The following is a 72,089-nucleotide window of genomic DNA, read 5'->3' on the forward strand; positions in this document are numbered from 1 at the left end:
CCGCATGGCTTGTCCAGCACAATGGAGGAGGGGAATACTACATCCTGTATTCTTGCACATGCTCCGTACACTACTGATCGTATCTTGCCACGTGCAACTAACTGATCGATACGTCAGCATATGCACGTACACATGCCACGTGGTAATCTCGGCCTACTAAATTTATTTTTACCGAGATTCCACCACACTAGTTTAGTATGATCCATAATTTCAAAATAACATAACCCAGGCATTGAACTGTCTTCTGGTCAAAGAAGCACTTTTCTAATTTACTTTTTTATTTTTTTATTCATATTAAATTATGTTTCATAGCTAAATATTTGATTTGAAATGAAAGCCCTGTTTCTCCTGAACAAATGTATATATAATACCTGTGGGTGCACTTAATATGAAAGAGGTAAATTATGGTTGAACAGACATATAGTTCAAATTCCAGGTTTTGTTTTGGTCAAAACTTGTATTGCCTCCATCCTTAAGGATTTAAAAGAAATGCAAAACTTTTTTTCCAATCTGGACCTGTATGCAGGGGAGTGTGACTAAGGCTGAATAAACAAAAGTGATTTAATTCCTAAATGGCAGAAAATTGCGCAGTGAGACTGCAGGAGCATGAGCTGTACACCAAAACTGCTTCATTAACCCCTTAAGGACGGCAGGCGTGCATAGCACGTCCCCGCCGTCCTATTCACTAACCCGATCGCCGGCGATCGCGGTGCGGGGGACTCACCTGGCGTCCCAGAGAGTCCCCCTGCTGCCGTTCCGGCCCTCCTGGTCCATGTGATCACTAGGCATAGCCGTCCATAGCATTGCCAGCGGGGGGAGTGCCTGGAATGACAGGTACTCCCCTTGCTGCCTGTAAAAAAATAAATAAAAGTTTAAAACAGTTTAAAATACAATTATATATACACACACACTGTCTAGGTGTATTTTAATATTAATATATATATATATATTTGATATATATAGATATCAAAATACATGTAGAATGATATTGATTAAATATATATGTAATTATAATTATATATATATATAATATAAAATAAATAAATATGTTAAAAAATAAAAATAAATAATTAAAAATATATATGTGTAATTTCGTTCTAACTGTATTTTGATATTAATATATATATATATATATATTGATATCAAAATACACGTAGAACAAAATAATATATATATCTATATACATAAGCATATACGTATATATCACTATATATATATACCTATATATAAATAAAAATAATTGAAAAAAATTATATATATATATATATATATATATAATAATTCTACGTATATATTTATGTAATCATTTTACCTAATAAGGTCATTTTATTAATTACAATTTGTGGGACCTGCCTGACAACCCAGGCCGAAAGTCCAGGGAATTTAATTTGCTAGCACTATATTTAACCCTGTAACTTTCCAAGACATCATAAAACCTGTGCATGGGGGATACTGTTTTACTCAGAAGACTTCGCTGAACTCAAATATTAGTGTTTCAAAACAGTAAAATGTATTACAACGATGATATAGTCAGTGAAAGTGACATTTGCATTTTTCATACACAAATGGCACTTACACTGACTATATAATTGTTGTGATACTTTTTACTGTTTTGAAACACTAATAATTGTGTTAAGTGAAGTCTCCCGAGTATAACAGTACCCCTCATGTACAGGTTTTATGTTTTTTTTTTTATAGTTACAGAGTCAAATATAAGGCTTGCGTTTCAGTTTTTTCACATTGAATTTCGCCAGATTGGTTACGTTGCCTTTGAGACCGTATGGTAGCCCAGGAATGAAAATTATTATGCCCCCATGATGGCATACCATTTGCAATAGAAGATAACCCAAGGTATTGCAAATGGGGTATGTCTAGTCTTTTTAGAAGCCACTTAGTCACAAACACTGGCCAAAATTTTATTTTTCACACACAAAGAAATATTAACACTAGCTTTGGCCAGTGTTTGTTACCAAGTGGCTACTAAAAAAGACTGGACATACCACATTTGCAATACCTTGGGTTGTCTACTATTGCAAATGGTATGCCATCATGGGGGTTATTCTCATTCCTGGGCTACCATACGCTCTCAAAGGCAACATAACCAATCTGGCGAATTTCAATGTGAAAAAACTTACAAATGTAACATGCTAGATTTGACCCTGTAACTTCCCAAAACACCATAAAACCTGTACATTGCAGGTACTGTTTTACACGAGACATCAATTGTTACAAATCGCTATTTGTAACTGGCCCTTTAAATGGAAAATTGCCCTGCTTCCCTGGATTGTGGAGAAGCCTATTTGCCAGCCTCCTTCCTCATGACTATGGCCCCTGGAAGATTGTGCCCCTGAAAACGTATTAACTTTCATTGGGTGTGTATGGCCCTTTAAGAACCGTCTAGGGACATATTGTGACTTTGCTGAACAATACCCCTTTAAGACTATGTCCCCAGACCTGTAAAATAACTTGCCCCTGGCTCTCTCCCACTTGGTTCAGTAAATAGGGCTTACTGAACCAAGTACCACACAGGCGGACCACCCAGAAATTAAAGTATGCAGGCAATTTACCTCCCAGGCTGTGAGGTTACTGCAGGTTAATTGCCGACCGCTGGGTGGCCGCAGTTCGTGCAAAGGAACACGTGGCGGCGGCCATGTTTGTTCATTCGAATGCGGTCAGCGGTGTATGCTAAAGATTCTGTGGAACTGAAATCGGCTACACATTTTACCGAACACCGCTGACCCTTACCTTCTCCTACACTTCGTTTTTCAGCTCCAGAGACTAAGTCCCGTTCGAAATGTCGTTTTTCAGCATGAAATTGACCGACCGCACAGCCCAAATCTATGGAACTGTTTTGGGCAGGAAATGTTGCTTGTGGTCGGTCATAAAGGGACCTCCAGCTAACTTTTGATCCACTGGAGGGATTTGGCTGATTTTTGGACGTGTTTATGTTTGATGTATGCTGAGTTCAAATATGTAACTTTTACTGGAGATTGAAAGTATAGTTTTAAAGTTACAGTGTATGTGTGAAAACTGTATTTTTACTGTCTGTAATAATTATGTTAATTGCTTATCTGAGGTGAGGGGATGTGTGGGTTGTACTGATACTGGAGAAACTGACGGAAGCCAAGCACAGAGAGATGGACACAGGTTTCTTCAGGAAGGAAGAGATTCTTTATTGGATCACCGATCGGGACTCAGAGGGACTAGCGTCACCAAAATACAGCAAGTTCTGAGCCCCGGACAATAGTGCAGGCTCCTTATATAGGCACATAACTCCTCCCATATTAAGCTCCACCCGCACATTCTCTTAACCAATCAACACAAATGAGAATTAACTTCCTGTTTGACCGCATGGCTTGTCCAGCACAATGGAGGAGGGGAATACTACATCCTGTATTCTTGCACATGCTCCGTACACTACTGATCGTATCTTGCCTCGTGCAACCAACTGATCGATACGTCAGCATATGCACGTACACATGCCACGTGGTAATCTCGGCCTACTAAATTTATTTTTACCGAGATTCCACCACATTCCCCCCTTTGATGCCTCTTGATATTTCACAATTACTTGAGGCATCACTTAACCTTGGTTTGCATACACCGCAAGTTACCTTGAACCAGACCAGACTTATCTTATGATGTGAATCTTCAACACTCATCTTCCTGCATTGGTTCTCCCTGATCTAGAGCTTTATACTTATAAACCGCCATTATCTGTGCAGCAGCCTTCCTCTCTGCTATATTTTCTATCAGGCTTTGCACAGACCTAACTACTAAGGGTATAAGACACGGCAGGAGTAGACACAACATTAAAATCAGTAGGACTCCACCTACCACTGCCTTAAGCCCTCCAAACCACTCATACCAGCTACCAAACCAACTACTTGGATTGTACCCTTTCCATACCTGAGTAGGCACATGCGCTAGTTTAACCATATGGCTAGTAAGCTCAGCTATTGCTTGCCCTTCGTCATCTATTTGAAGACAGCAATTGCTCAGGTTAAACTTCCCACATACACCTCCCTCTACTGCCAAAAGGTAATCCAAGGCTAATCTATTTTGGTAGACTGCTGTCCTCATCCTGGTGTTATGCTTCGCTAGAAGATTGAGCGCTTGTGATGTTTCGTTAGTGATAATCTCAACCACCGCCTGTAATCTTATAATTCGGTTGAGCATATAAATAGGGGTTCTATAACCAAAGGTACCATCTTCTGCCCACGTGGCTGGCCCATAATAATCTATGATACGCTGGGGAGGCCATTCATCATCTTCCCAGGCGCCTATCTCTATGGGTCCCCTTTTCTTCCTATGATTCACATCATACACTTTAACACCTAAAGTCTCACCTGTTTCAATCGGTAACAAGAAGAAGGATGGTTTGAGCATACCCAACACACATGCCCCTTCCCAGTCCTGTGGCAACTCCGAATAGGCTTTCTTACCACAGATCCAGTACAAATTTGCTGGGGCTCTCCAGGTAGATGTGATGGATAAATCAAACCACACATCCTTTAAATTGGCGTATCTAGCAAACGGGTTAGATGGTTCTGAGACATTTGAAGCCGACCACTAAGTTGTATTCTTTGTATCATCATCATAAGCTTTTTGCCCTAGACAAGTTAATTCTCCTACAGAAGTATTATACATTATTCCTTTCCTTGCTATGCAAACATAACCTATGATGGAGGTCTTTAATCTCCACTCAGATTTACCTCTAACACTCATATGATAATCGGCTTGTGTAGATATTAGTTGGTCAATTGCCTCAGAACCGGACATTACCTCCTTTGCTTCCCAAGGCCATTGGTCTCCCATGTTAGTACCTCCACACACATAGCAGTTGGTAACATTAAGACTACCGGCAATACTTTCGGCTAAATCAATGAACAGGTTTTTAGCATTATGGGGGATCTTATTATCTATACTCATCTCTTCATAAAAGGAATGGTATACTTGATGAGTTTGGGAGGATACCGTATCAGTCTCTATCCCTATAAACAATACTGTCCCAGGATCTAAACCCGTCCCGTATATTTGAAACCCAAATAAATTGCCATATTTGTCTAAGAACTTATCGGGGTTATTTATAAGTATATGGATGGGATTACATTCCATAGACTTACAATATGGGCTAGTCGGCAACTTAGTCACTATCATGTCTTTGTCTACTGTCTGTCCCCAAGTCGCCCACCCCACACAAGACCAATATGGGCAAAAGTTATAGTCTTTATTTGGGCATCTAGGACTCACATATTTATTTTTACTACTGGGACAAATATATTTATCATTAGACCCATACGTCCTCTCCCATCTAAGATCCCCACATACATTCCACGGCTTTCTACCACTTGATATCGCCTTACACGCATCAAATAGCAGAACACCCGAAGAATGTACGGATTCTAACACCGTCTTATTAATTAGGGTCCCCTGAGGATCTCCATTCCTGAGAGTCAACCAAATTGTACGGGGTTGATACTCCGGACTGAAGCACTTAGGTTCTCCTACTCCTAAATGGCACACACTATAATCTATATTTAAGTATCTACATCTCGATACATCTCCTTTACACTCGTATTGTGAATGCCAAATTAGGGTTTGGGAAATATGGTTACCTGTTCTCGTAGTCTTAATGCATACCTCACAGCTAGGAGTGTCGGTACCTCTACCTTCCTGAATATAAAAACACACATAAATAAACACTATCATTAACACATCTTTCGCCGTCATCCTCAGTCTTCGTCCGTGCGAAGGCACCTCAGCTTCCAGGATGTAAGGGCTGCAGGGAATGGAGTTCTGCTCGTCTTCACAGGAGTCCCTTCGAGACTTTCCCTGGCTTATAAACTATACGTCGGTGGGCGGACAGGCTTTATTATGGCCTTCTCACTCACGCACCAAATCCCAAAAATAATAAAATTTGTAATCCACAATAGTTCCTCGTTACTCCGACTGAGTAGTGCGTTTTAACCGGATCTTGCAGGGATTCTCTGGATCTGCTGTAACTTGCCAAGAATCGACTGCTGCTGGTTTAACCCTGGAGTGATGTATCCACGGAGTCACTTCGGCTACTTTTATCGCTGTAGGGGTAGACAAAAGAACAACATAAGGACCTCTCCACTTGGGCCCTAACGGTACATTATTCCACTCTTTAATCCACACTTGATCTCCTGGATGATAACTATGAACAGGGGGATAAATATTCACAGGTAATCTATCTTGTACCCATTTCTGTACCTCCTCCATAGTCTTACCCAACTCTACAACCTGCTGCCGGGTAATTCCTTCTCCCAACTGACTCAAATCCCCCCTTAAGTTACCAAGTACGGGAGGTGGTCGCCCATACATGATTTCAAAAGGAGAGAGGCCCATCCTTCTGGTAGGGGTACTGCGGATTCGCAATAGAGCTATGGGTAAGAGAACGTTCCACTTAAGTTGGGTTTCCTGACACATTTTAGCCAACTGGTTCTTAATAGTTCTATTCATTCTCTCTACCTTACCAGAACTCTGGGGTCTATATGCTGTATGAAGCCTCCACTTTATACCAAGCATATGAGTCAGTTGTTGTAGGCACTGATGAACAAAAGCTGGACCATTGTCCGATCCTATAGAACAGGGTAGTCCATATCGGGGTATTATTTCTCGTAGCAGGAATCTCACAACTTCTCCTGCTTTCTCTGTACGAGTAGGACATGCTTCTACCCAGCCTGAATAGGTGCACACAATTACCAGCAGGTAACGATGTCCACCCGATTTAGGCATCACTGTAAAGTCAATTTGTAAATCGGACATGGGGAGTCCCCCCATAAACTGGACTCCTGGTGGCTTTACTGGTCCTTGTCTTGCATTATTTTTAGCACACGTTACACATCTTCGTACAATGGCCTGAGTCAAGTTGGACAATCTTGGTATGTAGAAATGTTTTCTGAGAGATTCTTCTGTGCTGTCTCTCCCAGAATGTGTCCCGTTATGATAATTTTGGACAATTTCTACCGCTAGTGATGCTGGTATGACTATTCTTCCATCTTCTAGCTCAGAGGTAGGCAACCTACGGCACTAGTGCCATGCACGGCACTCGAGGTGTCTTTGCACGGCACTCAAGGCTGCTAGAGACAAATAGGCTCTGGCCTATGCGGAGTCTCAGTAAAACTTCAGATATCTGCTAATCCGAAAAGGTGGTGAAGGACAATCCTCAATTTATGCATTGCAGCACGTAGGAGGTAGTGATCTCAGATCACTTCCTCCCAGCACTTGTGAATAGGAATCCACACTGTAGTAGAGCAGCTCGCAGTTGCTGTTGCAGCTCCTGTCCTTGATATGTACCTGGCCGGTCTGGTCCCCACTGGAACCCAGGGAAGCCACCCAGACTGCTAGATATACACAGGAATGCAGAATCCTGCATTCCTGTGTAATCCCTCATACACATAGTACGGACAGCCCACACACAAACATACACATAATCTGCACAAACGCAACACCACTAACAATCCACATACATGCACACAACCCCACATGCAGTCTCTCACATGCAATACCTCAAACAGCCACCACACATACTACCAAACACACAATGTGACATATCCATCCACACAATTCCACAAGCGGCCCCCATACACAACTCACATTCATATGTATCATACACAATACCATAAACTACTCATGAACATATACAATATAATAGCTAATATACGCAGGGCCGTCTTTAACGTGGGGCAAACTGGGCAGCTGCATTGTGAGCCCCGCTGGCCTCAACTATTTCTAACCCCCGGCCGGTAATCCGCACACTAAGGAGGCCCACCGGGTGGCCCGTGCACAAAGGGCCACCCGGTGGGCTTCTGTCAGCAGGGTCCCGGTGGCGCACTGAGGCGCTTTAACAGCGCGAGCAGGCCCCTTGCTTTTTGGCAACAGGCTGGGAGGAAGTGACGGCCGTGCATCACTTCCTCCCACAAAGAGAGGAGCGCGCGGGAAAGAAGAGTAGGCAGAGTGGAGGGGGGCTGGCCGAGAGAGCCAGACCCCAACTCCCAACACCTTTAGCCACCAGCAGGAAAGGTAGGAAACTGGAGGGTGCGTTTAAAAGTGTAATTTTTGTGTGTGTCAGTATATCTGTGTGTGTGTGTATATGTCTGTGTCAGTATGTCTGTCAGTGTGTGTGTTAGTATGTCTGTGTGTGTCAGTATGTCAGTGTGTCTGTGTCAGCATGTCTGTGTCAGCATGTCTGTGTCAGTATGTCTGTCTGTGTGTGTGTCAGTATATCTGTGTGTCAGTATGTGTGTGTGTTAGTATGTCTGTGTGTGTGTGTCAGTAAATCTGTGTGTGTGTCAGTATGTCAGTATGTCTGTGTGTGTGTTTCAGTGTGTATATATCTCTGTGTGCGTGTATATGTGCATACATCTCAGCATTCACACACTAACACTACACACAAATACACCCCTACATTCAAATTTCAACACTATGTACAAACACATGTCTGTGTTACACACCAAAATTATATGTAAATACACCCCTGAATTCAAAAACCAACACTACACAAATACATGCTTGCAGTCACGCCAACACCACATACAAACATATTCCATACAAAAACCTGTTTACATTCGAACACACAAAAACCGCTTAGTGCTAAGACCTGGAAACATGGGTAAATGCTAGAACCCCAGCTGTCAATGCATTACTGGAGTTGCACGACAGATGGGGATCTACCTTTTAATCACTCGTGCAACAGGGAGGCCCAAAAAAATTCTTGCACCTCTCTACTTTAGGTCCGCCACTGCGTTGAGGTGGAGGACGTGATTGCACACCTGGGGAGGGGGGACAGGGTCCAGTCAATATTAAAGACGGCCCTGCATATACGCACAAATACAACAATACAAAGCAATTACAGTAAAATAACACAAGCAGGATACGGCAGCATACACACCTCATTTAAAAAAAAAAATAGGACCGGCACGCTACGGGACATCACAATCCTATATCGGCACAGTGCTGCTAAAAGGTTGCCTACCCCTGTTCTAGCTGATACCACTTGTTCTCCAAATACTTTCCTGGTTCAGTCTTTAACCACTCCTCTTCTTGAGCTGTATAAACTGGAGTCCATTGGGACAGTGGAGTTGGTATAAGAGCAGCTATATGCCCCACATACTCCTGTCTTCCTGATTCAGCAGCACGCTTGGCTGCACTATCTGCCATCCGATTTCCCTTGGTTACATCACCATCTCCTCTCAGATGCGCTCGACAATGTATGATACCGACTTCTTTCGGCTCCCACACTGCTTCCAATAGTTGTAGGATTTCAGCTGCGTATTTGATTTCTTTGCCTTCTGAATTCAGTAGTCCTCTTTCTTTATACAAAGCTCCGTGGGCATGAGTGGTTAAAAACGCATATTTGGAGTCCGTGTAGATGTTCACTCTTAAACCTTCAGCCAATTGTAACGCTCGTGTCAGTGCTATCAATTCTGCCTTTTGTGCTGATGTTCCTTTCGCCAGTGGCCGAGCTTCTATCACCTTGTCTATTGTTGTTACTGCATATCCTGCATAGCGGATTCCTTCTTCCACATAACTATTGCCGTCGGTATAATATTGAACATCGGGGTTCTGGATGGGAAAATCACGAAGATCTGGTCTACTTGAGAATACTTCATCCATTACTTCCAAACAATCATGTTGACTTTCAGTAGGTTGTGGCAAAAGGGTAGCTGGATTTAAGGTGTTTACAGTCTCTAAATGCACTCTTGGGTTTTCACACAACATTGCTTGATACTTGGTCATACGGCTGTTACTAAACCAATGATTTCCTTTGTAATCCAACAACGTCTGTACCGCATGTGGGACTCGCACATAAAGTTCCTGACCCAGAGTGAGTTTATCGGCTTCAGCTACTAGCAGGGCGGCTGCAGCTACGGCTCTTAGACAAGGTGGAAGTCCGCTGGCCACTGCATCCAATTGCTTAGACATGTAGGCAACAGGTCTTTGCCATGATCCCAAGTACTGTGTCAATACTCCCACAGCCATTCTTCTTTGCTCGTGTACATATAAGTAGAATGGTCGTGTGTGATCAGGTAGACCTAATGCTGGGGCACTCATCAAAGCCTTCTTCACATCTTCAAATGCCGTTTGCTGTTCTTGGGTCCATAAGAAGGGGTCGTGCTCTGTACCTTTGATAGCTGCGTACAGAGGTTTTGCCAGTATCGCGTAGCTGGGAATCCATATCCTACAGAAGCCTGCTGCCCCCAAGAATTCTCGCACTTGTCTTCTATTCTTGGGTATTGGTATTTGGCAGACAGCTTCTTTTCTCTCTGGCCCCATAATTCTTTGACCTTCAGAGATATGGAATCCCAGATATTTGACAGTTGGCAAACACAACTGAGCCTTCTTTCTAGACACCTTGTATCCTGCCTTCCAGAGAATGTGTAGTAGATCGTGCGTTGCTTGCTGACAGATTTCTTTTGTAACTGCTGCTATCAACAAGTCATCTACATATTGTAACAATACACACTCTCCTGGGATGGACTCGAAATCCAGTAGATCTTGACTTAGGGCTGAACCAAATAGGGTAGGTGAATTTTTAAACCCTTGGGGCAGTCTTGTCCAAGTCATTTGGCGTTTTGAGCCCGTTACAGCATTCTCCCATTGGAAAGCGAAAATACATTGACTTTCTGCGGCAATTCGGAGGCAAAAGAAGGCATCTTTAAGGTCTAAGACTGTAAAGTAGGTAGCCCCGCCCGGAATTAAAGCAAGCAGGTTATATGGATTGGGCACAACTGGATGTATACTAACAACCGCATCATTGACTGCTCTCAAGTCCTGCACAGGTCGATACTCATCTGTACCGGGCTTTTGAACAGGCAGCAATGGGGTGTTCCAGGGGGAAGTACAGAATTTTAGGATACCATACCGTATGAACTTATCCAGATAGGATTGGATGTTCTTCTTAGCCTTCTGCGGGATGTGGTATTGTCTTAGGCTCACTGGATAAACCCCAAGTTTTAGTTCAATTTTTATAGGTGGAATATTGCGGGCCAGTCCTGGTGGGTTGTTCTCTGCCCAAACTCCTGGTATGTTAAATAATGTCTCATCACTCCTAGGGTTTTGGCTAGTCAACGCTGTATAAAGTCGCCACTCTTCTTCCTTTGGTACGGATAATGTCATGATACCTGAAGGTCCATTAAACTTTAAAGATGTTGTTCCATTTGGTAGGAACGTAATCTGCGCTTGTAACTTAGATAGCATATCACGTCCCAGCAATTGGACTGGACATTCAGGCATATAAAGGAATTGATGTTTTACTACGTGGCCTCCCAATGTACAGAGTCGACTTTTAAGAACCGGTTTTTCAGCACTTCTTCCAGTCGCTCCTATCACAGTAATAGTCCTTCCAGATGGAGGAGCAACTAGATTAGTCACCACTGAATGTTCAGCACCAGTGTCGATCATGAACGCACTCCTTTTTCCCCCTATTGATACATCGACCATAGGCTCCGCTCGACCAAGGGGGATGGAGCCCGGTCGGTATCAATAGTCCTCCATGACCGTGTCAGCCAATCCTACAAAGTCCCTACCTTCTCTATCGCGGGACCTTTGCGCTGCTGGAATATACCTGTCTTCCCTAACACTTCCTCTGTTCCCATTGCTCCCTCTATTACCATTACTCCCTCCGGGGCCTCCTCTACCTCTCGCTCTGCCTCTAAAGTTTCCGTAGCCTGCCCTGGGTAGGTCTCTCTCGTACTGCTCTCTTTGCGGACATTCGTTCCTCCAATGCCCTTCTTCCTTGCAATACGCGCATTGATTCCTACTCAAAGGCTCCCTATTCCATCTACTATCGCCTCTATCTGGGCCCCGTCTATCTACGCCTGCGATCGCTACCGCTAGCATATCAGCCTTTTTACGCATCTTGCGCTCTTCCTCTTTCTTACTTTCTGTTTCCCTATTCATATAAACCTTATTCGCTACCTCCATTAGTTGGGTGATTGACATACCTGCAAACCCTTTTAACTTTTGTAGCTTGCGCTTAATATCTCCGTAAGCTTGGCTGACAAAGGCGGAGTTCACCATTCGGGAATTATCTGCGTCTTCCGGATTAAAGGGGGTATACAAGCGGTATGCCTCCAATAATCGGTCATAAAAGACACTGGGCGCTTCATCGCTTTTCTGAATCACCTCAACTGTCTTCGACATGTTAATAGCTTTCTTTCCTCCTGCTTTCATGCCAGCAATTATAGCGTCTCTATAGGCTCTGAGTTGAACCATATCAGCACCATTTACATTCCAATCGGGATCGGTGTTGGGATAATGTGTTGCGGCCCATGCTGCTGGATTAGCTTGGTTCAAAGTACGGGCTTTATCCTCTAGCGCTTTAATAGCCGCTTGATTAATTCTTGTCCTTTCCTCATTGTTGAATAAAGTCATTAATAACTGCTGGCAATCAGCCCATGTCGGGTTATGTGTCTGTACTATTGAGGTGAACAGATCAGTCATAGCTTGTGGTTTCTCAGTATACGAGGAATTGTGGGTCTTCCAATTTAAGAGATCGGTTGTCGTGAATGGGACATATACAAAGACTGGGTCAGCATGTGCCATTTGGCCTGCGGCATCGATATAGGCTGGCCCAGGATTCAGACGAAGAGGCATCTGATAGTGTTTTAATTGTTGGGCACCGGTCAACTGTCGGGTCTGTATGGGGCTACGTGGAGGGGCGTCAGTCATAGGTTCCAGTCGGGGAGAAATAGGGTATGGGGATGTGGGAGCTTGGTTTTGGGAAAAGGTTGTAAATAAAACACTTCGAGCCGAGCTAGATGAAGCTTGACCGGAAGTCTGAAGTGGCGCCAAATCAGGATATTCGTTTTTAATGGGGGTTGGTTCTGATTCCGGAAGGGGAGATTTAGTACGAGGGGGGGTGGATCCTGTACTGGAGGAGGAAGCGGAAGTGGATGAGGGTAATGAGGGGAGGGTTGCAGGACTTCCTGCATTTGCGTCACTTCCTCTTAACGGAAAGTAAGGGGGCGGCAAAGGGATCTCGGACTCAGGGGGCGTGTCCAAAATGGGCCTAACACCAGTCCTAGTGGACAAACAAGTCCTAGCTACCATGAGGCGACACTGCTCCTCGTGGCATGTCTGGAGCCATTTTGGCGAGTCATTTACGGCCTGTCTCCAACAATCAATATAAGGAAACTGGCCGTAAAGTTCAGGCCTACCCGATACAGCCACGTGTACGCGCTGTACCAGAGTTGGATCCAGACTGCCACGTGGCGGCCATGCCGCAACCAAAGTAGGCCACTCCCTAGTACACAAAGTGACCAAACGTACAGGAGACATTTTAACCCCAAAATCACAAGTTTTGAATCCCTTTTTAAAATTCTTCACCATACAACCTAAGGGATCCGGGATCGTTGACTGCGACGCACCCATACTTAACAATGGAACGTCGTCGACAAAGACTACTATACACGCGTACTATTCAACAGTCACACCCGTTTCCTCTGGCAACAGCACCACGTGGTACAGTTACCAAGTGAAACGTACACAATAACACAATAAACACTCAGGGAATTCCCGTACACACACAGCTGTTACACCAGTCACTAAATAATCAATATTATGCCCTTTGGCGTAACTATACAGTCACCCACGCTATAATTCTCTATATACGAATTACCCGTCTATAACACACCCCAGTAACATCGTCTTTTACAAATAGCAGTTACAGTACGGTTAGCATAGGTCAAAGCACAAGTTAAGGTCACAATACAATTATTAGTGGTTATGGTGTTAAACATGCAATGGACGACAATGATTAGTACTTATATACAGTGTCAGTAAATATACAGGGTTATGGTACCGTGCACTATAATACAGCAACACACTATTAACACTCTCGCTAGACGGCTGAGCTCACGCTATCTAACAAGATATACACTTTACTAAATAATCTTTAACACATTTACAATTCCCAACTAAACTATTGGCCAGTACCTTGAATGGACTACCTAAAACTATATACACCCGTTTTGGTTAGCCACACTGCCCAATCACCACATATAGCGAGCTAGAGAACCGAATTTACACAGGCGCCTCTTAGTCGCACTATCAAAAGTCTAGTGGGTTCCAAATTTACACGCCTTCCCACTTAGCCCAGATAGGTTGAGAGCTAGCGAACCGAATTTACACAGGCGCCGCTTAGTCTCCCGGTCCCTCCGACCTAGCGAACGTAATATACACCCTAGAACGCTAGTCTAGACAAGACACCGGTGTCCGGCTAGGGCTATTTACACCAGGACCCCGCCTGACTAACAAAATCAAACGGTCTGACTAAAGAGCGTTCGATCGAGCGGTGCGCCTTCGCTCCTTCCCTCCGACAGAGGGGGCAGATACACAGATTCAAACCCCTTTGGGCCTACCGCACAATCGGTATACCCCTAGTGGGTCCTGCCGTCTAAAACAGCAGTTGTCTTACCTCCTCGTTCCTGAACCTGAGTTCACACTCATCGACGGGGACACCCCAGCACTTCTCACGTAGAGGCCGATGATCTCCTGGACAACAGACCAGTGGCGCCGAGACGAAGGGAGGTCCACGCAGAAGTTCAGGGGTGCAGCCGTAGAGAACGTGGGCAAAGATAGACCGTCTCACGCCTCTGCCTCTCAGCTACCGTTGAACGATGAGCTTCCCGGCCAATGCACCAAATGATACCGGAGAAACTGACGGAAGCCAAGCACAGAGAGATGGACACAGGTTTCTTCAGGAAGGAAGAGATTCTTTATTGGATCACCGATCGGGACTCAGAGGGACTAGCGTCACCAAAATACAGCAAGTTCTGAGCCCCGGACAATAGTGCAGGCTCCTTATATAGGCACATAACTCCTCCCATATTAAGCTCCACCCGCACATTCTCTTAACCAATCAACACAAATGAGAAATAACTTCCTGTTTGACCGCATGGCTTTTCCAGCACAATGGAGGAGGGGGAATACTACATCCTGTATTCTTGCACATGCTCCGTACACTACTGATCGTATCTTGCCTCGTGCAACCAACTGATCGATACGTCAGCATATGCACGTACACATGCCACGTGGTAATCTCGGCCTACTAAATTTATTTTTACCGAGATTCCACCACAGTACTATTCTGTTATTGGTTATTTTATACCTCCCCCTGGGTGTGGTCTGTTTGTACCTGACTGTAATAAAAAGCAGGCTGGGTGTTCCAGACCTCAGACCTCTTCTGACCCTCAATACGTAGCCTTGTCTCGTTATTGGAGGGAACTGCTATATCACACTGGGGATTGCTATGCTCTGCATATTCCCCTGAGCTTAATCACTTAGCTCTTTTAAGAGCCTGTTCCGGATACACTCTCCTGGAGGAGAGGTCTTCTCCACACGGTCCTGGAGGACAGAATCCGATCCAGGGTGGAAGGAAGACGGCGAGGCTCCAGTTAAGCTACGGTGGTTGTGGAGCCTGCGGTGGTTGTGGTGTCGTCTGCAGTGCTTGGAGTCCTATGTAAGCGCTAGGAGCATCCATCAACGGAGGGTACTCAGTCGGAGTACACGGAGCTCCGTTACATCGATGAATACAAATATGTGTATTTTATTGCAGTAAATGCAAACAGTATTATGACATTCACAGTTAATATGTCACGTAGAACTAAAAAAATAACGTTTCTTATTTTCTCCCATATTCTGTATTTTATTCATATTAAATTATGTTTCATAGTGATACCGGAGAAACTGACGGAAGCCAAGCACAGAGAGATGGACACAGGTTTCTTCAGGAAGGAAGAGATTCTTTATTGGATCACCGATCGGGACTCAGAGGGACTAGCGTCACCAAAATACAGCAAAGTCTGAGTACTGAATACATAGAGTACATTCCTTATATAGCACTGTAGCTCCTCCCACAATTAACTACACCCACACATACCCTTAACCTATTTAATAAATAGAGTCTAAACTCATCCATCCGGTCTAACCACGTGGCTCATCTGATACAAAGGAGAGGGACGCGTAATTCCAGTTCTTACATTCCTGCACCTGGTCAGTACAGTGATGACAGTATCTTAGCTACGTGTTATTAACTAACTGATACTACAAACACATATACATACATATGCCTTGTGGCAATCTTAGCCTGCTAAACTTGTATTTTACTGGAATTACATCACATTCCCCCCTTTGATGCCTCTGATATTTCACAATTACTTGAGGCATCACTTAACCTTGGTTTGCATATACCTCAGGTTACCATGAACCAGACCAGACTTATCTTATGATGTGAATCTTTTAACACTCATCTTCCTGCATTGGTTCTCCTTGATCTAGAGCCTTATACTTATATATCGCCATTATCTGTGCAGCAGCCTTCCTCTCTGCTATACTTCCTATCAGGCTTTGCACAGACCTAACTACTAAGGGTATAAGACACGGTAGGAGTAGACACAACAGTAAAATCAGTAGGACTCCACCTACCACTGCCTTAAGCCCTCCAAACCACTCATACCAGCTACCAAACCAACTACTTGGATTGTACCCTTTCCATACCTGAGTAGGCACATGCACTAGTTTAACCATATGGCTAGTAAGCTCAGCTATTGCTTGCCCTTCGTCATCTATTTGAAGACAGCAATTGCTCAGGTTAAACTTCCCACATACACCTCCCTCTACTGCCAAAAGGTAATCCAAGGCTAATCTATTTTGGTACACTGCTGTCCTCATCCTGGTATTATGCTTCGCTAGAAGATTGAGTGCTTGTGAGGTCTCATTAGTAATAATCTCAACCACCGCCTGTAATCTTATAATACGGTTGAGCATATAAATTGGGGTTCTATAACCAAAGGTACCATCTTCTGCCCACGTGGCTGGCCCATAATAATCTATGATACGCTGGGGAGGCCATTCATTATCTTCCCAGGTGCCTATCTCTAAGGGTCCCCTTTTCTTCCTATGATTCACATCATACACTTTAACACCTAAAGTCTCACCTGTTTCAATCGGTAACAAGAAGAAGGATGGTTTGAGCATACCCAACACACATGCCCCTTCCCAGTCCTGTGGCAACTCCGAATAGGCTTTCTTACCACAGATCCAGTACAAATTTGCTGGGGCTCTCCAGGTAGATGTGATGGATAAATCAAACCACACATCCTTTAAACTGGCATATCTAGCAAACGGGTTAGATGGTTCTGAGACATTTGAAGCCGACCACCAAGTTGTATTTTTAGTATCATCATCATAAGCTTTTTGCCCTAGACAAGTTAATTCTCCTACAGAAGTATTATACATTATTCCTTTCCTTGCTATGCAAACATAACCTATGATGGAGGTCTTTAATCTCCACTCAGATTTACCTCTAACACTCAAATGATAATCGGCTTGTGTAGATATTAGTTGGTCAACTGCCTCAGAACCGGACATTACCTCCTTTGCTTCCCAAGGCCATTGGTCTCCCATGTTAGTACCTCCACACACATAGCAGTTGGTAACATTAAGACTACCGGCAATACTTTCAGCTAGGTCAATGAACAGGTTTTTAGCGTTATGGGGGATCTTATTATCTATACTCATCTCTTCATAAAAGGAATGGTATACTTGATGAGTCTGGGAGGATACCGTATCAGTCTCTATTCCTATAAACAATAATGTCCCAGGATCTAAACCCGTCCCGTATATCTGAAACCCAAATAAATTTCCATACTTATCTAGGAACTTGTCGGGGTTATTAATAAGTATATGGACTGGGTTACATTCCATAGACTTACAATAAGGGCTAGTCGGCAACTTAGTCACTATCATGTCTTTATCTACTGTCTGTCCCCAAGTCGCCCACCCCACACAAGACCAATATGGACAAAAGTTATAGTCTTTATTTGGGCATCTAGGACTCACATATTTATTTTTACTACTGGGACAAATATATTTATCATTAGACCCATACGTCCTCTCCCATCTAAGATCCCCACATACATTCCACGGTTTTCTACCACTTGATATCGCCTTACATGCATCAAATAGCAGAACACCCGAAGAATGTACGGATTCTAACACCGTCTTATTAATTAGGGTCCCCTGAGGATCTCCATTCCTGAGAGTCAACCAAATTGTACGAGGTTGATACTCTGGACTGAAGCACTTAGGTTCTCCTACTCCTAAATGGCACACACTATAGTCTATATTTAGGTATCTACATCTTGATACCTCTCCTTTACATTCGTATTGTGAATGCCAAATTAGGGTTTGGGAAATATGGTTACCTGTTCTCGTAGTCTTAATGCATACCTCACAGCTAGGAGTGTCGGTACCTCTACCTTCCTGAATATAAAAACACATATAAATAAACACAATCAAAAGCACATCTTTCGCCGTCATCCTCAGTCTTCGTCCGTGCGATGGAACCTCAGCTTCCAGGATGTGAGGGCTGCAGGGAATGGAGTTCTGCTCATCTTCACAGGTGTCCCTTCGAGACTTTCCTGGCTTATACACTATGTGATGGTAAGCGGACAGGCTTTATTATGGCCTTCTCACTCACACCTGTAACAATAAAATTTGTAATCCACAATAATTCCTCGTTACTCCGACTGAGTAGTGCGTTTCAACCGGATCTTGCAGGGATTCTCTGGATCTGCTGTAATTTGCCAAGAATCGACTGCTGCTGGTTTAACCCTGGAGTGATGTATCCACGGAGTTACTTCGGCTACTTTTATCGCTGTAGGGGTAGACAAAAGAACAACATAAGGACCTCTCCACTTGGGCCCTAACGGTACATTATTCCACTCTTTAATCCACACTTGGTCTCCTGGATGATAACTATGAACAGGGGGATAAATATTCACAGGTAATCTATCTTGTACCCATTTCTGTACCTCCTCCATAGTCTTACCCAACTCTACAACCTGCTGCCGGGTAATTCCTTCTCCCAACTGACTCAAGTCCCCCCTTAAGTTACCAAGTACGGGAGGTGGTCGCCCATACATGATTTCAAAAGGAGAGAGGCCCATCCTTCTGGTAGGGGTACTGCGGATTCGCAATAAAGCTATGGGTAAGAGAACGTTCCACTTAAGTTGGGTTTCCTGACACATTTTAGCCAACTGGTTCTTTATAGTTCTATTCATTCTCTCTACCTTACCAGAACTCTGGGGTCTATATGCAGTATGAAGCCTCCACTTTATACCAAGCATATGAGTCAGTTGTTGTAGGCACTGATGAACAAAAGCTGGACCATTGTCCGATCCTATAGAACAGGGTAGTCCATATCGGGGTATTATTTCTCGTAGCAGGAATCTTACAACTTCTCCTGCTTTCTCTGTACGAGTAGGACATGCTTCTACCCAGCCTGAATAGGTGCACACAATTACCAACAGGTAACGATGTCCACCCGATTTAGGCATTACTGTAAAGTCTATTTGTAGATCGGACATGGGGAGTCCCCCCATAAACTGGACTCCTGGTGGCTTTACTGGTCCTTGTCTTGCATTATTCTTAGCACACGTTACACATCTGCGTACAATGGCCTGAGTCAAGTTGGACAATCTTGGTATGTAGAAATGTTTCCTGAGAGATTCTTCAGTACTGTCTCTCCCAGAATGTGTCCCGTTGTGATAATTTTGGACAATTTCTACCGCTAGTGATGCTGGTATGACTATTCTTCCATCTTCTAGCTGATACCACTTGTTCTCCAAATACTTTCCCGGTTCAGTCTTTAACCACTCCTCTTCTTGAGCTGTATAAACTGGAGTCCATTGGGACAGTGGAGTTGGTATAAGAGCAGCTATATGCCCCACATACTCCTGTCTTCCTGATTCAGCAGCACGCTTAGCTGCACTATCTGCCATCCGATTTCCCTTGGTTACATCACCATCTCCTCTCAGATGCGCTCGACAATGTATGATACCGACTTCTTTCGGCTCCCACACTGCTTCCAATAGTTGTAGGATTTCAGCTGCGTACTTGATTTCTTTGCCTTCTGAATTCAGTAGTCCTCTTTCTTTATACAAAGCTCCGTGGGCATGAGTGGTTAAAAACGCATACTTAGAGTCCGTATAGATATTTACTCTTAAACCTTCAGCCAATTGTAACGCTCGTGTTAGTGCTATTAATTCTGCCTTTTGTGCTGATGTTCCTTTCGCCAGTGGCCGAGCTTCTATCACCTTGTCTATTGTTGTCACTGCATATCCTGCATAGCGGATCCCTTCTTTCACATAACTACTGCCGTCGGTGTAATATTGAACATCGGGGTTCTGGATGGGAAAATCACGAAGATCTGGTCTACTTGAAAATACTTCATCCATTACTTCCAAACAATCATGTTGACTTTCAGTAGGTTGCGGCAAAAGGGTAGCTGGATTTAAGGTGTTTACAGTCTCTAAATGCACTCTTGGGTTTTCACACAACATTGCTTGATACTTGGTCATACGGCTGTTACTAAACCAATGATTTCCTTTGTAATCCAACAACGTCTGTACTGCATGTGGGACTCGTACATAAAGTTCTTGACCCAGAGTGAGTTTATCGGCTTCAGCTACTAGCAGGGCGGCTGCAGCTACGGCTCTTAGACAAGGTGGAAGTCCGCTGGCCACTGCATCCAGTTGCTTAGACATGTAGGCAACAGGTCTTTGCCATGATCCCAAGTACTGTGTCAATACTCCCACAGCCATTCTTCTTTGCTCGTGTACATATAAGTAGAATGGTCGTGTGTGATCAGGTAGACCTAATGCTGGGGCACTCATCAAAGCCTTCTTCACATCTTCAAATGCCGTTTGCTGTTCTTGGGTCCATAAGAAGGGGTCGTGCTCTGTACCTTTGATAGAGGTTTTGCTAGTATCGCATAGCTGGGAATCCATATCCTACAGAAGCCTGCTGCCCCCAAGAATTCTCGCACTTGTCTTCTATTCTTGGGTATTGGTATTTGGCAGACAGCTTCTTTTCTCTCTGGCCCCATAATTCTTTGACCTTCAGAGATATGGAATCCTAGATACTTGACAGTTGGCAAACACAACTGAGCCTTCTTTCTAGACACCTTGTATCCTGCCTTCCAGAGAATGTGTAGTAGATCGTGCGTTGCTTGCTGACAGATTTCTTTTGTAACTGCTGCTATCAACAAGTCATCTACATATTGTAACAATACACACTCTCCTGGGATGGACTCGAAATCCAATAGATCTTGACTTAGGGCTGAACCAAATAGGGTAGGTGAATTTTTAAACCCTTGGGGCAGTCTTGTCCAAGTCATTTGGCGTTTTGAGCCCGTTACAGCGTTCTCCCACTGGAAAGCGAAAATACATTGGCTTTCTGCGGCAATTCGGAGGCAAAAGAAGGCATCTTTGAGATCTAAGACTGTGAAGTAAGTAGCCCCGCCCGGAATTAAAGCAAGCAGGTTATATGGATTGGGTACAACTGGATGTATGCCAACAACCGCATCATTGACTGCTCTTAAGTCCTGTACAGGTCGATACTCATCTGTACCGGGCTTTTGAACAGGCAGCAATGGGGTGTTCCAGGGGGAAGTACAGAATTTTAGGATACCATACCGTATGAACTTATCCAGATAGGATTGGATGTTCTTCTTAGCCTTCTGCGGAATGTGATATTGTCTTAGGCTCACTGGATAAACCCCATGTTTCAGTTCAATTTTTATTGGTGGAATATTGCGGGCCAGTCCTGGTGGGTTGTTCTCTGCCCAAACTCCTGGTATGTTAAACAATGTCTCATCACTCCTAGGGTTTTGGCTAGTCAACACTGTATAAAGTCGCCACTCTTCTTCCTTTGGTACGGATAAAGTCATAATACCTGAAGGTCCATTAAACTTTAAAGATGTTGTTCCATCTGGTAGGAACGTAATCTGCGCTTGTAATTTGGATAGCATATCACGTCCCAGCAATTGGACTGGACATTCAGGCATATAAAGGAATTGGTGTTTTACTACGTGGCCTCCCAATGTACAGAGTCGACTTTTAAGAACCGGTCTTTCAGCACTTCTTCCAGTTGCTCCTATCACAGTAATAGTCCTTCCAGATGGAGGAGCAACTAGATTAGTCACCACTGAATGTTCAGCACCAGTGTCGATCATGAACGCACTCCTTTTCCCCCCTATTGATACATCGACCATAGGCTCCGCTCGACCAAGGGGGATGGAGCCCGGTCGGTATCAATAGTCCTCCATGACAGTGTCAGCCAATCCTACAAAGTCCCTACCTTCTCTATCGCGGGACCTTTGCGCTGCTGGAATATACCTGTCTTCCCTAACACTTCCTCTGTTCCCATTACTCCCTCTATAACCATTACTCCCTCCGGGGCCTCCTCTACCTCTCGCTCTACCTCTAAAGTTTCCGTAGCCTGCCCTGGGTTGGTCTCTCTCGTACTGCTCTCTTTGCGGACATTCGTTCCTCCAATGCCCTTCTTCCTTGCAATACGCGCATTGATCCCTACTCAAAGGCTCCCTACTCCATCTATTATTGCCTCTATCTGGGCCCCGTTTATCTACGCCTGCGATCGCTACCGCTAGCATATCAGCCTTTTTACGCATCTTGCGCTCTTCCTCTTTCTTACTTTCTGTATCCCTGTTCATATAGACCTTATTTGCTACCTCCATTAGTTGGGTGATGGACATACCTGCAAACCCTTCTAACTTTTGTAGCTTGCGCTTAATATCTCCGTATGCTTGGCTGACAAAGGCGGAGTTAACCATTCGGGAATTGTCTGCGTCTTCCGGATTAAAGGGGGTATACAAGCGGTATGCCTCCAATAATCGGTCATAAAAGACACTGGGCGCTTCATCGCTTTTCTGGATCACCTCAACTGTCTTCGACATGTTAATGGCTTTCTTTCCTCCGGCTTTCATGCCAGCAATTATAGCGTCTCTATAGGCTCTGAGTTGAACCATATCAGCACCATTTACGTTCCAATCGGGATCGGTGTTGGGATAGTGTGTCGCGGCCCATGCTGCTGGATTGGCTTGGTTCAAAGCACGGGCTCTATCCTCTAATGCTTTAATGGCTGCTTGATTTATTCTTGTCCTTTCCTCATTGTTAAATAAAGTCATTAGTAACTGCTGGCAATCAGCCCATGTCGGATTATGCGTCTGTACTATTGAGGTGAACAGATCAGTCATAGCTTGTGGTTTCTCAGTATACGAGGAATTATGGGTCTTCCAGTTTAAAAGATCGGTTGTGGTAAATGGGACATATACGAAGACTGGGTCAGCGTGTGCCATTTGACCTGCGGCATCGATATAAGCTGACCCGGGATTCAGACGAAGAGGCATCTGATAGTGCTTTAATTGTTGGGCACCAGTCAACTGTCGGGTTTGGATGGGGCTACGTAGAGAGGCGTCAGTCATGGGTTCCGGTCGGGGAGAGATAGGGTATGGGGATGTGGGAGGTCGGTTTTGGGAAAAGGTCGTAAATAAAACACTTCGAGCCGAGCTAGATGAAGCTTGACCGGAAGTCTGAAGTGGCGCCAAATCAGGATATTCGTTTCTAATGGGGGTGGATTCTGGTTCCGGAAGGGGAGATTTAGTACGAGGGGGGGTGGATCCTGTACTGGAGGAGGAAGCGGAAGTGGATGAGGGTAATGAGGGGAGGGGTGCAGGGCTTCCTGCGTTTGCGTCACTTCTTCTTAACGGAAAGTAAGGGGGCGGCAAAGGGATCTCGGACTCAGGGGGCGTGTCCAAAATGGGCCTAACACCAGTCCTAGTGGACGAGCAAGTCCTAGCTACCATGAGGCGACACTGCTCCTCGTGGCATGTCTGGAGCCATTTTGGCGAGTCATTTACGGCCTGTCTCCAACAGTCAATATAAGGAAACTGGCCGTAAAGTTCAGGCCTACCCGATACAGCCACGTGTAAGCGCTGTACCAGAGTTGGATCCAAACTGCCACGTGGCGGCCATGCCGCAACCAAAGTAGGCCACTCCCTAGTACACAAAGTGACCAAACGTACAGGAGACATCTTTACCCCAAAATCACAAACTTTGAATCCCTTTTTAAAATTCTTAACCATACATCCTAAGGGATCCGGAATCGTTGACTGCGACGCACCCATACTTAACAATGGAACGTCGTCGACAACGAATACTATACACGCGTACTATTCAACAGTCACACCCGTTTCCTCTGGCAACAGCACCACGTGGTACGGTTACCAAGTGAAACGTACACAATAACAATAAACACTCAGGGAATTCCCGTACACACACAGCTGTTACACCAGTCACTATATAATCAATATTATGCCCTTTGGCGTAACTATACAGTCACCCACGCTATAATTCTCTATATACGAATTACCCGTCTATAACACACCCCAGTAACATCGTCTTTTACAAATAGCGGTTACAGTACGGTTAGCATAGGTCAAAGCACAAGTTAAGGTCACAATACAATTATTAGTGGTTATGGTGTTAAACATGCAATGGACGACAATGATTAGTACTTATTATATAATGTCAGTAAATATACAGGGTTATGGTACCGTGCACTATAATACAGCAACACACTATTAACACTCTCGCTAGACGGCTGAGCTCGCGCTATCTAACAAGATATACACTTTACTAAAACAATCGTTAACACATTTACAATTCCCAACTAAACTATTGGCCAGTACCTTGAATGGACTACCTAAAACTATATACACCCGTTTTGGTTAGCCACACTGCCCAATCACCACATATATAGCGAGCTAGAGAACCGAATTTACACAGGCGCCTCTTAGTCGCACTATCAAAAGTCTAGTGGGTTCCAAATTTACACGCCTTCCCACTTAGCCCAGATAGGATGAGAACTAGCGAACCGAATTTACACAGGCGCCGCTTAGTCTCCCGGTCCCTCCGACCTAGCGAACGTAATATACACCCTAGAACGCTAGTCTAGACAAGACACCGGTGTCCGGCTAGGGCTATTTACACCAGGACCCCGCCTGACTAACCAAATCAAACGGTCTGACTAAAGAGCGTTCGATCGAGCGGTGCGCCTTCGCTCCTTCCCTCCGACAGAGGGGGCAGATACACAGATTCAAAACCCCTTTGGGCCTACCGCACAATCGGTATACCCCTAGTGGGTCCTGCCGTCTAAAACAGCAGTTGTCTTACCTCCTCGTTCCTGAACCTGAGTTCACACTCATCGACGGGGACACCCCAGCACTTCTCACGTAGAGGCCGATGATCTCCTGGACAACAGACCAGTGGCGCCGAGACGAAGGGAGGTCCACGCAGAAGTTCAGGGGTGCAGCCGTAGAGAACGTGGGCAAAGATAGACCGTCTCACGCCTCTGCCTCTCAGCTACCGTTGAACGATGAGCTTCCCGGCCAATGCACCAAATGATACCGGAGAAACTGACGGAAGCCAAGCACAGAGAGATGGACACAGGTTTCTTCAGGAAGGAAGAGATTCTTTATTGGATCACCGATCGGGACTCAGAGGGACTAGCGTCACCAAAATACAGCAAAGTCTGAGTACTGAATACATAGAGTACATTCCTTATATAGCACTGTAGCTCCTCCCACAATTAACTACACCCACACATACCCTTAACCTATTTAATAAATAGAGTCTAAACTCATCCATCCGGTCTAACCACGTGGCTCATCTGATACAAAGGAGAGGGACGCGTAATTCCAGTTCTTACATTCCTGCACCTGGTCAGTACAGTGATGACAGTATCTTAGCTACGTGTTATTAACTAACTGATACTACAAACACATATACATACATATGCCTTGTGGCAATCTTAGCCTGCTAAACTTGTATTTTACTGGAATTACATCACAATAGCTAAATGAAAGCCCTGTTTTCCCTGAATAAAATGATATATAATAAGTGTGGCTGCACATAATATGAAAGAGGTGAATTACGGTTGGACAGACATATAGTCAAATTCCAGGTTTTGTTTACATTTTGTTTTGCTCACAACGTGTACATTTGGCTCAGTCCTTAAGGGGTTAAACTAAAGTTGTTTTGGTGACTATAGTGTCCCTTCTAATGGTTACATTGTATAAAAGAAAAAATACACGTTTTATTATTGGTTTTAGTCTGTATTGTAAAGCAAATGGCCCCTGCAATGCTGGCTGATGTTACACTATGGTTGTATACACTATATGCTTTCATTATTGACTTGGTGTGAGGTCGCTCGCAGTGCATCCGCCACACGCAAGATGGCGGCAAGAAGCCAACTCGGAGCGCGCGGCCATGACGCAAGGGGAGAGGCGCCGGGCACGTGATATGCGCCGGGGTTAGATCCGCTCAGCGGCTGCTTTTCATTGTTTCTCCCGGGAGGTCAGGGGTCACCGGGGCGGTGTGGTGCATCACTCCGGTGCATGTGCGGAAACAACATGTCGGTGCCGCTACTTACTGATGCTGTGACTGTGCCCGGAACTGAGCGGGAGACAGCGGTGGTGAGTGGCACACAATGCCCATTGATATCCGGGGGAGCCAGTCCATGGGATGGGGACACGGGGTGAGCACATTGTGCCATGTGGATGACGGCCAGGCTCCCCGTGTAATGCCACACTCAATCCCTTAGTACATAGCGAGAGTTCACGCAGACCGCAATGCACACCGTATTTTGGTCTCATCGAGGAGCCACCACCTATGGGAGCATGACAGGGCTATTGTTCTGGGGCCTAATTGTTCAATTAAAAACCGTCCATTTATACTGCTGTATTTTTACTCCTCCAGGTCATATTCCTCCATGGACTTGGAGATACAGGGTAAGTTAAAAATAACAATCTGTACTTGGAGAGCACACTTTAGTATTTTAGGGTCTTGTTAGAAGCACCTGACTAGAGGAAATATCTTTGCCAGGGGATTTTGGTGTACAGCAGGTATATGAAGTAATCAAGGATCGATTTTAAAAGAAAATGGGAAGGAGGCGAGGAGGAGAAAAAAAAGGAGTGGAGGAAATTGTTATACAAAATTTAATGTGGATAAGTGCAAGATAATGCATCTTGGATGTAAAAACCCAAGGGCAGAGTACAGAATATTTGATGGAGTCCTAACCTCAACATCTGATGAAAGGGATTTAGGGGTGATTATTTCTGATGACTTAAAGGCAGACAATGTAATAGAGCAGCAGGAAATGCTTGCAGAATGCTTGGTTGTATAGGGAGAGGTATTAGCAGTAGAAAGAGGGAAGTGCTCATGTCATTGTATGGAACACTGGTGAAACCTCACTTGGAGTATTGCAGTATTGGAGACCATATCTCCAGAAGGATGTTGATACTGGAGATGTTGATAAAACCGTTCAGAGAAGGGCTACTAAACTGGTTCATGATTTTTAGGTTAAAACTTACAAGGAAAGGTTAAAGGATCTTAACATGTATAGCTTGGATGAAAGACGAGACAGGGGGGATATGAGAGTAACATTTAAATACATAAAGGGAATCAACACAATAAAGGAGGAGACCATATTTAAAAGAAGAAAAACTACCACAACAAGAGGGCATATTCTTAAATTAGAGGGGCAAAGGTTTAAAAATAATATCTGGAAGTATTACTTTACTGAGAGGTTAGTGGGTGCATGGAATAGCCTTCCAGCTGAAATGGTAGAGGTTAACACAGTAAAGGAGTTTTTGCATGCGTGGGATAGGCATAAGGCTATCCTAGCTATAAGAGAAGACCAGGGATTAATGAAAGTATTTAGAAAATTGGGCAGACTAGATGGGGGCGAATGGTTCTTAACTGCTGTCACATTCTATGTTTCTCTGAAACTGCTATGTTTACAACTGCAGGGTTAACCCTAGATGGACCTGGCACCCAGACCACTTCATTGAGCTGAAGTGGTCTGGGTGCCTATAGTGGTCCTTTAATGTATGCATATCCAATTTCCTTGAATAGTTCTCAATTTATTTAATATATCTGTTTTCCATCATTGCTGATGAGCACTGGGATTTGAAGGTTTGATATATAAACTGATAGTTACAACCCCTTAGAACCATTATATAAACATAGCTTTCCTGTATGGCAACATGATTACATACTTTATGTAAGAGAACTTGATGTATGGCTTTTCTTTAGTAGATAATATAGCATCCATCGTATCTGTATCATCAGCAGCCTGCAGAAAAATATAAATGTTGACTTATACTATTGCATTCTAATGGGTAAAACTTGGCTATGGTTTGTGCAGCATTTTTATTTAATTAGCACAGCCTGGCATATGATTTTCAAATTACTGAGTCCCGTGATACTGAGCTTGCAGCATAACTCACTCCCTCAATGAAGAAAACACACAGATTTAGAACTGAATCTCAGGGGAAGATTACACAGATTATGTGCTGAACCTTGTAGTTTGTGTTCTGTGCATATGTGCACGTCACTTTTAAAGTATGCACCTCTACACACTTGGTGAAAAAGGAATTGGTTTCTTACTCTGATGGCTGCCTGTATTGCTTGCTTTGCTCCCATCATTGCCAATTGAATGCTTTTGGTGTGTACTTTTACGCCCATTGTTGTTCAGTGACCTCTTGTGGTCTGTGCCCCCACTCCTACTGATGCCCATGGATTGTGTGGCAAATGCCCCCACTCCTGACAGTGACTACAAGTGTGTTGTGCCTTTGCTCTTAGTGATGCCCAGTAACTTGATTTAGTACATATCTATGGTGCTGTCTCATGCAATACCTAGGTGTCTCGTCACTCTCAGTGATTCAGTGAGTTAAACCTTGGTCCACTTTGGCTCATTGCATGGCTGTATAATTGTGATCACCAGCAGAGGTTTTTTTTGGATGTCAGCAGTGCAAGTGTAGTGTGTACATTCTTCCCAGTGCTTGACTTACATGCAGTATATAAACCTTCTTTTTAATTAAGAACCTCCTGGAAACTGTGCATTCAGGCATGAGATTGTGCTGCCTTTACATTTTGTGTTCTGTGGCTAATACGGTTTCCTTGTTCCCCAGACATGGTTGGGCCGAGGCCCTAACTGGTATAAGACTGCCTTATGTGAAGTATATTTGTCCTCATGCGTAAGTATGTTTTATATTGTGTCTGTAGATCTTTAAGTTGTATACAGTGTGGATGTATGGGAATTTCTTGCTTACATTAAGAAATTGTCGTCTTTAATGTTTTAGGCCTCGCATTCCGGTCACGCTGAACATGAAGATGACGATGCCAGCATGGTATGTTATTTAGTTAATTGACCTGGGCGTCCATAATTAATCATTGTCTATTCACAAGGCAATAAATCCCTTTGCTCTGTGCAGGTTTGACTTGATGGGCTTAGGTCCTGATGCCCCAGAAGATGAAGCTGGGATCAAGAAAGCGGCAGATAGCAGTAAGAAGTTCTAAACTGCATGTTTCAAGGTTCATTTTACAAAATGTCAGCAATGTTTCCATTTTTTTGTTTTGTTTGACCACTTAAAATACTGTTAATAATTGACTTAGAAGTAATCAAGTGTGTTCCTAGTACTAAATATGTGCCTCTTGTATGGACTTGGTTATGCAAATTCTGTCCCATGCATGATCCCATCTCAAAACTTGTTTAGGTTGTTTTAGGTGCATGGGAGAGATATTTATATTTTATACCTGACCCAGCATGCTTTGCAATCATCCTATTTAATACATTGTATGTAAGATTGTTTGCATGCTGAGCAGACACAGCATACCTGGACATGTCCTGGGAAATAAAGCACACCAACCATTTTTTATCATTTTCTATAAATGTTTTCTGTCAGGGTAGCAAAGTGCGTAGGTGAAAATGGTAAGGGACTTAAATGGTGCTGTTGTATTTTGAATGTAATGATTTGTTTATTCGGTTTGCTTAGTGATCATTTTATTTGCTTCCTTTACTGGTCAGATCTAAAAAGATACATGCCACACTGTAGTGCACTAGAAACTAAATCTAGAAAATTAGGCAAAAATGGTCAGGTTGTAAATTTTTCCATATCTCCAAATTTTATTTTTAAAGGGACTCTGTAGGCACCCAGACAACTTCAACTCATTGAAGTGGTCTTGGTGCACACTTCCATCACCCTTAATCCTAGAGTGGTACTTATTGTAGTTTTTATAAACTGCAATAATCACCTGCCTAGGTTAACTCCTCTTCTGTGTTCTTAGACGACTTTTGGTTGTCTAAACTACTCTGGACGTCCTCACGCTATGCATGAGGACCTCCAGCGTCACTGGAATCTCTATAGGAAAGCATTGAATAATGTTTTCCTATGTGGAAATCCTAACGAGAGTGCGGCCGTTGCCGGTGGGGGGGGGAGTAGCGTGGGCGGAGCTGAGCCAGTGCCGAGGGACATTGGCTCTGGACCCAGGTAAGTGACTGAACTGGTTATTAACCCGTTCGGTGCCGAGGGATGGGGCCTTCACAGAGAGGGAAGCTATATTGCCAGGAAAACGAGTTTGTTTTCCTGGCACTATAGTTTCCCTTTAATTTACTATTTTGCGAAGACATTTAGCCATCTACACATTTATTCTGTTCTTTTATAGTGAAACAATTCAAACCTATACAATGGTATTTACATTTATTAAATCTTAAAGGAGAAACTGAGGGGAAACAAAAGTTGAACTATAGCTGAACCAGAGTGTTCTTCTAAATCTTGTATTACATTTCCACATCCCCTGGATACACTAAATTCTACGTCTGGGATTGTTGACCCAGTTGTACAGAGCAAATGTGAAAAACTAGACAATCCTATAGGTGTGACTAATCTGATATGCTTATTAATGTGATTTTCTTGGTAATGAAATATGTGTACCAAAACTGGTTTAAAATAAAACTTTTGCTTCCATGGAAGTAACCGTTCTTTGTTAATTCACCCCACTAAGTTGTCTGCATTTACTGTGGTGAAGAACACAGTGGAGTTAAGTAAGAAAAACAACTTGCCTTACTGTGTTTCCGCTTTGCCATCCCATGATGCCTTGGACATCCTATGTATTTCTTTCAGCGGTGGAGTGCGCAAGTATGCTCCATATGTACAGAACTGCAAGACTTAATTCATTTACATACCCCTTCACCAGATTAAAAGAATACTCCATACCTCTTAAGTACTTCAGCTTGCTGACTTGCTTTAGGGGTTTAGTGTCCCATTTTACTTTATATAACCAGATGTGAGTCTTCTTATGGAGAAGCATTGTTGACACAGTCCAGTGATTACTGTGCATATGCTGTTAGCATACTAGAATCTGGACAGGCTGGTTGTAAACAGGGTTGTTTTCGGGAAATATATGTGAACACAAGCATTGCAGTTCACTCCTGATCTATGAGATTGGTTTGGAGTGGAGGGGAACTGCAGCAGGGGGTTAGATGAAAGTAAGCATGGTTCTTCTCAAACCAGCTTATTCTAAATTCTGTTAGTCCAGTCAAAAAGGTTCATGAGTTTGCCGCATGGTTAACAGCGTCTGTGAGGGGTTGTGATTTGCTGTGCACAGTGAAAACTCTCTAGTTAAACTTTAATTTTCTTTTGTAGTTAAGAGTATAATTGAGCATGAAGTGAAGAATGGGATACCAGCCAACAGGATAATTCTGGCAGGATTCTCACAGGTATTTTTATTTTTTTATTACCATGTTGCCTGTGTATTTTGAGCGGCTGTCAAGCATCTATACTTTCTCTGTTTCAAAAAAAAAAAAAAAAATTTTTTTTTTTAAATCTCACATAAGTCCCCATTAACCATGTGTAATGCTTGATTTTTTTTTCAAGTTTTAACATTTCTAACACTGTCTAAATATTGTGAAAGAGGCCTATATTATTTGGCTACTAAGTTGGCCTTCCCATTGTAATGTGTTTAACCTCCCTGCCTACTTTTTTAAAAATTTTATTTTTTCATGGGGTCTTTTGTTCATGTATCTCAAATCATTCTTGCTTAATCATGTTTCTACTGTCTTTGAACCACCATCCAGTCATATCTGGGCAGAGGTAAATTAGTGGTTCTGATAAGTTATTTAACCCATTTTGAAAATATTTGTATTCAAATTCATTACTGTTTTACTTAATATTTCAGGTCTATATGGTTATTTAAGGACTACAACTTACAATGTTATTTAAAAAAAATACAGGCCTTGAGAATTGGAATCGGTCTGTGAGTGCGGTCTCCTGAAAAGTGCAGTTTCCAGTACACCATTTGTATTTAAGTTATGAGCCCTGCTCTGTATCTTTTTATTTATTTTTATATTTTTTTCTTCAGGGAGGTGCTCTTTCGTTGTATACAGCTCTAACCTGTCAACACAAAGTCGCAGGAGTAGTTGGACTCAGCTGCTGGCTACCCCTTAACAAGACATTCCCTCAGGTATGGTTAGAAAAACCAGAGTCGTAAAGAAGCTCTCTGGCTGCTGCTAACTGGAAATTGGCATTAAATTGTACACAGAATAGGTACTATATATCTGCATGTAATGCTTTATTATGATGTTTAGGTGGTACCTGGCATTGTTCCTACAGTGCGTATTGGACAAAACTGTTTGTTTTTAAATGCTGCTGTCATATACATGTATAGCTGCACAGTGGTCCTTGCTATTACAGTTTACATGATATATGTGGAGACATTGTATCTGTCTGCTACATCACACAAATAGTTCTGTGCACTAGAATACGGATGAGATGCATGATTCTGACAGTATGTTGGTCAAAATTGAGTGTACAATCCTTCCCTCTTTATAGAACAGAACAGAACAGTATTCTAAATAGAACATTTAAGGACCACTAAAATCACCCTGGCCAGTTCATCTAAAGTAGTCTTGGTGTGGTGGTTGTGTGTGTTTAACCCCTGTTGGTAAAACATTGATTTTTTTTTTTTTTTTTTTAAAACATTTTTTGAAGAAAGAGCAATGTTTACCATAAAGGATTAAACACTTCACTAGTGGCTGTCATACAGACAGCCACAAAAGACACATCTGCACCCACATAGTAAAACTGTCACGTGATGCACCAGCTCATGGGAAAGCATTGTATTTAATGCTTTGCTAGGTCAGGCTTTGGATGTACACATGCTCTATAAGGAGCACTGGTTAGGGGCAGGGGCACTATTACGTTGGGCACACAGGTTTGTATTCCTAATGTTATGGTGTTTATTAAACCTCTATTGGAGTTGTTCTTTCATGTAGGGCCTACAACTAAATAATTAATTATGTATTATGCAGCTTTTGCACCTGGTGGGGCAGTGTTTAACTAGTATCAGGAAAACCTCAATATATCTGGATACCTGAATCTCCCCTCTGTCAACTGGGGTCAAAATTAGTGGACTCACACTGACCACTAAGCTGTGTTCAGCCCTTAACTTTTTTTTTTCCCTGCCATAGTATAGTGATAATAGCGGGTTACCACTAGAGATCTTAAGACAGCTACCAATTTTCCCTACATTTTTCCCTGCAGTCTGATCACACACTGCTAAAAGTGATTGGTGTTGGGCTGTGCATAATGTTGCGATCAGGAAGGGAGATCACACAAGATCATATTTTGACAGCCTGTCAATATATGATAAATATTCCTACTCAGACCATTTTGTACTGTGTGCATAAGCGAAATCCCGCTGCTGATTCTAGCAGTGACAGGAACTGCAAAAATGGCCCCACAATAAGGCTCTAAACATAGCATGCAGAGAACACCAGGGGTCTCTACTTTTGCCAAATTGGTAAGTTATACATGGATACTATTTTTGTGTAGTTGCAAAAGAGTACAATTATTTATTTACAAACGGTCTAGAAAATGTACAGCACAGATTCATTATCATTTTCTTTAAACCTTGATCATACAGTAAACCGTATAATACAAGTGTCTAAAAAGAATAATAATAATAATAAAAAAAAAAAAGTGATCTAACCACCACAGTGTGCAGTAGTGGTCATCTCGCCATCATTTTTTTTTTTTTTTTAATTCTTTATTTTTGCAGTGCAGTATTATGCATACAATTTCAGGTAAACATTGTAAAGGGTAAAACAAGATAAAGCAATGGTGTAATATACAATATCAGGAAAAAATGCACTGTTTTTTATATTTACACATGACATGGTGGATCAGCATGTGTCAAACGATTTTCAGGTGAGCTAGTTTCAATTTAGTTAAGTCTAGTGACAACATTATAACGATTAATGATATTGTGTCCACCAGCATTATTAATCTTAAGATTTAGCCAGGCTAAGTAACTCCTAGCGAGGGTTCTCAAACCCAGACGGAGGAGCGGACATATCGCATCCATACGACACCCGGACGGCTCCATTAAAACTGCGCCTACAGATATCGCGGACGTATTTACAGACCTCTATAAATCCCTTTACAACCACTCACCAAACTCAAAGACACATATAGCGAACGACACAGAACTGACACACAAATTCCTAGCCAACCTAGGTCTACCTAAACTATCGCAAGAAGCAAGAGATAAAATGGCCGCGGAAATCCTACCGGAAGAGGTAGATCGGGCCATAGCTGAGCTAAAAGGAAATGGGGCCCCCGGACTGGACGGTTTTGACGGGACATACTATAAGACCTTTAGGGAGAAACTCACGCCTCACCTGACAGCGGTATTCAATAGATTTAGAGAGGGAGGTACACCGAACCAGGACATGTCCCTAGCCACCATTATCTTATTACCTAAACCAGATAAAGACCCGTTACTCCCCGAAAGCTATAGGCCCATAATCCCTCATAAACCATGATAGCGGATAGGCTCAACCCGTATCTGGCAGAAATAATAGACGCAGACCAAGTAGGCTTTATACCCGGCAGGCAGCAATTCGAGAACACCCGCAGAAACATTGACCTCATATGGAAACAGCCAGCCACCAACAACCCAACATTGTTATTATCGATCGATGCTGAAAAAGCTTTTGACAGAGTTCAATGGTCTTATCTGTTTACGCTTCTATCCCACCTAGGTTTCCCCGAACAATCAACAACACTAATTAAAGCCATGTACAGGCACAGGTAAAAATTACAGGAGCCCAGCTCCGACCATTCCAACTTCACAATGGAACACGACAGGGGTGCCCCCTGTCCCCATTGCTGTTTGTGCTCTCGCTCGAACCGTTGCTTCAGGCTCTGAGGAAACATCCTGACATAAAGGGCGTTGGGGTGGGAGGGAGAGAGTTCCTGGTATCGGCCTATGCGGATGACGTGCTCCTGATGCTCACCGACCCCACAAGATCTTTGGGTGCCCTCCAAGACATCCTATGGGACTACGACAAATTTCTGGTTACAAAGCCCGCATGTCAAAGTCCAGCGCCCTTCCGATACACATCCCTGGGGGAGAGGTAACCACAATACGGACAACACACAACATCTGCGTTGTACACCAGTCACTAAAATATTTAGGGATACGCCTGACGGCAAATCCAGCACAGTTATATAGCCACAACTACACACCGATGTTTAAAACGCTAACTAAGGAATTAGAGACCTGGACAGACAGGCCTATCTCGTAGATAGGACATATCCACGCGGTAAAAATGAATATACTGCCTAGGATCCTATTCCTATTCCAAACTATTCCCATACACATTTCGAGGGCGCAACTACAGCCCTTGCAACGGGCAATAGAGGCTTTCATATGGCAAAACAAATGCCATAGGATCTCGAGACACATACTACACAGATCGAAAACTAGAGGTGGACTAGGTCTACCTAATTTATATTTCTACTATGTAGCGAGCCAATTAGCACAGGTTGCTATGTGGCACTCTCCTCCAGGGGAAAGGAAATGGGCAGATGTAGAAGCCCTTATGGTGGGGGCAGACATGCCACAACTGCTCATATGGGTACCCAAAACATCTAGACCAATGATCAGAGCCACATGCCCGACCATCCTTAATTCCATAAGAACATGGGACTCCACGGCTCATAAAAATGGGCTTGCGTCGGCCCCCTCTCCCCTTATGCCATACCTACGCAATAGGGAATTCATACCAGGAATGACAGCAAGAGATTTACGGAACCTGGAAAGAATAAGCCTACAACGAATCTGTCAGTTATACCAGGGCACGGAAATCATTCCATTTGACACATTAAAACAGGGGCCACCTTACACCAGCCGACTTCTTTCGCTACATACAAGTCAAAGAGTATGCCAAACAGCCACACATACAAGCAGCAGCACAAAAATCAATGAAGTTTTTCGAACGCATATGCCTACAGGAAAACATGCCCACGGGCCTGATAACACTACTATATGCCCACTTATGCTCGGAAACCAAGGAATGGGGAGGCCTCACATACACGGCTCAATGGGAAAGAGACCTGGGGGAGGAAATAGAGGGGATAGAATGGCAAGAAATATGGGAAGCTAATAACACTTCCTCCCTATGCGTCATATTACAAAAGCAATCAGTAAAAACAATGCTCCGATGGTATACCACTCCTGTTAAATTGTACCACATGAGGAAGACCCCCACTGACTTGTGCTGGAGGGGCTGTGGCATGAAAGGAACCTACATACATATGTGGTGGGAATGCCCAAAGATTAGCTGATTTTGGTCACAAATCAGGGACTTACTGAGACAGGTTTTCTCCAGGGCCCCAGATCTAGGCCCATGGCTGTATCTACTAAGCAGATCTATAGATGGGTGGACCCGGAGCGAGCAAAAACTTATTCATAAAATTACCCTAGCAGCAAGGAGGGCAGTGGCTTCAGATTGGCTTAAACAGAATACTCCCTCGATAACAGGGGTAATCACTAGAATTAAAGAATTACATTTAATGGACAATCTCACAGCCAGGGTCAGAGGTACCCAAAAGTCCTTTAAAAAAAATATGGGAACCATGGGAGGGCTGCCCCCTGGGAACAGAGAGAGTGGCGGGGCGCTCTTCCCCTCCTTCCCCCCCCCCCCCCCCCCTTCTTTCCTACCGTATCTTTCCCCACTTTTCTTCTTCTTTCTCTATCTCAACAGTTCAGATAGCGCGACATACTCTCTGGGAACACGGACCAAGCTCAGGGGACCAAAGCTAAAACCGGATGACCCCTCTAGAGAGACAGGGTAGATGCCGACATTATAAGGTTGGAAGGTACATAAAAAGCACAATAGCTAACAAGAGAATCAAAACACAAATAAAGAGGACGCCATAGACAAAACGCTAGAGACAAAACCAGGGTCGAAGGCAAAGGAAAATTGGCCTCCGACGAGCACACTAATAAGGAGACAGGACAGGCACGGCCATCACAGAACTCAGTCGGCGCACCACTAGTTCAGACCCAGAGACATGGAGCGAACACTCACCATTAGTTTACTTTGATTTAATTTTTTCTGTTTAAGGTTAAACAGTGTTTTTGTTGTGTGCACAATAAAAGAAAATTAACATTGACATCTAACCTAACACCAGAGAGCCAAACATGAGAACTTGACACCCAGAAATCCTGTATCATGAACCATATGGGGTCAGCTACATTATGATATAGAAACATGTTGCGAAATGGGACCACCACCTGTCCATATTAACAATGTACTTAAAGGCAATGTCAATTACATATGCATGTCAAATAAAGAATTATAAAAAAATAAAAAACTTATTTTCTATACATTCAATACAATTTTTCATGTTTAGTGTTTATACTCCCTTGTATATTAAAAGTTCCTTACACGAGTTGCAAGAACAAGAAATGGTTAATGTAAAAATATGTATAATGATTTCTGGCTGGCTGTGATGCCTGTCTTCCCCCGTCCTCCCTATTGCTTCCATTTAGCATACTAGAATCTGGACAGGCTGGTTGTAAACAGGGTTGTTTTCGGGAAATATGTGAACACAAGCATTGCAGTTCATGTGAGAAGGCATACGTTTCCTGCTCATGTGACCTACGGTTTCCTTCTTACTGCAGGCTGCAAGTGGTGTAAATAAAGACGTTTCCGTACTGCAATGTCATGGCGAGGTAGACCCCATGCTCCCTGTAAGGTTTGGAAACCTCACTTCAGAGAAGCTGAAGTCTATGTTGAACCCTACAAAAGTCCAGTTCAAGACCTATCCGGGAGTCGCTCATAGCACCAGTCAAGAGGTAAGTGCTCTTTACACATGTACGATCTGCTAGAAACACATATACACTGTGTATTACTTTCATGCACAGCATAGCATCTCTTCCTATTATGTCTAAAGCTGTGCTGCTTAATTTTTGTGAACTGATGGTCATTCTATGTCTACAGGAAATGACATATGTGAAAGATTTCATGGCGAAGCTGCTCCCACGAGTGTAATACAGTGAAGACTGACAACAGGAAGGTGTAACTCGGGCTCACTTCAGTGTTTCTTACCTGATTCTTTGACCACCCACTTCCCCACACGCACCCACTTTGTGCTGATTTGTGACAAAAGTATTATCTGTGTCCTGATGTGACTGGAGCTGTTTAAGGTACAGGGTGGAGGCTGCTGCTCCTGCACTTCTCCCCAGTCCCTGCCCACTGCAGGCTCTCATCACTGCTGCTTCACACACATTCTCCTAGTATCACATTTCATGTCGTTCTGATGTCCCAGGATTCCTCTGGAGACTACAGAAAAAACATCATATACCTCAGAGAAGCAGCCATGTATTGTGAGAGATATAAGAATGTACCTTAAACACTCTGTCCTCCCAGGAACATAGCTCAGGCCCACAGCAGCAGGTACTGTGCTACAGTATAGTTGTACTTCCACAGCCATCTGTCCCCACAACAGACGTGAATCACACCTTTGGGACAATGTCCCTGTTCTCAATGCTTGGGCTATGTACTTAGAAGGTTCATTATGTATTGGGAAGACAACAAATTTGCTAATAAAGCAGTATTACCGTCTGCTTTTTCTTTAATAAATCACAAAGCCTTCTACCTTCACTAAAGCTTGTGTTTTGTTTATTTGTGTAATTTATGTAGTATTGGCTCTTATTCATTTATAGGACTTTTCAGAATATACAAGAGAATTGCCAATTTGTGTACATTGTTTTGTTGGAATTGTGAGGCAGCTGTCAGCCTGTGATGTTTACACAGACAGCATGCATCCTGTTTGCAATATCATTTCTGCTGTGGTAAATGGTACCGGTCGAAAGCCCTCAGTGAGTGTAGTATCAGGAAAACATCAATATATCTGGATACCTGAAGCTCCCCTCTGTCAACTGGGGTCAAAATTAGTGGACTCACACTGACCACTAAGCTGTGTTCAGCCCTTAAAGGGACACTCCAGGCACCCAGACCACTTCAGCTCATTGGAGTGGTCTGGGTGCCAACTCCCACTACCCTTAACCCTGCAAGTGTAATTATTGCAGTTTTTTTAAAACTGCAATATTTACCTTGCAGGGTTAAGTCCTCCCCTAGTGGCTGTCTATTAGACAGCCACTAGAGGACACTTCCTGCTTCATAGCACAGGTTTTCTGTGCTAGAGCGTCGCTGGACGTCCTCACGCTGTGTGAGGACCTCCAGCGTCGCTCTATTCCCCATAGGGAAGCATTGAAATTCATTTTCAATGCTTTCCTATGGGGTGCGCTAATGCGCATGTGCGGCATTGCCGCGCATGCGCATTAGGTCTCCTCGGCCGGCGGGCGAGATCAGTCTCGCCCACCGGCCGACGTAACCAGAAGGAGGAGCGGCGGGGGAGGAGGAAGCAGCGACGTGGGACCTGTCGCTGCCCCTGGTAAGTGACTGAAGGGGTTTTCACCCCTTCAGTAACCGGGGATTGGTGGGTGGGAGGGAGAGGGACCCTCCAGTGCCAGAAAAACGGATCGTTTTTCTGGCACTGGAGTTTCCCTTTAACTTTTTTTTTTCCCTGCCATAGTATAGTGGTAATAGCGGGTTACCACTAGAGATCTGAAGACGGGTACCGATTTTCCCTACCACTATACTTTTGATCCATTTCGATTACAACCCATTTGTCACCTTCAAAGGCTCTTTCAGAGCAGTTCTATCCATGCCTGGTGGGACTTTCCACAACTAACCATAAGAAACTCACAAAAAGGAAATAGAGCAATTGAAAAATAAGTTGCAGAGTTAGTCACTAAAATGGAAATTCAAAATGCGTTTCAAATTTAATTCCTAAATAGCAGAATTGGAAACATTTTCTAATCCAGCTATGCTTACAGTTGGGCTATATCACCCTAAAATTTGAAATTATCAATATAGGGAAGAACCCAGATCATTTCACTAAAGTGAAAAAGCAGACTCAATTTCAAATTTAAGGCAAGTATAGCCAAACAGGTAGCGAGCAGAGTTAGAGATTTTCTCCCCCCCCCACCCCCAGTTTATTTTGAAATTAAAGAACCAGTTTGGGCAATAACTTCATAAAAATGATTATGAGGCCAGGATGTCTCTGGGGCATCTTTAGGGGTAAACCAGAAGGTATGTGTTCAAGCACCAGAATGCTATCACCCCTGTCCTTCCACTTCCTGAAACCCTAGATAATGGGAAAGTTAAGGGAGCATCCATGGATGTATGGGGGGGGGGGGGGGGGGAGAGACACACAGATTGGCTTAGAGAGGTCAGCTGATGCTAAAAGGTGTTATGGTGCTCAAACACGTCATTTAAAATTCACAGTGAATAATCTGGAGACCTCTAAACCAGTATAATCTGTTGTAGCAATATTGCAATCCACCTACAATTTCTAATAGCCATAAAGTAAGATTCCACAGATCTTATACTTCTTGTTTACTGAACTTTACCGCCCACTGTCCTACCATGCAAATTCATTTATTTTTACTAAATGCACAAGCACTTTATTATTTGCTACCTACACTCTAATAACTATTGATTGAGGAGGGACCAGCAACACTAAGTAGCTATTACTTGTAAGAGAAAGTTTGACTTGTGATACATTCACGGAGGGCCAATCAATGCTACTCCTAAAAAGAAAATGGGGCTGTTGATAGATCAGTGGTAGTAAGTAGAGTGGCGCAATTGGCACTATTGTAACTTGGAAGAAGAGCCTGGTCCACAGTGGGGAGGTAAATACAAACCGGTAATGAAGTTATTGGTTTCCCTCCCCAAACATTTTTGTACCCTTCTTTAATCCAACAGTAAATCAGACTATCCCATAGGGCCTACTCAACCCCTATTTAGAAAATATTAAAGTATAGAATGTATTGGCTGTATGAAAAGTTCTTTACAATTTAGGTCCCACTCTCACAAGACACCTTTTACAAAGAAGGAAAACTCAGCTTTAGTCTAAGTGACTCTTCTCTTACAGCATGTTACCTTTAAGATGGCAGGGGCACTATGAAATATGTCCACATATACCCCAGCATCCTCAATTCTGGGCAATGGTATGTAGCTAAGAGACATATACTGAGTTAGAAAAACAAGTTCACCCTGATCACTTCAGCAGCTCTGCAAGCCACACAGCAGAGGAAAAACTAAGCTGTCACATGACCAGCAAAAATGCAGGGCAAGTATGTGACCCTCACACAACAAACTGACATATCCTTTGTTTAAAAAAAAAAAAAAAAAAAAAAAACTCAACTTGTGGATATTTTTTTTTCTTCTGCTTGACTGTTAGTCCCCCAAAAACAACACATTTTGAAAGAGACATTTATCAGAAAGTAGAAATATTAAATAATTTAGAAAAAGCAAAAGATCAATTAAATTAAGGGAACAGATTTCAAGCTGCATGGAATGCCATGGCCTCCTTTGTTTAGAGTTTTGAAAAAAGTCTCTTTGAAACTCTCTACGCGGTTCAACATGATGGATATACGTGAGGTAGCAGTGATATTCCTTTACAAGCATGGATGCTTCATTGGAGGAAGACCTGAGATTATTGTTCCAGTTCTAGGGCTATGGTAAAGCAGGTTCATTTGGGGGAATTTGTTATACATAAATATTTAGCTAAGTATACTAATCATAGGGTGCAGTCTTGTCCTTTATGGTTGCAGTTCAGGCATGTTCACTCCTTTGGGCTAAAGCCTGTAGGATTTTGCGATTGCCAACGCCACAGATCCTCACCTAGGAAGAGACATTCATCCATTAAGCACAGTAAAAGCAAAGGTAACAAAATGCGTTCCACAACTCAATCCAGCAAGCACTCAACTCATAATTAGGAATAGAAGCAACACATTTCCAAATTATTATTGGGCTACAATACCTATCATTGTGGCTAGGATTTAGTGGCAGTTCAAAAGCTGGAAGTTGACACTCTCCCACCTCTGCTGTAAAGCAGCACTACTGAAGTTAGCCTGCTCCTTAAAAACCCTGACTAATGGATAGACTGCCTTCTGCAAGAAAATGCACACTTATCTCAGACAAAGCCAGTTTCCCTGTTCTGGATTTCCCCATGGCAGTTAAATGGCACAATGATGTGACTGCAGAGAAAGGTGAATTGACATAATCGCAAGTAAAAATTGATATGTAATGGATAAGGTTATCACTATTTATATTTGGTACCAGCACTTGGAATCAAGGTGCCTGCAATTAAGATATTAGTAATCAGGCCCGTCGCTAGCAGACAGGCAAAACAAGCAATTGCTTGGGGCCCCGAGCTGGCCCGGTGCCCCAAGCAGAGCCGGTGCTTGTTTTGCTTCCTTTAAGGCTGCAGCCGCCTGAGCGCTCTATAGAGCGCCTCAGGCAGCTGCAGCACTCCTGGTTACCTCCCGAGTTCCTCCTCTGCTGAGTGCTGACTGCTGCTCTGTAGCGTGGCCGAGCTCTCCTCCTCTACCTCCTGCCTGTCACTCAGCCCGGCCCGGTACCGCGCGGTACAGGAACAGGGGATTCAGTTTCCTGTTCCCGACCGGACTGACATGAAGTGTACACTGAGTGCTCACTTCCTTTTAGTCTGGCCGCGGCCGGGAACAGGAAACTGTCTTAATCTCCTGACCTGTACCACACTGAGTGACAGCCAGGACTGGAGGTAGAGAGCGAGGAGCTCGGCCACGCTACAGGGTCCAGAGAAGGAGCCGGAGGACTGAATTACCTAAGGTAGGGTAGGGAGTTTTAAAAAAACGGAGGGGGAGAGTAAGTAGGACACAGGGAGGGGGGGACTAAGAAGGACATGGGGTAGTGGAATAAGAAGGGAGGGGGGGGGAGTAAGAAGGACATGGGGTGGGGGAATAAGAAGGACACAGGGAGGGGGGAGTAAGAAGAAGGACAGGGCGAGGATGGACTAAGAAGGACATCGGGTAGTGGAATAAGAAGGGGGGGAGTAAGAAGGACATGGGGTAGTGGAATAAGAAGGACACAGGGAGGGGAGGGGGGACTAAGAAGGACACAGGGAGGGGAGGGGGGACTAAGAAGCACACAGGGAGGGGAATAAGAAGGACATAGGGAGGGGAAGGGGGAGTAAGAAGGACAGGGGAAGGGGGGAGTAAGAAGGACACAGGGAGGGAAGGGGGAGTAAGAAGGACAGGGGAAGGGGGGGAGTAAGAAGGACACAGGGAGGGGGGGGGAGTAAGAAGGACAGGGGAAGGGGGGAGTAAGAAGGACACAGGGAGGGGGGAGTAAGAAGCACACGGGGAGGGGAATAAGAAGGACACAGGGAGGGGGAGGGGGAGTAAGAAGGACACAGGGAGGAGGGGGAGTAAGAAGGAGAGGGGAAGGTGGGAGTAAGAAGGAAATGGGGGAGGGGAATAAGAAGGACACAGGGAGGAGGAGGGGGGAGTGAGAAGGACACAGTGAGGAGGAGGGGGGAGTGAGAAGGACACAGTGAGGAGGAGGGGGAGTAAGAAGGACAAAGGGGGGGGGGGGAGGAGATGAGGAGAACACAGGGAAGATGGGTGAGGAGAACACCGAGAGGGGGCAGGGGCCATGTAGCCACTTCCCCATTTGACATGCTTAATTACATATACAGTGAGAAGCTACTGGATTTGTACAGTAATTTAAGCATTGCTTTGCGTTTATTCCTGACTCTCCCTGTGTCAGTGGCCTCTGGTGAGAGGAGCTTTTCAGCTTTGAAGCTGATAAAAAAAATTACATGAGGTCCACCATGGGCCAAGAAAGGCTCACAGGACTGGCACTTACATCAATTGAGCGTGATGTTCGCCAGTCTTTGGACATGGAGGACATTGTGATTGCCTTTGCAGAAAACAAGGTTCGCAAACAGCAGTTTTAGATCATTTGCACATGTTTGTAAGAACTGAAAAATGTTAATGTGTGTGTTTTAAGTATGTTGGATTTAGTTATTGTGCACTTTTTTAATGTATATTGGATTGTATGGTACAGTGGTGTTTTTTGCAAATGTTCATTTGTTGAAAATGTTCAAATTTCATGCACATTAAATGCAACAGTAGTATTTGCACTGTAAACCTCCTTTTTTATTTATATAAGGTGTGGGTGAACTTAAACTGTATGGCTATATTGGTTCCTGTAGGCTTTGCGTGCGTGTGGAGGGGGGGCCCTGTTAGTAATTAATCGTGAGTTTTCATACTTACAACATTGTTTATACTTCAAAATTGACACACATCATGGTGTATGATATATAAGATTGACAGTAAAATTTATCACACTCGTCCTAAACACTATACTTTCAAAGTTGTAAAACCCTTAAAGGAACACTATAGTCACCTAAATAAAGCAGTTTTAGTGTATAGATCATTCCCCTGCAATTTCACTGTCATTTAGGAGTTAAATCAATTTGTTTCTGTTTATGCAGCCCTAGCCACACCTCCCCTGGCTATGATTGACAGAGCCTGCATGAAAACAAAAAAAAAATGGTTTCACTTTCAAACAGATGTTATTTACCTTAAATAATTGTATCTCAATCTCAAAATTGAACTTTAATCACATACAGGAGGCTCTTGCAGGGTCAAGCAAGCTATTAACATAGCAGGGGATAAGAAAATCTTAATTAAACAGAACTTGCAATAAAGAAAGCCTAAATAGGGCTCTCTTTACAGGAAGTCTTTATGGAAGGCTGTGCAAGTCACATGCAGGGAGGTGTGGCTATGGTTCATAAACAAAGGGATTTAACTCCTAAATGGCAGAGGATTGAGCAGTGAGGCTGCAGGGGCATGTTCTATACACCAAAACTGCTTCATTAAGCTAAAGTTGTTCAGGTGACTATAGTGTCCCTTTAAGTACCTGTGCTTGCCTGTGTAGTCACAACTATTTGTTCTTTAAGTATTAGATCCTAAAATGGAATGAGACAGTATGTTCTCTGGCCTATACAGAGCTAGAAAAGTTAAATAAGCAGAACATTACATAGTGGCAAGATATTGTTAGAAATCAAATTGAGAGGACAGCAGCACTTCTAGCGGCCATCTGAGGAGTGGCCAGTGGAGGTATCCTTAGACAGTAATGTTAACTGCATTTTCTCTGAAAAGACCATGTTTACTTCAAAAAGCCTGAAGGGAATGATTTTAGTTTCCAGAACAAATACAATAAGCTGTAGTTCTGATGACTAGAGTGTCCTTTTAAGAGATAACAATGTTATCAAGTTCATGTGAGAGATACAGATTTGAGGAAGAATAAATAATCTGTATGCTGTAAAAGTTGAGTTTTAAACATACACATTCTATCCAGGTCATATTCTGCCTTCCATCCCAGCTCTGCCGCAGCCAATGTAGGATCTGCATAGCATGTAGCAATGTCACCTTCCCGTCTTGCCACAATTTTATAAGGAACCTGGGGAAAAAGAAGAAACATTAGGGCTCCTGTGCAGGCAGTCTTTCTGTAAACCAAAAGGCCAGATTCACACACACAAACACAACTCACTTCTTTTCCAGAAGCCTTCTCCATAGCTTTTACCATCTGGAGAACTGAATACCCAACTCCAGTACCAAGATTGTAAACCTGAATAAAAAGTTTGGAATATCAGAAAATATGCACAGGATAAAAAATAAAAAACAATATGCATTCATGCAGCTTTATATGACAAAATCTTAGACCACATGACAAATTTAACATTTGGAAGGTTTTAAAATGAAAGTAGACAGAACGACAAGCAGTCAACCAGACTAGATCCCACAGACTGGAGGAAGTAAAAAAGGAAGTGGGTGAATACATCAATGTTTGTTTTATTTTTAAAAAAAAAAACAGCAAACATCCAGTGTCAACACGAGCATGAAAAGGAAGTTTGAAATATAATGCAGAGATGTGAATTTTATCCTTGTCAGTACACTCACCTTACATCCACTGCTGGATTCTAATTTTTTAAGAGCACTGATGTGACCTCTAGCCAGATCGACAATGTGGATGTAATCTCGAACACCTGCAGCCAAGCACAGAACGCAACCATAATATACCAATACACACAATTATCATATGAAGACCTGTATTAGGGTTTAGAATGAGACTGCAACTGGCTAGATTTGTTGGGGAAGGAAAACAGTCCCAAATGTGGCTCTCTCAGATTGTCGTGCTCGTTCTGCAGCAGGCCTTCCCCGATTGAAGATGGTTACTTTTTGTAGTGGCTTGGGTTTTATTTTTTGCTTTCCCTTTAGTTTTAAATTAGTGGTGTCGGGAATTCTGGATTTCACAAATGAGTGTAAGCACTTCGTATATCAACCACTAATTTAAATGATCAGCAAATGCATTAACATCAGACATCAGAAATATTATTTCAATAGCCCAGGTCTCTATCATCTTATTAAAGTAAGAATTTTTGAAGTCTGATGTTATTAATGCATTTACTGGACACCCCATATCATTTAAATTAGGGGTTGATCTACTAAGCTCTTACACTTATTTGTGACATGCTGAAATTAGTTTTTTCTTTGCGTATAGCTGCTTCTTTATAGAGGTGTATTGTTTATGTTTTATCTTAAGTAGCATCACTGTTTTTTGCTCTCTATTATGGATTATAATCCTGGATTTTTATTTGGCCTTTTCAGAGCTGAAGAAATGAATTAGAATAAGGGAAACTTATGATAGCATTTCCACCCCCCTTTTTCTTCTTTTACACACATGCCCCATCTCCATGTTTTCTAATGACTGGCCAAGATTGGCTGCCCAGTAGCTAAATTTCCATGTTTAGTGGACGTGGTACAATACCTCCATCATAGTAATATAGGGGGTTTTATGGTTCCCCCCATATGATTTTATTTATTTTAATATAACTCTCGTGCTGCCACAGGGGTTTCACTACTAGCCCGCTGGCAGTTGGCAAATTGTTCAAATTATCAATGCACTTTAAGTGAATGATAATTTGCGAACAATCATCCTCCGGGATGCATTGTTTTTCCATCGATCACCACGCGATCATTGATAAATCTCCAATTCTAGTCCTGTATATTTGTTTGGATGCAGAAATCACTGATTTTCCAAACAGATGTTACAGAATGGCAGAATCCTGACTATATTTGGCTTTAACAAATTCTGACCGTATTGAAAAGTCTCATATTTACTAGCTCTCACATTCAGTGAAAAACCCTGCAAATGCAATCTTGATTAATATAATTTCTCTGATTCCATATTAAGGAAGTATTTCACAATACTTTCATTTAACGTATAGGTCACAGAAATGCTTTCAATATTACAAATGTAGCCTAGCATAAATTTTATATATATATATTGTTTAACAGCAGACACATTTCACAGTACTGTAGCAAGGTTGGTGTGTACATTACCTGTCCCATCAGGTGTATTATAATCATTTCCAAACACATTTAAAAACTCCCTCCGTCGCACAGCCACCTAGGAGGAATAATAAAAATAATGGCTTAGAGCTAGTTTCACATAAAAACTCGTACACAAAGATTTTGAAATTCTACAGTCAGCTGACCTGAGAGACGTATGGCATTAGGTTGTTGGGAATGCCCTGGGGATCTTCTCCAATACGTCCTGACACATGAGCACCAATCGGATTAAAATATCTCAATAGAATAGCATTGAAGTCCTGAGTGTGGATAAAGGAAAGAAGTGGAAATCAACCATTGCCTTTTTTTTTTTTTTTTAATCATTCATAGTTTTTATTGAATTTTCAGGAAACCTAAAGGGGGTGCGGGATACAGAAACAAAAAGAGGAGGGGGAAGGGGGGGACAAAGGGTTACCTCGTAAGACCATGTAACATTTCATACAGTAGCTGAATATCTTCAAAAGTTCTCATACATAGTGTGTAACAGTACAGATCAACAGCGGGGTCCCATGGGGGGATAACTGGATGGTGGTCCCTTACTCCCCAATTATTGAGTCTGGCAGAGGTTATACGTGTCTCTAGGGGGAGAGGGGGATAGGGAGGGGGATAGGGAGGGGTAACTAAGGGGGAGCAGCAATATATCCCGTCGAACTATAACGTCATAAATGTAACCATGTATGTGTGTCATCCTAAGTGGTGTCACCTAGTCATCAAGTATATATGTGCTGTATGGCCTGTATGTGGTATTTTGTGTATCCTCCTTCCTGAATGTGCAAATACGCGTGCTTGAGATTTAAAGTGATGAGAGCTACTAGGGTTCACCGTGTGTTCTTGTGTGCCCTTCTCTAAGGGGCATATATATCGGCCCACATCTTCCATGCCTCTTGAAATTTGTTAGATTGTATAATGGAAGTGGCGGACAGTCGTAACCATTGCATTTTTGATGTTGTAGTAATACCCAACCTTCACTTAGATTATACTCTTTAGGGTCTCAAGAGGTCTTGAGGTCTACTCTGCTGGTCCCTGCCTTCTTCCAGATGTGATATAAACAGCAATATCTCTTAGCTCTTGTAATACAAATAGTTGTATATTGCTCTTACACTCACCCCATTAGCTTTACATTGATCCTTTATCATCTCTTCAATAAAATATTTTGTTTTCCCATACGGATTTGTGCAGCCTCCTACTGGATGGCTTTCATCTATAGGCAGATATTTAGGATCACCGTACACCGTTGCTGAGCTGCTGAACACCAGTTTATGGACCCCATGTGAACTCATTACCTTGAAAAATAATGGTTACTGATCTTAATCATTTCAAGACATACCTTAATACTTGACATTATGAACAAGACAGTCTAAATCAGGAATTTTATGATACATTACGTCTAAAAGGATAACCTAGACTTTCCCTTTAATATACTAAACATTGCACAAGAGGCATATATTTTACACGTACTCATCACTAGATGCAGCCCAGATAGCATAATAGTGGCATCTAGCCAAGTACTTTATATGAAGAAATTGGGTACACACAAGATGTGGAAAAGGTGGCGCTATATAGTTAGTGTAGAAATAAGAAACAGCTGCTAAAAACACTCCGTGGGTACTCCTATAAACCCACCACACATAAAAGATTTTTTGGTGATCTTTTAAGTACTTTATATGGGTTACTCAAACCATCATAACCACTATAGTCTACTGTAGCGGTTACGATTTGAGGAGCACCCAGGCCCCATTTTCGGGTACATTTGCAATAGCTCGGCCTCTTAACTGGGTCCCTAACAGATTTTTCACTTCTCAGGTTTATGACATTAGGCTACTGCAGAGAGGCAGAACCCAGATACGGATCCTGACGCTCATTTATTGGCTGAGAGCAAAAACCAACCTCTCGCAGCCAATGAATGTGCATCGCACAGAATTGATATTAGCCAACCCAGTACTCTAGTTCCAGGTTGGCTAATGACAGCCAATCGGTGCTGCTAGAAGTGGAGTAATTAATCCCACAGTATAGGGGTCAAACTTTGTATGCACATGTAAAACCATTTTGCAAAATTGTGAATTCAAGTTGAATTTATAAAATTTAAGAAACAAGTAGGTGAAATTGAAAAAGTCTTCAAGTCAGCGTGGATTTTAGTTCAGCTACTCTGCCCTTAAATTAGAATTTGTTTAAAAAATGTTTTTCTCCGTTTAGTGAATAGCCCTAATAATATGGTTACTGAAAGAATTAACGGTCTCAACATCCTCTAGAGTATAATGCAAAGGACTCACCTCCAGAAGCTGGATGGTTCCAGTCAGGTTCACCTTGTAATAAAACAGAGGCTTCTCCACCGACTCCCCAACCGCTTTCAGCCCTGCCAGGTGCAGAACTGCAGAGAATCTGTGCTATGAATGGAAAATTAAAAAGTATGTATGTGATCTAAAGGAGGTTTAGATATGAAAGATTACACAGAAAGACAGCCACCTAAAACCACCATACCTTGTCAAACAAGCGGTTTAGACCCTCCTTATTAAGCATATCGAGCTCTTCGAATTCAAAGTCCTTCCCAGATATCTCCTTCACTCTTTGAAGACTTTCTGGGAGACCACCCTTTCCTAGAATAAACAAACAAAAAAATATTTTTTTCCTACTACATTTCTCTTCCGAGAATTTTTTTAGTGTATAAAATATTATCCAAAGATGCCTTCAGAATTTTGCCAAGGTGTGATTATTTTCACTAGAACCAACTGTAACACATTACATGTCTGCTGTACTTAAAACACAGATAGATATATATATATATATTACAATGTTAAACTAAAATCTACACACCAGTCAAGTCATAAGACTTGTTTTTCCCCACAGAAAACATTGTATTAACTATCCACAGACATCAGGTGGAAGGGGTTTTCAATCACAATGCTGGTGATTTACATTAACAATGAAACAGCTGTCCATGAGTGGCTCACTGGCTTTGCATCTTTTCCAAAGTTGTGTTTCAAAGATGTTGTATACAGCAACCACAGACTCAAAGGAATCCATGTTTAAAATGGAATGAGGCAAAAATGTGATTATTTGTTAAACTAATTTGCATATGCCCAGAATCCTTTGCGGTAGTAACATCACTGCAAATTTGTGATTTCTGTGGGAAAAGCAAGTATTATGGCTTGACTGGTGAGCAGATTTTTAACATTGTATTAACTATCCACAGACTTCAGGTGGAAGGTGTTGTCAATCACAATTTTTCCATAACCTTATTGGGATAGATATAGATACATAAAAAATTTAAATGGGAAAAAAAAAATAAAAAAAATAAACCACACACACACTCACCCCTGACTGCATTGTGAAAGTTATCGATTACTATTGGATAGTATCCAGCCTCCAGCATTTCCAGGACACAGTGACTCCCAATGTACCCCGCACCACCCGTTACTAGGACCTTTTCAGCCATCGTCAAATAGACCTGGAAACAAGGGGAAAAAAAATATTTAAAAATTAAATATTATTGCTTGGAATGAATGCGAATAAAGCAGAGTCAACACGTAACAGCATTTATTGGAAATGTGAGACCAGCCCTGAACTACAAGGCTCGGAGCCATAAATGACACAAAGGAAGCAGTGTTTCCAGGAAGCCAGACATTAATAGGAGCGGTCTGCAGTAGAGTGACTGTGGTGCTTGGAAACATGTCCTGGTACATTTTATGAAGAACATAAAATACAGACTGAAAAAGTTCCCTTCCCCCCAAATGTCCAGCTGGTACTCTTCAGTTTTCAATCAGAAACATCACAAACACTTTTCATGTTTGTGAAAAAAAATAAAAATAAACGTCAGACTGTTCAACTTCCTCTTACAACACTTTCAGGCACCCCATGGATCACTTTTAATAGCCCCATATTGCACATAAAAACAGCAATTTCGTCCTCCTCTCCAGCACACATTTTATTTGATGTCAAGAACTTCTTTAGATGGTGCGTGCACACACACTAAGTATATATTCCAATACCAATGCTATATCAGTGTGCAAATTTATATAAAAAAAACACTTCATTTACTATGAGACTTTATATGCACTAAAATTTATGGAAACATCAAGGCAAGGAAGCTCATTTGAGATTTCAACTCTTTCCTTCATGTGTGATACTTTTGGTCACTCACTGAAATTTCAGACAGATCTCCAACAATCCTTGTATCACTAAAAGAAGATCCTCTTTAACACCCCCCATTGTACAGCGCTACGGAATTTGTTGGCGCTATATAAATAATAAAATAATAATAATAATAATAATAATAATAATAATAATAATAATAATAATAATAACAGTGACTCATCCTCACCAACACTCCAGCTACAGCCTTTGTCCATACACCCTTGGATGGACCGTGCTAAAGTTTACAGCTATGTGAGTGCTCGTTATTCTATTATTGTTTTTCATGGTCATCCCTTACCCCAATATGCTTTTTCAACCAGTGTGAGTTAGTCACTTGCCTTTTAACTGGTCACCTAATTGGTCTCCCCAGAAATGTTACAGCTTTGTTAGAATGCTGCCGCCAGGCTGATTATTCTCTCCTACTGCTCCTCTCACTGCTTTGTTAAAGGACCACTATAGTGCCAGGAAAACATACTCATTTTCCTGGCACTATAGTGCCCTGAGGGTGCCCCCACCCTCAGGGTCCCACTCCCACTAGGCTGGATGGAGAGGAAGGGGTTAAACACTTACCTTTTTCCAGCTCCCTCCTCCTCCTTTGGACGTCACCGACTGAATGCGCATGCGCGGCAAGAGCCGCGCGCACAATCTGCCAGTCTCATAGGAAAGCATTCTCAATGCTTTCCCATGGACGCTGGCGTCTTCTTACTGTGAAAATCACAGTGAGAAGCGCCTCTGGCGGATGTCAATGAGACAGCCACTAGAGGCTGGATTAACCCTAAAGTAAGCATAGCAGTTTCTCTGAAACTGCTATGTTTACACAGAAAGGGTAATCCTAGGAGGACCTGGCACCCAGACCACTTCATTAAGCTGAAGTGGTCTGGGTGCCTATAGTGGTCCTTTAATCCTTACATTGGCTTCTTGTACCCTATAGGAGTTAATTCACAATACTGACCCTTACCTATAAAAGCTCTAAACAACTCTAGCCCCAGTTCTGTCGGTACCCTTCTTCTGTCTGCTGCTCGCACCCTTACTGCCAACTCACGCATGCATCCATTCTTGTGGGTAGTTCCTTTCCTTTGGAACAGTCTGCCTACACATAACAGACTCTCCCCTAGTCTTGAATCATTTAAGTCCTTCAAAACTCACCTCTTCAGAAAAGCTAATGTCCTCCCAGAGTAACGTCTATTTCACAAACATGTATCTTGCTCTATCTTAAAGGGTCACCTTCTTCTACATTCCCACCTTGTTGCTTAGTTGCGATCCCCTTATTGTGTTTTTATAATCCACTGCCTCTAGATTGTAAACTTGTTTGAACTGGGTCCTCATCAACCTATTGTTCCTGAAACATTTTGTAATCGTCTCATTTATTGTTAAATTTCACCCTTTTTAATATCGTAAGGCACGGTGAAATAAAATGGCGCTATATAAATGCCAAAAACAACAACTAAATAAATATCCACATTTTGTTGGTTTTCTTCCTCATAGTCATCTTATTTGTGCCCGTTTGTTGGCAGTAAAAATTTAAAAAATAAATATTAAAGAAATACCATATAGTTTAAAAAATAAAGTACGGTAATTGTCAGGAATGCAATGCAAATTTGAAATTCTTGGCCAAGAATAGTCAAATTGATACAGAGAATGGTTTTCAATTTAGCCATTTTAAATGTACAATTCCTTTTCAATTTACACTTTAGTGAAATTTCTCTAATTTTATTATCTTTTTATGGTATGCTAAGATTGGTTTCCTTGTTCCATTTGCATTCATACTCTTACAAACAGTTATTCACTAAAGTGAGAATTCAAGTGAATACAAGGTGAATTTTAAAGTTTAAGGTCAAACCAGAAAAATTCTCTAATTCAGCCATGCTTCCAGTTCAGCTACTTTGGGCTTAAAATTAGAATTCTCACTTTAGAGATTAACATTGATACTCTTGCAAAACAATATCAAGAAGAACTATAATAAACAGGAATTCAAACCTCAAACCATTTATACACAGAGGGTTATTTACTAAATTGAGAACTCAAAGTGAATTGAAGTTTTAAGGCCAAAGTAGCCAAACTAAAAAGCAGAGTTGGCTTATATAGAATTTTTCCACTTTAGTTATTTTGAACTTAAAGTTGAAATTCACACTTTAGTGAATAACACTCAGTTGAAAAATGAGAATTTATTATGAAACATTCCTGTTAAAAATTATTTAAAATAAATAATGAAATAAAATGTCAACTTCAAAAGAGAAAGCATATGTGAGGAAGGCTGAACTTGATGGACGCAAGTCTCTTTTCAGCTATGTAACTATGTAATCCAAGGTGGGTTCGGCAGGTGCACAGACTGGAAAGGGTAGGGCTGCAGGAGATATGTTGCACAAATGTCAATCTGGAGTAACTTGAAACTCCGATTTGAGAAAGGCCTCTTAGTATACGTTACAATTGAATCAACGCTCATTGTCCCTAATAGTGGGATTACTAGGATCACCCAGGCATTACTTTTTTCATCGAACCCCTGATTCTGTAAGTTTAGGAGTCACACAGTCCTAACACTACAGGTTCATGCAAAATATTCAAAAAAAATTAAAGAGTGCATTACATGAAAAACGTTAACATAAGTTATAGGTGATTTTCAATCTTGTATTCACTGGTGTAAATTCTAGCGAAGTGACAGTTCTGCTTTAATACACTAAAATTCAGAGTTTAGTGAATAAACCTTGAAATGCTTTTGTTTTCTTTCTACCTTCTTTCCTTTAAAAGCAAGTCTTTAATTTTTATTATAAAGGTGTTCTTCGCCATAAAGTATTCGCTCATTTACCCATTTCACGCTGTTCCTACTTCGTAGTCCCCTCAATAATTCAGGATAAAAAAAAAGTAGATTTAACTTAAACACGTACAGTATTGCTCACAAAACTCAGAATATATCCAGAAGACAAAATGAAAGCTTGAGTCTTGCTTCAGTTTTCCGACGCAGATTTCACTAAAAATTTGGAGTTTAGTAAATAACATTGTTATTGCTGAAGAGCAAATTTTGTTTCTTACGGTGTTCCACCATATTATGTATATAGTTCTGTGTAAAGTACTGAGAGCCTGTCTGACATCCATAGTTAAAAAAAAAAAAAAAAAAAAAAAATTCCATCACACTGTTGTCCAGACAACGTTTCAAACCATAATAACTTTGTCCAGCCAAAAGCTTCACATGAAACGTTGCCATGCACTCATTGTAACTGTGCCATATTGGAATTTAGATATAATTGCGACCAAAGTGAGCTTTAGATAGAGTACCTGGAGTGCCTGTCTTCCTTTATGTATGTTTATACTTTTCCTACACGAGAATGGCAGAACATGGCATTATATATTATTTTAGGTCTCATATTTTGGCTACACTGGGAACTTATCTGTATTAGTCTCACTAGCCTGTCTCAACATACAGTGTAACCAAATTATTAACTGTCTTTTTATCTGTTTAATATGTAGCCCTCCAATCACCCCATCCCCTCACCTTTTTAGCAGTTCTCCTCTCTCCTTCCTGATTTCCAGTTTAGAGGAACACTGGGCTTATTCGATTTATAATGTGCTGGGAGGAGCTATACATTCGCTCTCAGTAAGTATAGGGAGTCAGACATGCCTGGCTATGTGCAATAATCTGTATGTCCCTCCCAGTCCTGCCCTCCATTCATTCACACACAGTCTGAGACTACGTGGAACATGGGAGTTCTAAACTGCGTGGAGCCTACACGTCGGCGTGTGACGTCATCACCCCGCGCCTGCACCCCAGCACAGAGAATGGAGAGCTGTCACGGTCACTGCTGATGTTGGTGTCCTGCTCAGTGCTAGGGTTTGTTTGCAGCAGTAGGTCTAAGAACGTTCTAAGAACTGTAGTGGTTTCATATTGGCGCTAATTCCTAACAGATTCCGTGCTCAGGGATATGTAAACAAAAGATGAGCAATTAAAATAACAGCATTTTTTGTTCCCAAAAGAAAACCTGAGTGGGAACTCTAAATATCATTAAGGAATTAATATACAGGGAGTGCAGAATTATTAGGCAAATGAGTATTTTGACCACATCATCCTCTTTATGCATGTTGTCTTACTCCAAACTGTATAGGCTCGAAAGCCTACTACCAATTAAGCATATTAGGTGATGTGCATCTCTGTAATGAGAAGGGGTGTGGTCTAATGACATCAACACCCTATATCAGGTGTGCATAATTATTAGGCAACTTCCTTTCCTTTGGCAAAATGGGTCAAAATAAGGACTTGACAGGCTCAGAAAAGTCAAAAATAGTGAGATATCTTGCAGAGGGATGCAGCACTCTTAAAATTGCAAAGCTTCTGAAGCGTGATCATCGAACAATCAAGCGTTTCATTCAAAATAGTCAACAGGGTCGCAAGAAGCGTGTGGAAAAACCAAGGCGCAAAATAACTGCCCATGAACTGAGAAAAGTCAAGCGTGCAGCTGCCAAGATGCCACTTGCCACCAGTTTGGCCATATTTCAGAGCTGCAACATCACTGGAGTGCCCAAAAGCACAAGGTGTGCAATACTCAGAGACATGGCCAAGGTAAGAAAGGCTGAAAGACGACCACCACTGAACAAGACACACAAGCTGAAACGTCAAGACTGGGCCAAGTAATATCTCAAGACTGATTTTTCTAAGGTTTTATGGACCGGTGAAATGAGAGTGAGTCTGGATGGGCCCGTGGCTGGATTGGTAAAGGGCAGAGAGCTCCAGTCCGACTCAGACGCCAGCAAGGTGGAGGTGGAGTACTGGTTTGGGCTGGTATCATCAAAGATGAGCTTGTGGGGCCTTTTCGGGTTGAGGATGGAGTCAAGCTCAACTCCCAGTCCTATTGCCAGTTTCTGGAAGACCCCTTCTTCAAGCAGTGGTACAGGAAGAAGTCTGCATCCTTCAAGAAAAACATGATTTTCATGCAGGACAATGCTCCATCACACGCGTCCAAGTACTCCACAGCGTGGCTGGCAAGAAAGGGTATAAAAGAAGAAAATCTAATGACATGGCCTCCTTGTTCACCTGATCTGAACCCCATTGAGAACCTGTGGTCCATCATCAAATGTGAGATTTACAAGGAGGGAAAACAGTACACCTATCTGAACAGTGTCTGAGAGGCTGTGGTTGCTGCTGCACGCAATGTTGATGGTGAACAGATCAAAACACTGACAGAATCCATGGATGGCAGGCTTTTGAGTGTCCTTGCAAAGAAAGGTGGCTATATTGGTCACTGATTTGTTTTTGTTTTGTTTTTGAATGTCAGAAATTTATATTTGTGAATGTTGAGATGTTATATTGGTTCACTGGTAAAAATAAATAATTGAAATGGGTATATATTTGTTTTTTGTTAAGTTGCCTAATAATTATGCACAGTAATAGTCACCTGCACACACAGATATCCCCCTAAAATAGCTAAAACTAAAAACAAACTAAAAACTACTTCCAAAAATATTCAGCTTTCATATTAATGAGTTTTTTGGGTTCATTGAGAACATGGTTGTTGTTCAATAATAAAATTAATCCTCAAAAATACAACTTGCCTAATAATTCTGCACTCCCTGTATAGGAAAAAGACAAGGAATTTGCCCAGGCTAATAGGAGTTGAACAATAAATTTAAACTTAACTTTTAATAATATGTATAAATTATTAATATATATTTAACTAAAAAAAAAAGAAACTCATACATGCAAATAATGGTGGAAAACTATATACTTTCTTTTTTAGTTCTTTTTACGTGTATGTGCTTGTTTTTATATATATTTGAAAGTTAAGACTTAAATGTATTGTTTAAAGGACCACTATAATGCCAGGAAAACAAACTAGTTATCCTGGCACTATAGTGCCCTTAGGGTGCCCCTCACATTTCTCCAGTTCTGGGCTCCGTCGGTGCTGGGACTCTCCTCCCTCTTCTGACGTCCCTGGCTGAATGCGCATGCACGTCAAGAGACGCGCGTGCATTCAGCCAGTCTCCTAGGAAAGCATTCTCAATGCTTTCCTATGGACGCTGGTGTCTTCTCACTGTGAAAATCACAGTGAGAAGCGCGAAAGCGCCTCTAGCGACTGTCAACGAGACAGCCAATAGAGGCTGGATTAACCCATAGGTAAACATAGCAGTTTCTATGAAACTATGTTTACAGCAAAAAGGGTTAAACCTAGCTGGACCTGGCACCCAGACCACTTCATTAAGCTGAAGTGGTCTGGGTGCCTATAGTGGTCCTTTAAATACCATTAGCCTAGGCAAATTCTTTGTCGTTTTTCTATGGCTTTTTTTTCCCCTTTCTTCCAGCAAGCTGATGTGGATCACAGTGAGAAGCGCGGAAGCGCCTCTAGCGACTGTCAATGATACAGCCACTAGAGGCTGGATTAACCCATAGGTAAACATAGCAGTTTCTCTGAAACTGCTATGTTTACAGCAAAAAGGGTTAAGACTAGCTGGACCTGGCACCCAGACCACTTCATTAAGCTGAAGTGGTCTGGGTGCCTATAGTGGTCCTTTAACTACCATTAGCCTAGGCAAATTCTTTGTCGTTTTTCGAAGGCTTTTTTCCCCCCTTTCTTCCAACAAGCTGATGTGGATTACAAAAAAAGATTACTATAGTTAGGGTTGCCAATAACCAGTATGCTTTCTTAGACACACACTGCTTCTGTATGTTCAGGGTTATTTCCTAAAATTAGAATTGTCAGGAATGCAAAGTGAATTTATACAATTCTTATATTATGTTCTTATCCACATTGCTTTACAATTGTTTAGCAAAAAAATATCATTGGTGATAAAACAAACAGGGAATATGTATTTAGACCAGTGGTAGTCAACCTTTTTCTACCTACCGCCCACTAATGCATCTTTTTGGTTGAAAAAATTTCCTTACCGCCCACCAGTTTTTGCGCAAATGCAGAATATTTTTTAGAAAGGAGGGTGTTTTAAAAAAAAAAAAAATGTACGTACATTTATCTTTTATTTCTACTTAATGCAGGTTTATAAGGTTTTAACTTTATAAAGTTTAATGAGAAAACAATAAAGTAAATTGAAATTACCTTTACTAGTGATTAATGAGATCCTTGAGGTTGATGCTGCGAGACTAAATATTTGATATCTGGTTCGATTTTCGTAAGGAACAAACGAAGGTCTCTTTCAGTGATATTCAGACGACTTCTCTGTTTGCGCAGAATATGATTTCTCATTTGTGCGTCAGCTCATCTCCTCTCCCTCCTCAATTCTCCTCCCCACCTTTTTTTCCCTTTTTTCTATTTTTTAACCTTCCTTGTAGCAATGCCCAGTAGGAAGGCTGAGCTAGGTAGCCCACTATAACAGACAGGCACACATACAGACACACATACAAGACAGACACACATACACGCACACACACACGACAAACAAGACACACATACATACACACAAGACACACATACAGACACATACAGACACACACATACATACACACAAGACACACATACATACACACACACACATACACATACAGACACACACACACACACACACACGCATACAGACACACACATACACATACAGACACACACACACACATACAGACACACACACGTATACAGACATGCACACACACAAGACATACATAGACACCCACACATGCAGACACACAAGACACACATATATATACAGACACACACACATACAAAGACACACACACATTATATTTAAGTCACCCTCCTGTTTCCTACCTTTAAGGTGCAGGAGGGTGACTTATTTTTATTATTTCACTTTTGATAGGCTGTGTATTGCGTCATCGAAAGATAGCACTCCTCTGGTCATTTTTATTTTCAATGACTGTGTTTTTGTATGGCTTTTAAGGCTTCTGGTTATTGTCTGTCCCAAAGTGCAGGCGGGCTTTTACTGCAGATGGAGGCACAGAGGTTATCTATGACAAACAAATGTTCTAAGATGTAATTTCTAGCAAAGCAGACATATCCAAGAGGTTTATATCAGAATGGTGTTGACAATATGGCTGGAATAATTCACATTTTTAGGTTGTGAAAACTTCTAGACGAGGCATGCGTTTGTGATTGTTTCTGTTTTAAATTAAGAAATTCCAATGAATTTCCATTTGAAATAGACATACACACATACAGACACACATATGACACACATACAGACACACATACAGGCACACATACAGACACAGACAGGCACACAGACACACACACACAAGACACATACAAACAGACAGGCACACATACAAACAGACACACAGACATGCATACACACATGCAGACACACAAGACACACATACAATGACACATACGTACAAAGACAAGACACACATACATACAGACACACACACAAGACATACAAAGACACACACACACACACATTTAAGTCACCCTCCTGTTTCCTACCTTTAAGGTGCAGGAGGGTGACTTTCCCTGGGGTCCAGTGGTGGCTCAGGTGGATGGGAGTCAGAGTTCCCACTCTGACTCCCTCTGCTTTCTCCCGCGCGGCTCTCAGTTTTAGCTGGGAGGTGTGACCAGGGAATCACTTCCTCCCAGCTCTGTGATGTCATCACAGGGGGCCCGGTCGCGCTGTTAAAGCGCCCAGCGCTGACCTGGCCCCCTCACAATCACCTGACAGCATGGGCCACCCGATGGACCCCTCCATATGTGGCCCCGGCGGTTTGCCGCACGGGCCGGGGCCGCAAATGGTCACGGCGGTACCCAGTCGCAGGGGTACCGCCGGCTGGCACCCGCCTGCCCGGTCGTCAAAACCTGGAAATCCCTACCGCCCACCTGGAATCCTAAAACGCCCACTAGTGGGCGGTAGGGACCAGGTTTACGACCCATGATTTAGACACTGAAACAAAAAGGACACGCGGACCCTGCTCCTGAGTTTACAACCTAGAGGAATTCCAATTTTAAGGCCAGAATAGCTCAATTGAAAAAAATTCTCCAAAATAACTGGGAAATTATGTCACCTGTGCTTTCCATTTATCTACACTGGCTTTAAATTTGAAATTCACATTGAGTTCCTACTTTAGTGAATAGCAAGTCTAAAAATTGAAATTCACTTTGAAATTCCAGCAAAGCTCACTTTAAAAAAGAAACAGGCAAACATGTTGGCCACAGCATAAAAAAACTTGATTAATGATTGCATGTTTAATTCTCTTATGTTGATCTACAATTATCATCTCCTTAACTAACAATGTGCAAGTACCCTCGTAACCCCACTGTTATAACTGCTGAAAATCAGCATGAGGAATGCCATTGGGGTACCTCACACATGTTGTAATATTTCTTTGCAAGAAAAAAAAAATAGAAACAGGCAGCACAAGAAAAGGAATCTGTAATACAGACAGTCCTCACTTACTGACCAGGTTCCGTTCCTACGACCAGATCGTAAAAAGGAATTGGTCGGTAAGTAAGGAGTTAAGGGATTCCTTGCTCTGGTGCGTTTGTCTATGTTCGGGGAAGCGTCCCTGAACATAGACTAACGCACCAGAGCAGGGAATCCCTCTAATCTATGCTTGGGGAAATTTCCCCCGAACATAGATTAGAGGGATTCCCTGTTCTCAAGTTTCCCCGAACGTAAACATGCACACCGGAGCAGAGAATCCCCACGAGATAAAACAGGTAGGTCGCTAAATGAGCACCACCTGTTTTCATCAGGTTCAGCAGGGAAATAAATTAATCAAGTCAGTCTCTTTGAGGTTCTATTAATTTACTGATTTTCTTCGTTCACCATATAGATTAAATACAATGCTGGGCAGAATGTTTTATCAGGCATTGGAAACAGTTACATCTATAAAACTGCAATAAATCCCTACATCAAAGGTATGCCTTTGACTAAAGACTAAGACTAAAGTCCAAATTGTAGTGATTTCAAAACTGAATAGGAATTTTCAGGGTGAAATAACAAAGCTATGAAAGCAAACATGGCACTCCAAATTAGTGGCTGAAGTAGCTGGGATGAGATATGCAGTGAAGTTTGTGATGGAGGAGAATTCTATGCTTTTCTTTTTTTTTTTTTTAAATAAAATCTTTCATTATGTTCAATTTTTGGGGTACTTTTTTCAATAAGAGTAATCCTTGGCTGAACTTCCCACCCATCACACGGGTGCCCAATCTGACAGTCCAGAAAGCAATTTCAATGGGAGGGCTCCAAAGTAAAGATAAGGATTAGGACTTTGGTCTAATGGGAATATTTAAAGATTATAATATTTTACTCTCTCTAATTATGGGTGTGAATATATGCATGTGTCACACCCTTTAGGAATTTTAACTCCTCTAATAGCTTACCCAAACAGTTTATCTGCCTTCCTCGCCTAGATTCTGGGCTCGGTGTAATTAGACTGAAGGATTTGTTTGCCTGGTGACTTTTTAGGGGCGTAATAACTCCTTAAGGACAGAGACAATTGTACACGTTTTGATTGAAACAAAACTTGGCATTTGACTATATGTCTGTTCAACTACAATTTACCTTGTTCATATTAAGTGCACCAGCACTTATTATATATCATTTTGTTCAGAAAAACATGGCTTTTATTTCATAGCAATTTTTTTATTTTTTATATATATATATATATATTTTTAAAGTGTGAGAAATGAAGAAATGTTCTTTACTTTTCTTTTTTGTCAATCTTTCTTTTTTTTTTTTTTAATTCTTTATTTTTGTATTGCATAAGCTTTGAACAGACGCATATGAGGTACCCCAAAGGCAATCCTCCAGCGTATTGTAAACAGTTGAACATAGAGGTACATGGTAGATCTAGCACATTTTTTGTAAGGATAGGTTAGGTGATAAACAATATAGGTTTTCATCGCTTAGGTTGTTTTGGCATTTTCATAACACTATGTAACAGCGCTTTACTATCTAGTCATGAAATTATTATGCTGTGTCAAGAGCTAGTGTGTGAATACAAGCGAAGTTTAAGTTTAAGGATGAGTTTACAACGTTTATAGGTACTTGGAAATAAACTAAGTGCTGCAGGGTTGGGATATGTCGTGCTATACGCTAACTTAGGTTCCGTGCTAATGGCAGGTAGGTGTCTATATCCAATTATACTGGCATGGCCTTAGAGTAGCGGCACGTTTTGTTAACGATGTAGGCAATATAAACATAAAAATATAAACAGGCTTCATTTCACATTCCTAAAGTTAAACAGAGATAATACTTTGGAGGTTAACCAGACACAGGCGTTGAGCAGCGAGTCCGCTTGGTGTAACGAAAATATACCCCAACACGCAGGATTCAGCTAAACAGAAGACAACACAGAGGGAAGATATGTCTACCGGACCTTAGAGTGGCCGGACTCGATGTATATAGGAGAAGTACAGAGTCAGGAACGATCCGAGGTCAAGGGCACAAAGAGACAACGTAAACTAGGACTAGCCGGGGTCTGGTACACAGTAAACAGCAAGCTGGCAAACAAAACAGATAAGGATAAAGAGATAACGTAGTCAGAAAACAAAGCCAAGGTCAAGTACGAAGTAACACAACTGAACACAACAAGCCCTAAAGGGAACTAAAACAGAAACCACGATAGGGCAAGGAACCAAGGGAAAACGGTAAGTTTAAATAGCTAAACAACTATTTTGATTGGTCCCTGTCATCTCCACGCCCCCAAAAGGTAAGTGTATGGGGAGTGTGGCATGACAGGGACCAATGGGAGGCATTTTCCAATTTAGGCTCCCACTGTCCCTTTAAGAGCGCGCCCGAGACCCGCGGCGCGCTCTTAGAGTCAGGCGGGACACGTGACCGCTTCTCGCGGTCACTGCCCGCCTTCCTGTTCCTGCCTTCGGATGAGCCGCGCGCGGCTCGTGCAGCAGCAGCAGGACCGCACGCGTCTCGAACAGAGGACCCCGGCCGGCCCCTGGAAAGGGTAAGTGCCGCTACACTTGGTCTGCCATGGTGTTAGAGCATCGTTTAAGTGTTAGCTTTACCCAGAGACTATACACAATGCCACATCAGCGCAGTCAAGCGGGAAATAAACTCAGCTTTGGCACTTTCATGGCATGGACTTGGCTGCTCGGTTTTATAGAACATGTATACAAGCTTATGCATGCGTTCCTGACATTTAACTTAAAGTTTAAGCTGAGTAGTTAGTTTATGTGTCAATATGTACTGCTGGGCACTGGTGAAAAATAAATAAAAAGGTGAGTGAGAAGGAAGTCCCTAGGTATAGTAATAACAACCACAAAATAACAAGCGCCCTCCTAGATCGTAAGGCGAAAGACCAGATTGTGTGAGGGCAGGTATGCTAAACTAACTGTCACAGTTAAACTAACCGCTACAGCTAAGGTATACACAACATTTGCTGGGTGTAACATGGAGGCATATTAGTGGTAAACATTAGACACAGTCAGATGAGCTTAACCTCGGAAGTGAGTCTCAATGTGTGAGTGTGTACGACATACTGGTAGACTCATGCGCCAGTCATCTGGCCAGCCTGCACCTCCTGGTTGAGGGCTGATGTGTCTACCGTATGGCAGCCTCAGCCGATGCCCCGCTTGTGTTGGCGTGCTATAGCTGGGGCGGGTGGCAGGTCTTGTGGAGCAAGGTGGCTGTCCTAAAGAGGCAATTCCCTGTGTGAAGGTGCCTTGTTGGTGTATCTGATGATAGGGGGTGTTCAGCCCTCCTGTGTGGAATCTTTCTTTTATTGAGGCCAAATGTGATACAATACAGAAAAGAAAGACAGAGTTTTAGCATAAATATACAAAATAGTAAAATGGTTGTTTAATACTAAACCGATTCCTTGATAGACTGATAGACTATATTCTAGGCATGTGGGTGAATAAAATTAATCATGCTAGTTTACCATATCAACGAGTGAGATACCCGTCGCCTGAGTGGAAACAAACACTCATAATACCCAGAACAATTCCTCAGCGCAATCAAAGTAAAGCAAAGCACTGCAACACTATAAAATAAAATAGAAACTACTGCCCAGTATAAGCCATAAGGAGGGCCAGATTAAGAGCCCAGTGGGCGTGGTGCTGACAATTATGATGGGCCTAATTACAGAATCTTATCGACCAAAAACACTAAAACAGTCATACCTCCCAAGCGTCATGTATCTGATGGAGTTGGTGTTGGAGGGAAACTCAAAGGATGCAGCTATAAGAAAAAAACATAGTCTATGCTAATCTCCTTCTAATTTATGCTTTCACCTTTTTTTTTTTTTTTTTCTGTGCAAAGCATAACAATACGCTTGTGAAAGCCACGACAGCTGTGACAAGCCAGACCGTAACAGTGTTAAACATCACTGTGGCATACAATTGACAGCACGATTTTATGGTAGAATAGTAATGACATGCTTCAACATTTTAGGAGGATAGGCTAGCTTATATTAAACATGGAAAACATCTCCCTGTAGCTCATTTCCAGCAGTGTATCAGTTTATGCTTCAAAGGTCGTGTGTAGACGAGGAGGCTAGGCTAGTCATGCCTACAACAGTAGGAGTGGTGTTTAAAGTTGGGGTTATGTGGCATTGCTTTTTCAAGAGAGTAAACATTTATACAGCACTAATCAGGTTAGCCTTGCATTGTGTGGGTGAACTACGTTTGCCTAACAATGTGGCTGCACATTTTTATAGGTTGTTTTAAACAAGCTTATACATGCGCTTCTATTTACTGCCCTCAGTAGTGTACGATTGGTTAGGGCTCATAGTGTAAGTTGCCGATTTGTTCGATCCTGCTTGTCAAAACTACTTAACTGTAGTTAGGGTACCCAATACTGAGAGCTACGCTTAATAAAAAAAAAAATAGGAGAATATTAATGGTGTGTACGTTAGGTCATGCTTTTGTAATAGAGACATGCATGTGTGTATAATCAAGTGAGTAGGCTTAAAGCATGTGCGTCAATGATAGGTGCACCTTCATGGGCTCTGCGAGAGCATGCCTAACTGTTTTTACTGACTCAGTATGGTTGTATTTTTTAGTGTTTCTTACGTTGCTGCCTGATATAGCACAGTGATACAAACATGTAGCATGTTCATTCTAAGCTTCACTTTTAGGGACACTGCTTAAGTACACATATGCTGACTGCTTGGTTTAAACATGTGAGAAGCCTGTGTTGTTATATCTAGTAAGTAACTAGCGAGGTAATAACATATATAACGTATATAACAGGAGGGGAGAAATATCAGGCATGTAATGAGTCTTGTGAGTGTCAGGCTTTAACGGCTGCAGAAGGAACTGGATTGCGTCCATTGTGGCAGAAGGGGTTTGAGCAGGGTTCATTAGGCTTACCCTGTGTTTGTGTTTCCCTTCAGCCTATGCCCAGCAGAGGAAAAAGCTTTGTGTCCCTGGTTGGGCTGCTCTTGGGATTAATTGTCACTCTACTGCTCTTGTGGGTTGGAGGCTGTAGCTATGATTGCCAAATGTTCCTGGGGTTGTGGCATGCGTATGCTTCCAGCAGAGGGTGCAGTCTCTGAGTCCGTGCATCTGTCTGGGCATCCGTGTCACCAGCCGATGTCGAGTGGAAGCTCCGTGATGCCTTGTGACGGTGATCCGTGTCCCACACGCAGTGAAAAAGGGGGCATTGCTGGTGGCAGCGTTGAGTGCATGTTGTACCCTTGATGGCCTGGTGGAAAGACAGGGACCCCTCGTGTGATGTAGAGTGAAGACCTTAAGTGGTGATCGCTGCGTATGAATTCGGCGTGGAGCCTTGAGGTATGAATGGGGTGACCCTTGCCAGGTTCCAGGTGTGGGTCGGGGAAGCGTTGTTGGGTGGCCCCTCTTGGGAGAGAGAGTCATGCAGCAGGCCTACAGTCCGCAGTAGGGCTGGAGCGTCTTGAATATCTTGTATGATGTGCGTGTTCGTCCCCTGCAGTACTATCAGGGTTCGGGAGGACCGCCAGCGGTAGTCAATCTTGTGCAGTTGGAGCATGGAGGTGAGAGGGCGCAGTGACCTCCGCCAGGCTAGGGTGCCGCTGGACAGGTCTGCAAAGAAGGCCAGGTCCATGGCCTCAAAGTGGAAAGGGGTTTTGCCCCGTAGGGCTGAGAGGACCGCTGCCTTGTCCCTGCCGCTGCGGAAGGTGGCTATTACATCTCTCGTGCCGGTGGCCAGGGCCCTCAGTGGCTTGGGGACCCTGAAGACCTCCTCTGGGGTAATTAGTTTGCCTTGTCTGTGCGGCAGTATTGCTGATAGTATGCGCCCCGTGACTTTCGGCAGCTCAGTGTCTGGTACCTCTTCAGGGACTCCCTTAATCTTTATGTTATGCCTGCGCCTGGAGTCCTCTTGAGCCGCCAGGCGGCGTTCATGTTGCAGGGTCTGCAATTGTAGGTTCTGCATGGTCTGTTGTAGAGTGGCAATGTCCTGGGCTTGGGACTGTGAGCATCCATCCAGTTTCGTAATGCGGCCTGTCAGGCCTCTTAGGTCCGCGCGTAGCGCCATGACATCCTCGTGGATGTGTTTTTGCCGGTCTGCCAACAGTGCCTTTAGGGCTGCCATGGTTACCGGCTCTGAGCCCGCTCCTGTGCCACTTTGTTTCGCCTTCCGTAACGGGGTGGGAGTCGGCTGGTCCTCCTCGTCCATGTCTTCAGACAATTCTTCGGAGAAGTCTGAGCAGCCGCCATGCAGTGCCGCCATGTTGGCTCCGCTGGTGCCTCGTGCTTGACTCCACATCTCCCCGATCGTGAGCCCAGAGGTAGGCTTGTTTGGTGTCGTTTTTTTCCCCTTTCACCCCATGTAGCGTTAGGATGCACTACAGTCGTTTTGGTGGGGTGGGTAGTGTCATTGTTTTTTCTCCATGTGGTGCTCGGAGCGACCTGTTCATGCGACCATTCTCCCTGGCGTTCAGGCTCCGCCCTCTATGCTTTCATCTTTAAATTAAATCCATAGCCACTAACAGCAGTGTCCAGTGAAGCAGAAAGTTAATGGGCGAGGTAAAAGGGTTGCCACTGACGTGAATCTTGTAATCAGAACTGCTGAAAGGGGCGAACATGCCCAAAAAAGGGGGCATGACTGCCTAAAGAATTGGAAGGCCAGCCCAGCACGAATGCATGTCATGCTGCCTGCCAGTCATGCAGGCTAGCCAACTAAAGGCATACTATGCAGACAGCACCCTGAGCTTAGCAGAAATGTGTCTAATGATGTGTTCGCTCCATGCTTTCTAAGGGCTGTCCCCTAGCACTCACATGTCAACTTGTGTCCTTACCTTCTTACTAGCAGGCAGAAGCTCCTGGTATATATAGTCTTGGACAGAGAAAAGGTATATGTAGTGAGTGTAGAAGAAAGGTGACATGCCACGGTGTTAGAGAGAGAGTAAAGCAGCAAGAGCATTTGCATTGTCAGCCAGTCCACACAATTATTTTTACCATACATCCCTCTTAAGTTTCTATATTTAAACTAGAGTATGTGAAGGATAGTTAGGGTTGCCACCTTTCTTGGAAAACAATACCGGCCTTACTAATTTACACAATTATGTATGAGTGTAAATCACAAGGAGTGACATAGGAGACAATTCTGTAAAATCACCCAAAAACTACTTACAGTTTGATTCTGCTGAATAATAGATGGATTGCGCTTACTCTTAGTGCCTCCCTGTCTCCCAGTGTCTTAGGGACACTAAGTATCTCAGTGTCTCCTAGTCTTCCAGTGTCTTCATGTCTCCCAGTGTCCTCTATGTATCACAGTGTCCTCTATGTATCACAGTGTCCCCTATGTATCACAATGTCTCAGTGCCCTAAGTCTCCCGGTTTTCCCATGTCACATGGACACTGGGGGACACTTAGAGACATGGGAACACTTTGAGACATTGGGACAGTAGGGGACACTGGGAGACATGGGGACATTTAGACACTAGGGACACTGGCTGGGAGATATGGGGACACTGAAACAATTGGACATTGGGAGACATGGGGACATAGACACGAGTGACACAGTGTCCCCAAGTGTCTCAGCGTCCCCAAGTGTCTGTGTCCCCAAGTGTCTCAGTGTGTCCCCATGTCTCTGTGTCCCCAATGTGTCCCCATGTCTCCTACAGCCTTCCCCCCTATCCCTCACTTACCTGAGCTTTAGGCTGTGTCTGCAGGTTGGGAGCTGCTGTGCTGTGTAGCTGCTCCCCAGTATTGCAGATTAATCTCCATTTATACTAAGAAATATACCGGTATTTGTATTGCCAGTTTTACTACAATACTGGTACTGGCCAGGCAGTCTCAAATGCCATTAAATACCAGCCAGGTGGCAACCCTAAGAGTAGTGTGAAAAAAAATAATGTTAATCCAGCCCTGGCCATGAGGCCCTTAATATTTAGATTTGGAGGGCTATCCATCCGACAGACAAGTTCAGCCTATGCCCACCAAGCAGAACATTCTACCCTGATATGTTAGGAAACTCAAGTTCCATATAGCGATGCCCCAACAACCCCAGACTTCAACACAGTACAATGCACTTGTCTCACTGATCTGATTGCATCCTGCAAGGTTTCGGGATCTTCTATCAGAAATCAGCACTTTGTGTAGCGTATGAGGCTCCCGAGGGTGAGTTGTGTCTAGAGTTGCGTCCCCTTCTGGACTGTGGCCTAGTTGAGTGGTGGCTGGCCGTAGAACCGAGACTGCGGTTCTGTTTCATCTGCCGCATTGTCTTTCTGCGCTTCCTCACTGGCGATACCACGGGGGTGTTGATAGGAGCAGGTTGCTACAGGGTGACTCTGCCAGAGGGCATGGGCCAGGAATCTTCAGCCGCTACAGATTTCTCTGCTTTATTGCTCAGTTGTGTCCAGAATTATTATTATTATTTTTTTTTATTATTATTTTGTTTTGTAGTGCATGGAGGTATAACAAATGAGCATGTGGTACCCCAACGGCATTCCTCATGCTTTTCAAGTAACAATTGTAACAATAGGGTATATGTTAATACGTGCACATTTTATATGTTAAATTATTATGAAGTTTGTCAGTCAGATTCAACAACTTGGTAGTGTTTAGACAGGCTTAGACAATTTAAGAACATCTTTGAATTTAAACCGGCTTAAGCTTACGTCATAGTGAATACGTTATATTAAGCAGTGCGTGAGTATATATATATATATATATATATATATATATATATATATATATATATATATATATATATATATATATATATATATATTGTGATCCTTGTTTGTAGATAGCACGGTCCTCTAGGGTAAACAACAGGCACAGTCCTTTAGCTTTTATATAATCCAGGCAACTTTATTGTAAATCCACACAGGAGACAGCAGTAAATGAAAACATAAATCCCTTTAAACAAAAACCTAGCTCGTCTGAGCACTAACTAATATTAGGTTCCCTATCTCTCAGGGGTTAAACTAAACAAAACAATATTGGTTTCACCAACCTAGAGTCTTTGTCCACTCTCAGCACTCCAGTATTTAGCCAGCCTGCTGCTCCCAGCCTTTCAGAGAGAAACAAAACATTCTCCCCTTACCTGCCTAGCAGGGAGGGGTTTATTCCCACTGCTGCAGCCGATTACCTGCAGCTGAGCAGTAGGTTGGAGACAGTCGAAAACCCTGGCCTGGATCTATGTCTTCCATGAAAACCGCTAAACTGCAGAGTGGAGCATTGGCCCACCCTTCTCTCCAAATGCTCCACCCCAGGTGCCCATAACTAAATAGTCATTCTGGTTATATACACAGAATCATACTCTCCCCCTGGGGTTAAAAATCATATGCCTCTCTGAACAATTCTGTCGAGATATAGACTCCCTCACAGACCACCCCATTCACCTTATCACATATCCCCCTCCCCAGCTCAGACCCATCGGGGCGAGCGGCCTGGGACCATAAACAGTGGACTCGGGAGAGGCCATCTGCATTACCTTGGGCAGTTCCGGCCCTGTGAGTAATAGTAAACTGGTAAGGCTGAAGGCTTAGGAACCATCTAGTCACCCTGGCATTCTTTTCTTTGTTTTGCCTCATCCATGTTAAAGGAGCATGGTCCGTGATCAGTGTAAAACATCTCCCCAGTAAGTAATATCTCAGGGATTCTAAAGCCCATTTTATCGCCAGGCATTCCTTTTCCACTACGGAGTACCTCTGTTCATGGGGATTAATTTTCCAGCTCAGATACATGACAGGATGTTCCTCTCCTTCATGTACCTGGGACAGAACCGCGCCAAGGCCCACATCAGACGCATCGGTCTGTACCACAAAAGGTTTAGTGAAATCCGGAGCCACCAAAACAGGGTCAGCACACAAGGCTCCCTTCAAGACTTGAAAGGCATGCTCCGCTTCCGGGGTCCACTTAACCATAATCGGGCCTTTTGCCTTAGTAAGTTCAGTCAATGGGTTGGCAATGGTAGCGTACCCAGGGATGAACCTGCGATAGTAGCCGGTTAAGCCTAAAAAAGCCCTGACTTGCTTTTTAGTTACAGGACATGGCCAACTGGTGATGGCTGCTACTTTGCTCTCTTGTGGTTTAAGGAGCCCCCGCCCGATAGTGTACCCCAGATATTTTGCTTCTTCTAGCCCTAAAGAACACTTAGCAGGGTTAGCTGTCAAACCGGCAGCCCTTATACTATCCACAACTGCCTGAACCTTCATCAAGTGGGTTTCCCAGTCCACACTGTGAATCACCACATCATCCAGGTAGGCGGCTGCATACTGTCTGTGGGGGTGAAGTATCTTATCCATCATACGCTGAAATGTTGCTGGGGCACCCTGCAACCCAAATGGCAGTACGTTATATTGGAACAACCCATCAGGGGTAGAAAACGCGGTTTTCTCTTTTGCTTTCTCTGTCAGGGGTACCTGCCAGTATCCCTTGGTGAGGTCCAAGGTGCTCAGATATCTGGCCTTACCTAATCGCTCTATTAGCTCATCCACACGAGGCATCGGGTAGGCATCAAACTTAGAGATATCATTTAGCTTACGGAAATCATTACAGAAACGGATTTCCCCATTTGGTTTGGGCACTAACACAATTGGGTTGTTCCACTCACTTTGTGATACTTCAATCACCCCCAACTCAAGCATCTTTTTAACCTCTGCACTAACCGCTTCACGTCTAGCCACAGGTATCCTGTAGGGCTTCAGATTGATCTTCTTCCCAGATTCAGTTAGGATATCATGTTTGATTATATGTGTTTTTCCTGGTATTGGGGAAAACACATCCCTATTTTTAGACACAAACTCCCTGACTTCCTGTTTCTGATGGGGGGCAAGAGTATCAGCGACATGCACCTCCGGACCCTGCTCATGAGTGGCTTGAGTAGGTTTATCTCTGGTCATGATGAGAACCTCTCGTTCTACCCATGGCTTCAATAAATTTATATGATATGTCTGTTCTGGCTTCCGTCTGCCTGGCTGTCTTACTTTATAGTTCACGTCACTGATCCGCTCAGTGATTTCATATGGCCCTTGCCAGCTGGCTAAGAATTTGCTTTCTACCGTGGGAACGAGAACTAGAACCCTATCACCTGGTTTGAATACCCGTAGCCTTGCGTTCCGGTTATAGCTTGCTTGTTGGGCTCTCTGGGCCTTTTCCATGTTTTCCCTAACTATGGGAATTACTGCTTCGATTCGCTCTTGCATTTGCGCTACATGCTCTATAAGACTGTGATTGGGAGTATGCTCTTCTTCCCATGTTTCCTTGGCAACATCCAGTATGCCTCTTGGATGCCTACCATACACTAACTCGAAAGGTGAAAACCCTGTGGAAGCTT

The 72,089-nt window shown here is 42.9% G+C and overlaps 3 protein-coding genes across 3 annotated transcripts; 1 reads left to right on the forward strand and 2 right to left on the reverse strand.

Moving 5' to 3' along the window:
* Window positions 1-5,967: 5,967 nt before the first annotated feature.
* On the reverse strand, window positions 5,968-11,265 carry LOC134612208 (uncharacterized; the record flags this gene model as incomplete). The annotated part of the gene is made up of 2 exons (XM_063456580.1): window positions 5,968-6,774; window positions 9,157-11,265. Coding segments are annotated over 2 exons (2,916 nt in total), but the record flags the coding sequence as incomplete, so codon positions are not given.
* A 14,902-nt stretch (window positions 11,266-26,167) lies between these two features.
* LYPLA2 (lysophospholipase 2) lies at window positions 26,168-38,696 on the forward strand. The gene is made up of 9 exons (XM_063455772.1): window positions 26,168-26,368; window positions 26,652-26,683; window positions 28,868-28,933; window positions 29,039-29,086; window positions 29,171-29,241; window positions 31,382-31,455; window positions 32,097-32,198; window positions 37,710-37,883; window positions 38,029-38,696. The coding sequence occupies exons 1-9, from the start codon at window positions 26,291-26,293 to the stop codon at window positions 38,077-38,079; spliced, it is 696 nt and encodes a 231-aa protein (XP_063311842.1). The 5' UTR covers window positions 26,168-26,290; the 3' UTR covers window positions 38,080-38,696.
* Window positions 38,697-41,354: 2,658 nt separating this feature from the next.
* Window positions 41,355-55,102, reverse strand: GALE (UDP-galactose-4-epimerase). The gene is made up of 11 exons (XM_063444526.1): window positions 54,961-55,102; window positions 50,655-50,787; window positions 49,821-49,936; window positions 49,613-49,726; window positions 48,449-48,625; window positions 47,489-47,602; window positions 47,334-47,400; window positions 45,891-45,976; window positions 45,481-45,558; window positions 45,276-45,390; window positions 41,355-41,781 (listed from the first exon to the last, which is right to left on the reverse strand). Exons 2-11 carry the CDS (start codon window positions 50,773-50,775, stop codon window positions 41,723-41,725), a joined length of 1,047 nt encoding a protein of 348 aa, XP_063300596.1. The 5' UTR covers window positions 50,776-50,787; window positions 54,961-55,102; the 3' UTR covers window positions 41,355-41,722.
* Between the last annotated feature and the right edge of the window lie 16,987 nt (window positions 55,103-72,089).

Source organism: Pelobates fuscus, chromosome 1, assembly GCF_036172605.1.
Source record: "Pelobates fuscus isolate aPelFus1 chromosome 1, aPelFus1.pri, whole genome shotgun sequence".
Classification (NCBI taxonomy): Eukaryota; Metazoa; Chordata; class Amphibia; order Anura; family Pelobatidae; genus Pelobates; species Pelobates fuscus.

What these genes read in the sequence shown, in the direction of transcription:
- LYPLA2 (XM_063455772.1), top strand. Translation starts at nt 26,291, where the DNA reads ATGTGCGGAAACAACATGTCGGTGCCGCTACTTACTGATGCTGTGACT. An exon ending in CAAGAAAGCGGCAGATAGCA is followed by an intron (nt 29,242 to 31,381) that starts GTAAGAAGTTCT and finishes TTTCTTTTGTAG; the next exon opens with TTAAGAGTATAATTGAGCAT. An exon ending in TTAACAAGACATTCCCTCAG is followed by an intron (nt 32,199 to 37,709) that starts GTATGGTTAGAA and finishes TTCTTACTGCAG; the next exon opens with GCTGCAAGTGGTGTAAATAA.
- GALE (XM_063444526.1), bottom strand. Translation starts at nt 50,775, where the DNA reads ATGGCTGAAAAGGTCCTAGTAACGGGTGGTGCGGGGTACATTGGGAGT. An exon ending in TAATGCCATACGTCTCTCAG is followed by an intron (nt 47,401 to 47,488) that starts GTCAGCTGACTG and finishes TATTCCTCCTAG; the next exon opens with GTGGCTGTGCGACGGAGGGA. An exon ending in AGAAGGCTTCTGGAAAAGAA is followed by an intron (nt 45,391 to 45,480) that starts GTGAGTTGTGTT and finishes CTTTTTCCCCAG; the next exon opens with GTTCCTTATAAAATTGTGGC.